The sequence below is a fragment of the Papaver somniferum genome, chromosome 7, assembly GCF_003573695.1.
Source record: "Papaver somniferum cultivar HN1 chromosome 7, ASM357369v1, whole genome shotgun sequence".
In the NCBI taxonomy this organism is placed as follows: Eukaryota; Viridiplantae; Streptophyta; class Magnoliopsida; order Ranunculales; family Papaveraceae; genus Papaver; species Papaver somniferum.
Genome location: NC_039364.1, coordinates 3,654,429 through 3,726,517, shown reverse-complemented (window position 1 = coordinate 3,726,517; position 72,089 = coordinate 3,654,429). Strand labels below are relative to the sequence as shown.

General features: G+C 37.2%; 3 protein-coding genes and 1 pseudogene across 3 annotated transcripts; 2 read left to right on the top strand and 2 right to left on the bottom strand.

Moving 5' to 3' along the window:
- The first annotated feature begins 13,404 nt into the window (after positions 1-13,404).
- LOC113293928 (major antigen-like) lies at positions 13,405-15,375 on the top strand. The gene has a single exon (XM_026542369.1). The coding sequence runs from the start codon at positions 13,405-13,407 to the stop codon at positions 15,373-15,375; it is 1,971 nt and encodes a 656-aa protein (XP_026398154.1).
- Positions 15,376-25,212: 9,837 nt separating this feature from the next.
- Positions 25,213-31,021, bottom strand: LOC113293927 (putative protein NRT1/ PTR FAMILY 2.2). The gene is made up of 6 exons (XM_026542368.1): positions 30,901-31,021; positions 30,590-30,807; positions 30,283-30,427; positions 29,883-30,126; positions 26,381-26,558; positions 25,213-25,389 (listed from the first exon to the last, which is right to left on the bottom strand). Exons 1-6 carry the CDS (start codon positions 31,019-31,021, stop codon positions 25,213-25,215), a joined length of 1,083 nt encoding a protein of 360 aa, XP_026398153.1.
- An 8,406-nt stretch (positions 31,022-39,427) lies between these two features.
- LOC113293925 lies at positions 39,428-49,595 on the bottom strand (annotated as a pseudogene).
- Positions 49,596-49,836: 241 nt separating this feature from the next.
- Positions 49,837-52,407, top strand: LOC113293924 (glutamate receptor 2.2-like). The gene is made up of 4 exons (XM_026542367.1): positions 49,837-49,945; positions 50,354-51,660; positions 51,752-52,070; positions 52,175-52,407. Exons 1-4 carry the CDS (start codon positions 49,837-49,839, stop codon positions 52,405-52,407), a joined length of 1,968 nt encoding a protein of 655 aa, XP_026398152.1.
- Positions 52,408-72,089: the final 19,682 nt, after the last annotated feature.

Genomic DNA, 72,089 nt, shown 5'->3' with positions numbered 1-72,089 from the left:
CCCCTTCGGATTTTGCCTCGTGAAAAATCTTCTCTTGAAAACTTGAAATGAAAACTGTCCAATCCTTGTACTTTCCTCGTTACATTGAGATAACTACTTAAACTTAAGTCTTAAAGTTTGGTTGTAAAAATCTGAATATCAGATAAAGGTAACAGGTAGTCATCTCCTTGAGTTTAAATTACTTCTGTGTTAACCTCATGTCAACTGATTATATATCTGGTGTACATCACAACTTGGGTCCTGATCATTTTCCCTCTCACCAGTCCATCACCAATCTTTAATGAGTTTAAAATCAATCACTTCAGAAATTTAACCCACCAAGTTATGAACATTGTGGAACTAACTTATGCAGCTAAAATGTTATTTATTCATGAAAATATATAAATCACTAGAGGGAGGCCAGGATTAGTTTTGTTATCAATTGTGTGATCATTAGAACACCATATTTGAGAAGACGTTTTGTAATTATGTTTTAAGGGGTGAAACGACAATCGTTAAGAGCAACTGCAGTGGTGCGATCAAAACCAAAGATCAAAGATAAAAAAAAAGATCAAATTTTGGGTTTAGTCCGTGTTGTCACGTAACGGTCCCGATTAAAATTTGGTCGCGCGTAATTTAAATTTCCGCACCAAAAAAATTTCATCGGGCGTATCTCAAATGTCCGCCCAATCAATCACCAGGCACATTTTAAGTTTACGCCTGTCAACAGGCGTACTTTAAGTTTACGACTCATTTTTCATTTTATTTTTTTAATTTGAATTTTCATCGGACGTAATTTAAATCTCCGCCCGTTAACAAGCGTACTTTAAATTTACGCCCAGCAACAAGTGTACTTTAAATTTACGCCCGACTATATTAGGATTTGATATTTGGTCGCGATCAAATATGGTCTGGAATTTGATCTTTGGCTGGGATTTGATCTTTACTCCGTCCCACTGTGTCACGATCTCATCCCAAATTTTTGGTTATACTCGCCCACCGTGGATGCTCTAAGACTATAGAAAGCGAATTTGGGGAAGAACAAATGCGGAAGAAGGAGAAAGAAAGACAGAAAAAGATAAACAGGGAGGAGAGTGGGGCGCAGAGTGGGGAGCGGAATTGAAATTCCATCTTTCTTTCTCGATTAAAAAATGACATTAGAATTTGTTTTATTACTCAACCATGTCGTACAACAATTTATTCATGTTTGGTGATAAGAAAAAGAATGATAATATTTTTGGGTTCTGGTTTGATGGCCATCTCACCTATCGCTAACAATCAAACTCGCACAAGCACAACCTTTGTGGGGTACCCTCAATAACGTTGCAGTATCCTACTCCAAGTTGATAAAGCCCGTTACAATAGGAATTGCATGCTGCTGAGTTTGTGCATGGTGGACTACCTCGGGTTTTTGTGCATGTTTTCTCTGCCATGTGGACCCTCTACAACAATTAACCACGGCGTTTATAAAAAAAGAAAAAGAAAAAGAAAAAAAACACAATAAATCACGGCAGCTAGAATCAGAACTCACACGTATGCTTGTAGTCATCATAAATAAATCCACTAGATGCCGATACGGGGAAAAGGTCATAAAAAATTAAAATCAACTAGATAAACTTGTAAGTGTTACAAAGAGGTCGATGGATAGTTCGTTGTTAGCTAAAGAACACTTTTGGCCTGACAGAAGTCTTTCTAAAGTATTTCAAAACATTGTCGCCGTATGAACCCTTATATATGTTGCAAACTGATCCATGAAGTCATTGTTCTTCGGTCGCGATTTAACCCAATTGTGACCCATTTCTCCGGGGTAAACTTCGGTCTCTAATATTTTCAATTATTTACCGATATTTCCAACATTTATTTCAACCCATATATGATATAACTATAGTTTACCATTCGATTGAATTTTTTAAAAAGAAACGATCCAAAATTGATCAAAATCGAAAGGCTTAAAAATTTTGAATTCCTTTTTTATCATTGAAATTTCAATCTAAAACATATCCAATTGATTTACTGATGGCACATATATTGATTAAGAGGTTTCGAAAACTTATCCAAAGGAAATAATTAAGAATTATTTAATTTCGGAAAAAATAATTTCAGAAAATATATCCAATTTTGAAGACCATGAAAGACCGACGGACAAAATAAAATAGAGTCCGCATACAAAAGGCCTTCTAAAATCGGCTAATAATAATGACACAATTATAATAAGTAAACTGTAGTGTTTCGAAAGATCAAGATTGCTATAAAGACACCAAAGTCCATATAAAGTAAAATATTTGGTACTTCTATAGCATCAATGATCAAGACTTAAATTCCATAAAAGACCTTGTGGTAGCACACACCCACGACAAGTTGTAAACTAAATTTATTATAATAAATTTTATGCTTCAAAATAAAAATACCTAAATTCATATTGCCATGACTAAAATCAACGAGTTGTAAAAGATATGAGAATCAAACCTGAAGGGAAGATGACAAGGACAAGGATGAATGAAATGATTTTGGAGAATCTAGCCATAGACCCTGACGAAGAAAACAATTGTTGATGTTTTAAAAAAAGTGGTTTCGAAAAGCTTGCTAAATCAAAGACAGGTACTATATTTATAGGGGGATGCATCATTAAATATCCTAGATGCTACTAAGATTTTGATCTTAAATTAAATATATTTTTTCCTGACTTTTTAATTTAGTTTTTCATCTAATGGAAGATTTGTCCTAATTTATTTATTTACTTTTCATCTAAATGAGAACAAAAATGTGTGGTTCATAAGAGGATATTTAATTGTAAATAAATTACGTTTATGGAAATTAATTATTGGCATTCTCGATATAAATTTATCAATGCCGATAGCCAAGTGAAAAAACTCAAATCTTTTTGAAATTTGCCTCATGTGCCGACATAGAAAATTAAGCAATGTACCATGCCGTCACCGCTACCGGCATGCTCAATAACGAACATTTTGTGCTGGTAGCTAGTGCACTTAAGGAGCATTCTTTATATATAAAATGTCGACTACAATGTTAAAATTCGGGGATATTGTGTGTCTGCATGGTGATAGTATGAATGTCATGCTGATTTGGTTCATGCTTGCATGGTATTCATACTTTACCACGCCGACACTGAGCTTTTTCAGGCGTAACAATGGCGAATTCAATGAAAAAAAATCAAATTTCTATACATTAATACCTATACATGAGTATTTGGAGTACTTGTATATTCAACTTGTTTACTTTTCTTGGTTGGTTCTTCACCTAACCTTCATGATCAAAAATATCTTAATTTAACGTTGTTGCATTAACAAATTCAATAATGATGATTTATACTAATTATTATCAAAATAATCTATTAACTTAGATTAACCACAGAACATAATTAATTAGGGTAGATTATAAATTATATAAATTACCTAGACAGGGGTGATCAAAATTTATTATTAAATCTCTATTTTGTCTTATTGTCAGATTCTCGATCAATTTCCATGACCCCAGTTACGCATTCTTACATGAGTCACTAGAGATGAATTCATTTGAAAAGGAAGTTAAAATATTATTTACAAACTCAAAAATCTCTTAATGAGGATATTTTTTACAATACAAATACTAGGATATTATAAGTTATAGTGGTTATAACAAAAAAATCCTAATAAATCCGAAAATTTCAAACCAAATATGATAAATTTGGATTACGATCTAAAATAATTTCAAAAGAAATTTGAGAAAAAAACGGTTAGTTGCTAGAGGAAGAAGAGAGACGCAATTTTATTTTAAACAATATGTTTTTTATACATACAGGTCACTTAAAAATCTTTACAAAACATTTTCACAACTCTTATAAATGATTAGGATATGACCCGTGCCGATTGTTATTGCTCTTGCAAAGTGTGACTTTATTCGATGTTTATATAGTGGTTCAAGATACTCATTTCATGCTCCTAATGACAACAATACCATCAACTCGATGGATTTTGTGTATCAAGAATTGACTAGGCTCTTTTGCTGCTTCTGTCACAGACTAGGTCACCTGCACGAAGACTGTATTGAGCTATACTTGCTCAACCATCAAGAGATGCTGATTCCATATCTTCCTCAAGTCCTTCCTCAACCAATTCAGCAAGTTATTGGTCCGTTTATTGAACCTGAGTATGACGATGCTTATTATGAAGAGATGTACCACAATGTTGATATTCAAGATCCTGATCCTGGCTCTGATTGGAGTAGTGACTGGAATATAAATCCTTTTGGTCCTCAAGCCTCTTCAGGTGAGGACAACTCTGCTATCTCTTTTTTGTGTGATGAAGGGTACAAAGATGGATTTCACTCAGACACCTCTTCAGACTCAGAAAGAACCATCTCTGCATCATGGCTTGTGGAAGAAAATAACAACATCGTAGAAGACATAGTATAAGACCAAGGAATTGAGCAAGTTATTGTATCTCCAGCTCAGACTATTGAGGTGCAACAACCTTTCAGCCCCTCCATTTTCCTCGTCTCTGACATTGAGGAGACTGAACTCATTTCAGATACAGACATGCCAAGTCCTCCTCCTTATTCAAGCCTAGCTCTTAAGAGGCACAATCCTGAACAACAAATTTTTCTCCTCAATACCGGAGTTGGTTCTTCTTCAGGACCACATCTTTCTCGCAGAGTATCCGCTGAAGAAACTGAAGTATGGACTGCTCACTATCAACCAGCAAAAAGATTAAAGTTTGATTTCATAGACCAATCATGCTGTGCATCTTCTTCCGGCTCTTTCGGCATCGCTGTCAACAACCCACCAATTTATGAAATCTCCAACACCATGAGGTTCCATCAACACCGACAATCTACTTGATTGAACCGGTTCTCTAAAACTCTCACAAACTTATGATCAACCACACCCAATACATCAGTGACTCATTCAATGGGCCGGTGGATACAACTTCTACCTTTTTTGGTTACATCCTCTGTCAATAGTCTCTTTGATATCTGTATAATAATATGCATTAGCTATATCTCAGTATTAGTTTCTAGGTCGAGCTGGTGGCCACCACCTTTTTTTCTTGCTCACTCTGTTTGTGATATATCATATATTTTAGGTATTGTATGCATCTACATAACCAGGTCTATAACCTATTATAGTTTGTCTTCCCTGTGTTGCTGTGTTAATCTGCTTTTAGGAATTTCAGTTAATACTCTACTCTATTAGCTTCTTCTATCTAAAGTAACTAGTACTAAGGTCTGTATAATACTGTGCAAATCTATAATACTAGTGATAATTGATGTGATTGCTTGCATTTCTTTCACTGAGTCTTCCATCCACTCTGCATTTACTTTACTGCGAATACTTGATTTCTCTACCCAGTCTTGATTAGATTTGATATCTAGACATCCTAAAACCTTCTCTGCTTCTACTTGTTAACTTGAACAACTTCTGGCTCATTTACATTGTTCTCTTAGCTGAATACAGAATTTCTTAAGTTTCTGTGGTTTTATTTCTTTAAGCATCTTTTTAATTTGCATAATTCAACAGGGTCATAATCTATATGTTACTTTGGTTGCCTAAGTTGCCCAGATTATTCTCATACTCATACTTTGATCTGAATAAATAAAATCTTTTAGTAGAGTCTATTTGTGTTAGAAATTGTAAAGAACTGCATCCTTCTTATACATTTTAGAACTTTCCTGTTCTTTAGTATTCACTCTCAGCATCTTGTCAATTGCATCAAAATTGCTTTACTTGTACATTGCTATCATCCTCTTGCACCTAGTTTTCTGTTTGCGACTGACATCCTTACAAAAATTTGAATTCTTATTTTAATTACAGTAATTTTAAACCATCCTACAAATTATATGTTTAGTATATAACCTAATCGAAATATATCTACAATCCAGTTACATTTGCTTCTTTCAGTATTTAACTAATTGGCCAACCTTGCATATTACAGCTGATCTTGCTTGCATCACTTATTTTGATTGCACCTGTTCCTGATACCTGGCCTTTGATTCGAGCGAATTTTATAGACTACGCACTATATTCCTTACAAATTTCCTCAGTTTCCTTGCAGCTTTTTACACAACTACTAACCTGGTCCCACCTTTCTCAACACCTCCTTCCCAAAATCACCCCCAAACCTATTCTTTACTAAGCTTACCACAAGAATTTCCATCTTCTTAGATCATTCACCCTAATATCGAATTCTAGATCCACAAAATAGTTCCCTCAGAGTCATTTTGCCACTCTTTCAATCTACTTCAAATCATCAAACCGGGCTTCGACTTACCTGGGCACGCAATCACATTTTATAGCCAGCGAAACCCATCTAAATTTTACCAATATCACCACCAATACGCTACCCCACCCTCTTATTCCATCCTCTCTTCCATTTCGATATATTCACTTACTAATAATTGCTATCCTTGTTTGGAATTGCCAAGGAATAAACCAACCAAATTTTGTAAAACACCTATGGGGATTAGTTTCCCTTCACAAGCCGAGCATTATGTTTCTTTCCGAAACTTTAGCAAATCATCGTCATATACAGAGTCTAACACATTCACTATAGTTTCATAATCACTTTTCTGTCCCTAAATTTGAAAGGAGAGGGGGCTCTGTCTAATGTGGGAAGATAACCTAAACATTCAAATATTACTTAATTCACAAAACTATATTCACGCATTGTTTACGCCACCTCTCCCTGAACAGTCTTGGATATGCACAAGTATAAATGGTCCACCACACCCTGACAAGCGGAGAATTTGGATTCTTGGACATAATCACAAAAAAAAAAGAGATAACTTCATTAAAAATAATCAAAATAAACCTTAGACAATTACTCTAATAAAAGAAAAGAGAAGGTCAAAATCGGTTATAATTGAGATATTTACTTTCATATCTATAAATATGGAAGTGTTTTTTCTTTATTATATTTAATTAAACGGTCCGCGAGTTAAAACCCCAAAGATGTCACTATACATACACAAAAACTCGAGCAAAATAAATTGTTCACAAAAACTCCATTTAATATAATTGGTCTATATTACCCTCTTAATTTAAATCACCCCAACAAAAACAAAAATCAACCCCACTCTAATTCTTATTATATTGCCACCACCAACAAGCAAAGCCACCTTCTACCACCGCCACCGACCATCACCGTCGCCGCCGCCACCGACCACCACCGCCAACCATCGCCGCCACCACCTCCGACCGCCACCTACCACCACCGCCGCCGCCGCCACCGACCACCACCGCCACTACTGACCAAAATTTAGATGAAACTGATTTTGGTTTCATCATAAATCCGATGAAACCGATTTTGGTTTCATCATAAAATAAGATGAAACCCTAATTGGTTTCATCAGAATTCAACTACAAGAAAAATTCAATAAGGATCTTATGTTGCAGTTCTCTTGGATATAGCAACATCACAACAACACAGATCCATGCTCTATGCTACAACACATATTATCAACTGCCAGCACCACCATTGTCGACCACCGCCGACCACCACCGACTAAAACCAGCAACATCGCCAACACCCGCCGACGACCACCACCACCACTGATCAAAAATTAGATGAAACCAATTTTGGTTTCATCATAAATACGATGAAACCGATTATGGTTTCATTATAAATAAGATGAAACCATAATTGGTTTCATCAGAATTCATCAGTAGATGCACTTCATTTAAGCTTCATTTCTTCTCTAGTTTACAGCATCATCTGCTATAACTCAGCTCTACTTTCATCCTCCGTCTATCCACAGCAGCACCATCTGCTTCATTGACCATCTTCTTCTCATCCTTGTAGCCCTAGCCAAGACAGCAACAACACAGCAACACAGATCCATGCTCTATGCTACATCAAAAATCAATATGTTATATGTTACATATTTAGCTCCTAAATCATCATAACTAAATCTTAAACATGAACATGACTTTGTTCCTTAGACTGGTGCAACATACTCATTCACCAACAAGAACAACCAATCTTCCACCATGTCTTTCAAAAATAAAAATGTTCCTTCTTTACGACCAAAGTCTAGCAATTAACGAGCTAATTATAACTAAAGGAGACATAAACACAACTCTTTCTTCGTGGAACCACCCTCTCCTAGGTTAACATAATAAGATTATATTTCTATATTTTTCTTTATTTCGGGATTACTCTAATTAAGTAACTAGCTATTTCCCATCACTCCATCATGAGTGTAAATTGTGTACCCATGCCCATGATGCTTAGCCTATTTGCTTTACTTCATACCAATTCATATGTTACTGACTATACACAAATGATTAAAAAAAAAAAAGCTATACGGATAAAATAGACGTCGTACTTGCACTCCAAGCAGTCCTTCAATGAAATTTTAACTGGTTTCATGTCTAATTGTTTGACAGAAGGTGCAATCACCACTTGGTTCTGTAAAAACAAAAAACAAGAATTAGTCAAAAAAAAATCATTTGATATAACAATTAGAAATCAATAAAATTCTTATTGAAACTAAAGTGACCACCACCTGGGATGTTTCTTGCTTCTTAGCAGTCGTAGTCCCATTTAGAGAGACTATGCAAGCTTGTGATGGTGCGATGTAATCACTGAGATCACTGATTTGTAAAGTTTGTGAGAATTTTTCCGACATATCTGCAGATAGGGATGGCAACGGATAGATATCCGGCGGATATTGGCAGTTCCGATAAGGTTAAGGTTAAGGATTATCGGATATCTGGTATCCGATAATATCCGGCGGATACCAAAAATTCTAATTCGATAAGGTTAAGGTTAAGTTATCGGATATCGGATTTTTATCCGATAAAATCCGGTAACTAGGAAAAAACCTAAAAACTTGAAAAAAAACAGAGTCTATCTTTTTAAGTTCAAAATGTTCAGTGAAAAGTATAAACCCACACAAGTACAATGTTTAGAATTTACTCTCAGTCTAGTGAATGCAAAAGAAAGGATACAACAGGCTACAACAAAGCCAAAAAAACAATGTCTCCCAGTCTTAGTGTAGTCTTGCTTGGCTGCCTGGCATATTGCATCAACTTCACCTCAGTCCACGATTGCCATATTTGCATTCACAAATCACAAAGAATCGATTGATAAGAAAATTCTGACATCCAACATTTCAGTACCTCAAAGCTTTCACCATTATAAACAACAGTGCAACACACATACCCACATGTTAACCAAGCAAAAGATATGCAATCTAATAAGTGACTACAAAATCTGGAGGTATAATACTAGTACTGCATTATATTGTAAAGACTGGACGATAGGCTTTCACTAACAAAAAAACGACAACATATTAAAAACAAATCTTTTAATCTTATGGTCTGAGTCATACATTTTACTCATCCAACAATGCTTATAAACTGGACTCACAGAGGTAACAAGGCACAAAACCCTATTTACAGAGGTAACCAAGATTTCACCACTTAGTGTGTCCCTATTTCACAACCTCCCCTCTAACTTTACAACACCCGTGCCCTTAAATTTGTATTTTTCATCAACACACACATATTTGTCAACACACCATTATATTAAGATAAACTGAGATGGTGAGAAATTGATAACATAAACTATAAATCTAAAACATAATATGGATAACATGGACACTTCAGTAAGCAAAAAAACATGTCAACAACTATATGATAAGCTACACAAATAGAAAAGGCTGATATAGAATCCACTATATGGTAACAAACTCATACTAAACAATAAATAACACAATGATTTTTCACATGATAGTCATAGACATTGCATTTAAAAGTTACAGCTTTACAAACTCATATTAGTATATTACCCTATTGCTTCCTTGTCTTGAAGACCCAATGACTGACATATGGGGTTGGCTTGGGTTGGAAATTGATTCATGATCCCAAATTTCAGAATAACATATACATATTTACTATAAACTTTACATAAAAATCTGAAAGCCACAAGGCAACATTGCTTGATGATGTAAGTGTTATAAGCTCTTATTCACTTAGCTGTAGTGACATAACAAGATTTGAAATACTGAAATAAAACTATAATCTACACATTCTAACACATATCCCTAATTATTCTTTAAATTACACAAAGCTAAAGGCTAAAGCAAAGAAACTATGGGTACTGTGACTACTGTCACTTTTTTTTGTACTTAACATCAACAACTCATAGCATAACCAAGACACCTATGGTTCTTATTACATGTTGAAGGTTCAATACAAACAAATTGAACTGCAAATCACACATCCACAACATCCATAAAGCCATCCATGAATTGAGAATATTTAAGAGACATGAGAATACAACATGTGGCTAAACTTCACAACATTTTTTTTAATCAAAATACTAACACTTGAAGATTACAACTTGCATTCTTCTTCTTTGCTTCTACTGGAGTTTTAACACCTTTCTTGGGATCCTGCAATAAACAAATGAAGTAATGGATATGATACCGAGGTTACAATCTGAAAAGAGATCAATACAAATCGAAGCGAATCAATCTAAAAGATTAGCTGAACAGAAACAACAATATGACCAAGAAATCATTCAATCACTTCAATGGCTTATATTCAAACATGAATCAGAAAGAAATTTTCTAGAAAATCAATTGAAGTTGTGTAAACCCTAGAAGAGGGAGGTATTTAGATCGAGATGATATAGAAAAATTAAACCCCTAACTATCAATAGTAAGTTATCTTCGACCTCATATTCCAGTTCAGTTTAAACCCATCTCAAATCTTTCATCCGTAGCCCTAATTTTTTATTGCAACACATAAACCCTAATTTCATAAGAATTGAACATAGAAATCGAACAAAAATCATTAACAACATAGAGAGGGGAGCGAATCAATACCTGATTAAGAGATTAATTACTGGAGAAGTGAGAACTGAGTGATTAATCGATAGGGGGAGCGAGACTGAGACTGAGAAGAGAAGCAAAAAAAATTGAATCGGAAATGTCTTCTCTTCTCTCGACTCCTTGATTAATAGGTATGTGAAAATTACTACTACGCCCCTACCCTATCGGATATCGGATATTAACCAATCGGATAGAGCCCAATCCGATTCCGATAGGTTAAGAGGACATATCTGACAATTTATCGGATTCGGATATCCGGTATCCGATATAATGGATAAAATCCTATAGGATTTCGAATAATCGGAAACGGATCCCGGATATCGGTTATCCATTGCCTGCCCTATCTGCAGAAATTGAAGAAATAAACACCAAGTTTCCATGATAATAGCGGTAAATTGACGATTACTGAATAAGAACCACCTCAAAATTATATGACAGGACATATCTAATTTATGTAAACCCACCACCGCCTTACCGTTTGAAAGGATGTGAAGGAGAAAACCAACGAGTGAACCAAACCTCCAGTATTGTCGTTGCAAACGACTATGGAACTAATTATCTCCATCCGTAACGATTATGGAACTAGCAAAATTCAAATATAACTCATTCTTCTGAATCCCTATCTCAACTGCATACAGTAAACTTCCTTGCTCTACCATGATCACAACATCCATTTTTTGAATTTTCATACTTATACTCATTTCTATCAACAACTTAAATGTCTATCTCATCTCCATTAACATAACTCATCATCAGTTCACTCCATAACATCTCAAGTCATCACCTTCATCACATTTGTAGCTTCATAATCCCTGTAACTCATCATGAAAGTAAAATATCTTTCTAGGTCGAAAACCCATTTACCAAACAGCAGCAGCAACTCAATCTTCTAATTTGTTAAGAAACATAACAATCTCTCCCACTATTTCAACTTAAAATCAGATCCCTCTTTTTAACTCATCAGAGATTCAAATTCATCAACATCCTTTTCTCAATCAGATCCTTCTTAATCAAAACCCTCTTCCTAAATTTTGCAGATAGATCAATATCAAAAAGAAGAACCCTAGTTTCTTAATTTAGGGAAGAACATAAACCATAATTCTCTATGAAATTAAAATTAAACTTCATACTACCATCTCTACTTCAAAATCAGAACAAACCCACTTTAATTCTAACAAACCGTTGAGATTAATAAAAAAGAATCAATCAAAACAGAAACCGTAAATTTGACCTTCGATATACATTTTCTGTGAAGTCAAATTTCGATAATCGATTCAACAACATCACTCTCAATCAAAACAAGATTAAAATACAGAGTTACGAATTAAAATGAAGAATTAAAGAGGTTTTGATGCACTAACCTCTTTTTAAAAAACACGATCTGGATTTAACCCTCTTTCTCAACTATTACGGAGAAAACCAAGTTTTGAAGACGAAAATTGATGCTGGTGGTGACGTAGATGTTGTTGCTTGTGGTGTCGGAGGTGTTGCTGATGATATTCGTGGAGATCTATCGGTGCTGCTAGCGGTGATGGTTATGGTGGTGGGGAGAAGGAGATGGGAGAAAGAAGAAGAAGAAAATCTAAAAGGGTATGCTTGGGTTTTTTTAAAGTAACAAAAATTAAATTTTCTTATTATAATTTGACCTGGGGTTTTTGTGTCACTTTTTAATAAAATTGTTTTAATTTATTAAAAATAATATGGCTGGATTTTTTGTACCACAAAATTGGTCACCTAGGTGTTTTATCACTAGTTTTGTTAATTAAATAAATATAGTTAATGCATGGCGTGGCGTACATATTATAAGTTGCTTGTATGTGTCCGTTAAACTCCCACTACCCGGTTATAAGTAGATTTATACTGCAGATGTACATAAATATGTGTCAAAAATTACGCTCGTGTCACAGATACACTGATTATCTATGAACAAAAAATGCATGAAAATATAGCTTGCGCTTCTATTAACGAGTTTGCCGTATAATTATACACAAAACAATCAATTATATGGGCGATTACTGTTTGAATGCTTTTCAAAGCTTCTTTCTTCTCGATCATCGGGCCACCAAAATCTCGGGACCGGCCCTGATGCATGTCCATGTTAAATGGTGCCTTAGCGGCAAAAAAACGCGTAAATTAAAGGCATAGATATGATCAATTCATTAGCATCCAATGGCTAGGAGACACGAGTTCCTAATTTCTATCACGCGCGCGTGCGCGTGACAGCAGGGCTCTAGAAAACGCAAACCCCTTTTCTAACCAGAAAAACCCCTCTCTTTCCTTCATTAGTCTTCTTCTCCGCCATATCTGTTACTGTTAAAAAAAAAAATCAATTTCTGGGATTTTCTCTCTGAATCTAAAGTGAAGGGCTTCTTTTCTTCAACAAAAAGGTAAGGTTCGTTCTTCTCATTTCTTTATCAGTCAATCTATTTCCAATTTTTGATTTCCCTGAGAGTGAATGAATGGGTTTCTATAGTTACTTGGAATCTGAAACAAAAATTAGCATTTTAGCTTCATCTTTTTGATTCATACTCTCTTTTAGTGAAACCCATTAATTAGTTCATCGATTTATGCATGTAAACACCCGCAATAATGGATATATATTTGGAAACAATCATGGATGAGTGCGAGAAAATTGAAAAAGATGAAGAAATTGAGTTGTGGAAGAGGAAATATTCAGATTTAGAAACTCAATTTGTGGTTCAGAAACAAGATTTGGTTGAATTGAAAGATTATAAAACTAAGTATGATGGTTTATGCGAAGAGATTCAGGAGAATAAGATTGTGATTGAGGAGGGTAAGAAAAGAGTTTCTAAAGCTGAAAATGAGCTTGATAAGTACAAGACATTGTATGACAAATTGAACATATGTATTCAGGACTGCAAGAGACGGTTTACGGAGAATGGGATATATGAACTTGATTTGGAGAGAAAGTTGCAAGATTATGAGACTCAGTTTACTGTGGAGATTACAAAACTTGTAAATGAGCTGAATGGGTATAAAAGTAGGTGGCGTGCTCAGCTTGGCAGGCATATTAAGATTTTAGGGGAAGAAGTTAAGGAGACTACAATTGATCAAAGAGAAGAATGTAATCGACTTTATAGTGTGATTGAGTCTTTGGAGCGTGATATAAGAGTGGCTGAGGATGAAATCAATGATTTGCAGACGGAGTACAGGGGATTAAAGAGTCGGTCAGCTTCGTGGAAGAAAGAATTAGATTTATATAGAGCTATGTGCGGTGGTTCATTGGTGGAGCTTATTAAGGACAAGAAAATGCAATCTGTAGGTTATGAGAAGGAGCTTGAAGTCTACAAAACGTCTAACAATAGACCGAGAGAGGAAATTATGGTTCTAGCTGAAGCTCGAAAGATAATGTCTAAAGGAAAAAAGATAGCAGAAGAGAACCTCGCATGCTCGAAAGGTGATGTGATAGGAAGTTACCCAGTTTTCAGAAAGTTGGAGCGTGGTAAAAGAGTGGCTGAGGATGAGACCGAAGATTTAAAGACGGAGTTTAGGGAATTAAAGAAAGAACTAGAGGGATATAAAGCTAAGTGTGATAGGTTGTCGGCGAAGCTTGAGAAAAAGAAAATGCAACGTGTTCGTTATAAGAGTAAATTGAAGAATGTAACTTTGGTTAGAGATGCTTTGGAGAAGGAGCTTGAAGGTTACAAAACGTCTAACGATGGGCGGAAAGAGGATATTATGGGTCTAACTGAAGCTCGAAAGTTAATATGTGAAGCAGAAAAGGGAGCAGAAGAAAAACTCACATGCTTTGAGGTAATGGTACCTTATCAGATGGAAGGTGACAAACAAGAGGTACCTATGCAGGACTTGAGGCTCAAACCAAATTCAACTGGTGACGGGTCTGATAAGGAGATTAGTCGAAACCTGAATATTTTAACTGCCAACACAACTAAAAGATGTTCAGATAATCATAAGTATATGCCACCTTTAAAAAGGTCATTTTCCAGAGAGGAAAGTGGCATTAGTTCTGGTGGGAATTTTATCGGATCATCTTCAGCACCTAAAAGATTGAGGGTCTCGGAGAATTTCACCGGTATTAGTGAGAATGTGGAAGATGATAATCATCAGTCTGGTGGCAACAGAATGTTGAATGTGAACAAGAGGAAGGAGGACGTGGGTATGAAGAGTGCAAGTATTTCTTCTGGCGGTGCTTCTGGTTCTTCTCGTCCTATATCTGCTGGGTTTGATATTTGTGACAGGTCTGGTGAGGATTCAGTAGTTAGTAGCATCACTGTTCCTGCTCGTCTTGATCAACAGAAGTCTATTGTTGTGTATCGTGCTATTCCTGTGTGGGGTAGATATAGTTCTCTTGTAAATGAGGCAGAAGATGGCGATGCTTCGAGTGATAGTGTTGATAAGGAAATAGAAGTTGAATTGGAACCTTCAAAAGTATTACAGATTGCTGGTAGGACTGAGTTGGAAAACAGTGTGGTCAAATATGTTGATGGTAGTTCGAAGATCTTGAATGAGCCTGTTGTATTCTCTTCTTGGGCTAAGGTGGTGGCGGATATAGTCGCCAATGGAGAACAAGTCTCCTAAAGTGAACAAGGTGAGTAAAGTTAATGATGTTCCAGCTGTTACTAGGTACAATTTCAGAAAAAATGTTAGGAAAAGGAGGTCCAAATCAATCCAACTCTGGTTTGGAAAGCTGAGCCAAAAGTATTTTTTGTTTGGTAATAAATTGAATTTTCCTGGATGCGAAGTACAGCCGTTCGTGATTCTTCTTCTGCTAATAAAGGTAATATTTGGTTCTTCTACGTACTTGTCAAATGATAACAGTTAGTGTAGGCGGTGCTCTTGTCTCTGGACTCTGGAGTTCATGCTCATGTTGGATAGTTTTGAGAAGATTCTTGGGGTCTGAATCAGAATTTTGCAACTTGGGTTAATATATTTTTGGTCTCAACTGTCAGCAATTTAGAAGCAGAATTCTTATGCAACTTGGGCAGAGTAGTTTTTAACTTTAAATGGTTACAATTTTTAACTTAATATTTTGGAATTTAAGTGGTTTTAGAAGTTACGGAGTTTTGTTAACCAATTCAATCCAACTCTTGTTTGGATAGCTGACCCAAAAGAATTTGCCTGGTATGGTTCTTCTACTAGTGAAGGTAATATTTGGTTCTTCTACGGGTCAAATGATAACAATTAGTGTAGGTGGTGCTCTTCTCTCTGGACTCTGGAGTTCATGCTCATGTTGGGATAGTTTTGAGAAGATTTTTGGGGTCCTAATCAGAATTGTATCCAACTTGGGTCACTCTATTCTTGGTCTTTTAACTGTCAGCATGGTAGAAGCAGAATTTTTATGCAACTTCCGCAGGGTAGTTTTTAACTTGAAATGGTTACGGTTGTACAGTGATTTGAATCATTTCGAATCAGTAATGCTAATGTTGTCTGGCTTGTTGTTAATGCAGTTACTGTTCAAAAGTTTTAATGAAATGTAATCCGGGTTCATGTTTATCATTTTTGTGCAGATTTGAAGTTAATTATGCATGGATTTCAGCAGCATTTTCCCTTTCTTGATTTTGCTCGAGTATTTCTTTTTTGTAGATCATTTGTGCGCAAAAATTCATCTTGATTAACTATGCTTTTTCTCTGGCCTGATTTCGTCTCACTGTTGTTTCTATCTATGGATGGTTTGCCCAAGGAATCCATCCATGTTCTGTCAACCCATGACAAGATAGATTGCTATTCACAGGCAAAAGAAGACATGGCATAGTTCGTACCTGTTCCTCATTGACTTATTTGGTTTAAGATTGCTTCTACTTCTGGTTAAATACCACAGCAATACAGCACAGGCGAAAATAGGAACTTAAGAAAGGAATGGGATTGACTAACCGTAACGATAGTGATTGGGTCGTTAACCCGTTAGTCAACGTCGCATTATATCAAAGTGTTGCCGCCCGTTGATAATTGTTATCCTCCGTTGGTGAAATTATTTAATGTTGACCATTCTCAAACTCTGTATCAGATTTTAGATTTTAACGGTCTAGATCGAAAAAGTAAAGAAGTGTCCCTACCCATCTCAGATAGCAACGGCTCCGGCCACCACCGTTAACTAGGTTGTTTACTATAAGGGAGGATTTGGGTCGATTAACTTTTTAAATTAACATACTAACCAAGAGTCAAGAGAAGTGATTCAACGTTGGGTGAAGTGTTACTGGATATGATAAAGAAACTGCAAACGCATTCAAAGTGACATAAGGTCAATCGGACCCAGCAAAAGATAAACACGAGGAGACAAATTTGATACGAGAAAATTGATTCACAAGGCCAGAACTTGAACTGTGAATCAGAATCACGTCTAAACTCAAAACCATTAGCATCACCTATCTTCATATGGCTTTCATATTGTAAATGAATAGCATCACCGTTATCGTTGTCTTTTTAGGGCTTTCATACCTGTTTGTAATCATTATGGTGTTCATATTCAATTTGGTTATGATTTCGGAAACTGGGGTTTTGATTTTTCACAAAATCAAAATCATGAGATTTCTTCTCAAACTCAAAATAACCCTTATAAACTCTACTATGATTTCGAAGGACCAATCCAAGAAGAAAAAGAAATCGAAGAAACAATTGCTCAAGATTACCGGGTATACCTCTATTCTAACTCCTATTTCAGTTTTGAAGATCAGAATTTCGATTTTTTCCTTCCGAAAATCGTAGGTTTCCAGCCGCCAGGTACAATCACGGCGGGAAACCATGAACTCCTGACCGTTATTGAGTTATACGGCTCACAGTTCATGAACTCCCAGCCGTTACTAAACCTTACGGATGGAACGATGGAAAATTCCTAGCCGTAACTAGTCAATTACGGCCAGGTATTTTCTACGTGCACGGGAAGCGTTTAATACTGTCGGCGGCAGTTAGGTTTTCTGTCCGAAAATATTAAATGCTATTTAATGCTGGCGGCGCCAGTTGGGTTACCCAGCCGTAACCAGTTTTACGGCTCGTTTTTTAGGCCGTAAGCTGACTCCTCCAGTTACAGGAAACTATAAGTTAAGTCTTCTTGGATGTAGGTCTGACGAAATCACCCCCATAGATGAGGAAGGTAATTATATCCGACCTACTTACACGGTATAAAAAAATTACATGCACTTTTTGCCACATTTTATTCATAACTACGTCAAGTCCACCGACGATGTTGAGGGCGACGGAAATTGTGGTTACCATGTGTTCGTAGATCAACTTGGACCTTTTGAGCAGGCAAAAGTTTGGGGTGACGACCAAATTACTTATGTTAGGCAAAAGTGTTTGCTTGAACTACGTGGTTTCCCCGATTTCTACAAGCCAATGATGAGATTCGAAACAAATGACACGGAGGCGATGCTAAACGAGGAGTTCAAAGCATTTGAACGGCGTTTAATGGGCAACAAGTGTCTGACAAGTGAATATTGGATGAGAATGTCAATATGTGGCCATATACTCGCCAACGCATTCCATTGCGTTATTCATTCAATCTCCTATGCAGATAGTGTTACATACGCACCAACAAGACGTGTTTTTACCGAAGAAGAATCTCCGAAGATAGTCATCATGGGGTTCGTGAGCATGAACCATTATATCGGCCTCCAATTGAAATATTGATCCCCATTACCTCCATTAAGGAAGGTAGACGAATGTGACGACGAAATACCGATGACTTGGTGTCATAGGTTCGAGGAAAGATTTCAATTGTGGGATGCATTACAGTTATCGAGGGGTGGCCCATTGTGTCTACTAATGATTTCCGATGAGGATGAGTATATGAGTAAATGTGGTGTGAAGGTATATGATAACAATGTTTTTTGTGGGGTGGTGATTAAAACGATAATATGATAACAATATGGTGAACCTATGTATTTTGAATCACTCATTATATATGAAGAATCTAGTGTTACTCTTATTATGTGTTTGTAATGATAATATGATAAAGTTATGAGGTTACTTAGAGGTATTTACGGCCAGGTCATACGTTGAAACGACCTAGCCCTAATGACCCAAGTGAGCAATTCGCATAATCACGGCTGGGAAACCTAACCGAACATTCGGTAACGTCTAGGAATTCAACCTGTATTTCTGGGTAATGTAAAACTTACGGCTGATAATCCTGGACGTAACTCTTCCTGTAATCCCAGTTTCAGATTTACTAAGTTACGGCTGAGACACCAAACCGTAAACCCGATTTCGGCTATGTTTTCTGCCCGTAATTCTGGGTACAGACAGTTCAACGGCTGGTAATCTTAGCTGGAATGAAAAGTAACTCTGAAAAGTAAATCACCCAAATCCATAACCTTAAACATGCTAAAAATCTGCATAAACATAAGCTGGAATGACTTAAACAAGTAAATTATCTACAATCATCCACCACCACCAAAAATCGAAGGAACATCCTCAGAAGATGATGAAGAACTGTTGGGAGTTTGGGAAAGACTAACCCAATCATCAATTACTTCGTCAGTATATAGATCATCCCTCATTGGATTATGTAACTCCAGAAGCCTGAGATTCATTTTTCTTTGTTCCTCGCAATCCAAATAGAAAAACCTCCTCAATGTTACGCCTCAGTCCCTGGCAATCCAGTTAGCTCTCTTGACCTATTTTCACATCATTCAATTAATAGTGGTACATAATTTGAGAAACGTATATCAAAAAGAATCATATACTTAGGATACGTACCATCATCGTAGCAATATTACACATTGGTAGTTCCTGGGGTTCTTTCTCCTTCCCAGGTTTCTAAAAATGATGAAAAACATATCAGAAGATAGGATTACAGATTGGAAATAACAGATAACCCATCCGTTAGAAACAATATCGTCCGGGAAAAGTGAGACAACCTAACCGTAAACATAGTCTCGCCTTAGAAATATGCTGACAACCAAACCGTAAACAAAGTATCGGCTAGAAAATACAAATAACGGTTAGGAATATTTATTTAAGGTTTGGAAACTACCAACCGAAACACTCATCCCTCAATTTTACTCTGCAAACACAGGACAACTTACGGCTGGGAAAGTCCCATCCGTAAAAGTATTACACGGTTGGGTTCTCAAATATTCCTAACCGCGTGAGACAATGACGACTGGGAGTTCTTGATGTCCCAACCGTTAAGTGTACATTACGGCCAAGACGATATGATATCCCGGTCGTAAAAGCTTCAGAAAACCATTTTATAAAACCCTAAAATGATGATAGAACCTATTTTTTCAATCTAATGGTAAAATAACTGGCGGGTTTTTCGATTCTTACCTAGTAGGACCCATTTGTGGATGATTCGCAGGTGTTTGAACAGATTTGAGAGATTGGTTCACCATAGGAGGATTTGCAGGTGTTTAGAGAGATTGGTTCACCACATATCCATGAAAAGGAAGATCAATAACTTGCCCTGATTCAGAATCAGGGTTCAACCGGCCGGATCTTGTCACTCTTGATCTTGATGTCATCTTGAGAATCAATGGGGAAGATATTGGTTATTATTAGGTTTTTGAGAGTTTTTTTTGAGATGAAGAAGAAGAATAGAGAAAATTAATGGATTTTGATGTTTGGTTTTGATTTAGGATTAAGATTAGGTTTTGATTTTAAATTATTTATTTACAAAGGATAAATCTGACATTTTAATCACTTAGGTTTCCCCTTATCTATAATTTGCCTACCCAAAGCAAATAAGCCCCCAAAATGGTCAACCCTTTAAGCCCCAACAATAGAGTTCAAGAAAAGAGTTCTAAACTTACGATTCAAATGAAAAAGAATAAAAGTATAGGTTGGATATGAACCACATCTAAAAGTTTAATGCACTTGGCCTTTCCTGGTTATGGCATCATAGAAGCTGAAGGACCTTTGCAAATTGATAAAAACAACTTCATTTTTAAGTTATTTATATATTAGCATGCATGTGTGACTTACTGTGCCAACCAGAATCAAAGACTTTCTTTGCCACATTGGAAAAACACATATATAGAATTTTGGATATGGTATGAGCAGGCAGACGAGAAGAGCAAGTAAATCAAATATGGAACAATGTATCTATCAGGTTTGACTACGTCAAATATGATAAGATAACCATAACATACATTCTTCGTATTTTTTTAGGGTAATTTGCGTTACGTTCCCTGTAAAGATTTGTAATTTACATTACCTCTCTTAAACAAATAAAATTAACAAAATCTCTTGTCAATAATTTCATCTATTCCAAATTAGTTGACTCAACACTGATTTACACATGATTTTTGTAGGAGAGGTGATGCAAATTACCGATGTTTATAGGAGAGGTAATCCAAATTACCAATCTTTACAAGGGAAGTAATGCAAATTACCCCAAAAATAAAAACCACGTGTAAGTTAGTGTTGAGTCAGGTAACTTGGAATAGACGGAATTATTGACTTGAGGAGATTTTGCTAATTTTCTTTTTGCAGTGGATGCAATGAAAATTACCAATCTTTACGGGGGTGATACACAAATTACCTCCATTTTATTTTATTTTTTATTTTTATAAAGATAAGATGAGATTGAAAAAGAAAGTGCCAAGACAGCACCCTGGAAAGATATAGGAGGCGAAGAAGAAGCTTATAACCGAGAATTCTGTAACATGATTTTCCAATTGAAAACAAAGTCATCTAACTCAATGTTTTTAAATGAATCAACATTAACAAAGCAACAACAACTTTATCTATTCTATTATTCGAATGGAAGACCCCTATGCACTGTAGGAACAGTGTTCTGAAGCTGTAATTTTTGGATTTCCAAAACTATCCTTTTCCACGCAAATCATGTATGGAAATAAAAGTGTGAGTATATCAGTAATTTTATATTTTAATTACAGACAGTAGAAAATCACCGTCTGCCACTTTTTATTTCCAGAATTGCACGTGCGTATACACGTGCGAAACAATTGATGTAGTTTTTAAGTGGTAGTAAAGTTCGTTCAACTCGGATTATGTAGACTCGATTTTAGATTCAAATTAAAATAGAAAACTTAAAAAGAAATTGTATTCAAGTTTATAAAAAGCATTAAGACTTTAGATTCCGCCAATCTCCAATTTTTATGTGATTTAATTAATAACTCCAATCAATTATAGCTCAAATATTAAAAATATGGACTCTTATTCTTTGCCAAAAATAGATTTTTAAAACTTTAGATGTAAATCACAAGCATGGTGTATCAAAAGCTCTTACATCTAAGCATACACCATCAAACGAAATCATGTCCGGCTTGTTTAGTTGAATCACGTAAAAATACTTTCCCTGTTTAGCTCCAACTCGGTTTCTAGCCCAATTCGATCCAAACAAACGACTATACCAGGCTTGTTTAGTTGAATCACGTCCAACCCAATCAATTCTGCCGATTGAATCTCACTAAAACACCTTCGAAATCATCCCCAACTCTGCCAGTTGCATGCACCAAATTTCCCGCCAATTTCAGTTTTTGAACGTGAAGGGGAAAGGTTACTTATCCAGTGGTCGCCCCTTATCCGCTTCTGGAGTCCGTATAACACTTGTCCCTTGGGTGCGTTTAATAATTTTTCTGGGATGTTTTCCACACTTTTCTCGGGGTTCCTCCGGGGTATTTCTGGGATGTCACTGGTACGTCTGCTACGGAGGTTCAAATGCCACGTTTTGAGCCAATTTCACCGCAAAAGCTTATTTCTCCAAAAACACCTACAAAGAGATAAAATACCAAAATAAATACAAGAATGAGAACTATCAATATATAGAATCGAGACAAATTAGACACAAAAATGTGTCTATCAACAATCTTGTACTCATAATAAGAGAGTTTAAGTTTCTTCTCCCTTGCCTCTTCTCTCTTTGAATGTCATTTTTTTCCAACCGCATTGCCCTCTAAATAGCAAACGGAAGACAATATCGCAAGAACAAAAGGTGTTTGGTCGAAATCTTTATTATTTGCATTTTCTCGATGCATTTTCTAGTTGACTATCATCCCCAACCATGATTAACTTTTCATCACTATCAGCCACATTTTGGTATTTATACAACACAGAACAAACTATGAAATAACCAAAATTGAATACTCCAATCACAACTAATAACCAAAACATATTATCTAACCTTCCTTGATTGATATTGATCAGCAGCCATCCAGTACTCCTTCGAACAACATCAATCATAGATGTGCTCAGATAAAACCCTGTTGCGCCAAAGCCTGCAGAAGCGTTTAGGTTTTCACTACTACGAGGTAGCTCAATATCACCAAGAACACAATCACACACACAAGAAGAACAAGTATTTAACGAGTTTGAATCCTCGGGAAGGAATAACAATTTTATATATCACCGAATAGGTTGGAATATACAACGCTCAAGTAGAGAAGAAGAGAACTCTTTCTAGTTCTGGTGTATTTTCTCTAGTCTTTCTATGGCTATTTATACATATCAATAGGAGTGGACACATTTCTTAACAAGGATTACTTTCCTACAAGTATATGGTTTCCTAACTTACCTCTAAGAGACAAACCTCTTAAACTTATATACTTAGGACACAAGTACTTGGTTTCCTTAACCAACTAGATTTCCTAATATAGTACTTGACCATCCTACCAAAAATTCTCTACATCGGATTATGCATTCATGCATGAGACGATCAATAGACAAAATCACCTCCATCTTCCAACGTCGATTGAACCATCACTGGCTGCCTACGTATCCTCAATAGGTATCAAACCTGACCGTAGTTCTTTTAAATGACCTTTCTAGAAGACTTCCACCAGGTTCCTAAGAACCTCTACCCAAAAAGAGCCTTTCACCAAACCGGAAGGATGTGGATCAATTTCGAACAATGTCAAAATTTGATCCCATATACTACTTTAGTCAACATATCAGCTGGATTGTCTTTGGTATCGATCTTCATAAGTGCAATGTATTCTTCTTCAAGAATTTCTCTCACAAAGTGAAACCGTACGTCTATGTTTGGTTCTAGCATGATGCACTTGATTCTTAGCCAAATAAATTGCACTTAAACTATCACAATGCACAGGCAGTTGGTCTTGTACAACTCCTAAGTCATCAGTAAATCTTGTAACCATATATCCTCCTTAAATTCCTCAGTCACTGCCATATACTGCGCCTCCGTAGTTGAAAGCGCCACAGTAGACTGCAAGATTGATCTCCAACTTACTGGTGCCCCTGCTACCGTAAATACATACCTTGTAGTTGAACGTCTCTTGTCCAAATCACCAGCATAGTCAGAATCCAGATACCCAACACACAACTGATTGTTACTTCTATCCTTCAGAAGCTCCAAGCCAACATCAACTGTACCATAAAGATACCTCAAAATCCATTTCACAGCATGCCAATGTCCCTTACCAGGAAAATGCATATAACGGCTGACCATACTAACTGCATGTGAAATGTCCGGCCCTTGTACATGCCATCGTATATATCAAGATACAAACAACCTCATCATATGGGACTTGGGCCATATACTTTCGCTCTTCTTCAGTAGTTCCTTCGTAGACAACAAAATTCTGTAACACTTTCTTCAAATATGCCTTCTGAGACAAACAAACCTTACCCTTCTCTCTGTCACATTGAATATCCATACCAATAATCTTTTTATCCTCTACTAGATCTTTCATCTCAAACTTAGATGACAAGTTGCACTTCAAATTATCGATCTCTTTCTTATTATTCGATGCAATCAGCATATCATCGACATACAAGAGCAAATATATGAAAGATCCATCACGTAGCTTATTGAAGTTTACACAATGGTCATGCTGACTTCTTGTGTATGTCTGGCCAATCATAAACTGATCAAATCGTTTGTACCACTGTCTTGGAGGCTTCTTCAGCCCATACAACGTTTTTCAGCTTGCATACACAATCTTCTTTTCCAGCAACCTTGAACCCACTCGGCTGAGTCATATAGATCTTCTCTTCTAGATCACCATGTAAGAACGCCGTCTTAACATCTAGCTGAACTAGGTATAAATCATATTATGTTACCAAGGCCAACAAAATACGGATTGATGAGTGTTTTACCACTGGAGAGGACACCTCATGGTAGTCAATCCCTTCTCTTTGGGCATAACCTTTTGCAACTAACCTTTCCTTGCAGCGTACTTGATTCAGCGAAGATCCTTCTTTCTTAGCATATACCCACTTGCACCCTCTGGACTTCTTACCATTCGGAAGCTTCATAAGAATCCATGTTCCATTATTGTAACGAGACTGCATCTCGTCCTGCATTGCACCTTCCCATTATTTAGACTTTACACTGCGTACATCTTCTAAATAGGAAGAAGGAGTACCATCTTAAACAACTGGTAATGCATAAGCAATGTAATAATCCATCCAACCAGGCTTCCTGGTTGATCTTCTCGGTTTGCTGGTTTCTATGATCTCCGCCACCGTAGCTTATGTATCTTCTACTAACTCTTATTCCTCTTCCTCAACAGTGTCACTATCATTTGGAACTTCAGTAGTTACCTCTCTTGCAGATCCAATGTCTTCAGAAGTATTCTGAACATATACAGACTTAACTGGAATTGGTGGAGTTGCATCAATCTCCACCTGTTGCAAAGGCTCACTAGTACTGGTGCTTCTGTCCTCCACCTGCCGAGAACCCCAAGACTTTACCATAGACATCTCATCAAATGTGACATCTATACTCATGACTATCTTCTTCTCAACTGGATTCCAAATCTTGAACCCTTTTACTCCACTCTTCACACCCATATAGATTATTTTTACAGCACGGCTATCAAGCTTGTTTTCACTAACGTGATACCACGCAGGACAACCAAAACTATGAATTGAGTCATAATCATAAGCTGGTTTAGCAAACCACTTCTCCATAGGAGTTTTACCTTCTGATGCAGCTTATGGAAACCTATTAATGAGGAAGCACGCATACGTAACTGCCTCAGACCAAAACGCTTTACCTAATCCAGCATTAGATAACATCCATCGTTCCTTATCCAGCAAAGTACGATTCATGCGTTCAACTACCCCTTTTTGTTGCGGTGTCTTCTTAACTGTGAAGTGTCTCTTTATCCCCTCATCTTGACATACTTGCAAGAACAGATCACTCTTGTACTCTCCACCGTTATCCGAACGTATTACTTTGATCTTTCTGCCAGTTTGAGTCTCAGTTTCCTTTTTCCACCTCACAAATATTTCTAGGACTTCATCCTTATGCCTCATGGTGTACACCCATACGCGACTATAATAATCATCAATGAACGACACAAACCAATGTTTCCCTCCCAATGATGCATTCTTGGAAGAACCCCAAACATCTGAGTGAACATAGTCAAGAACTCCACTAGTATTGTGGATAGCTGTGCCAAACCTTAATCTTGTTTTTTTTTCCATTAACACAATGTTCACAAAATGCTAACTTGTAGTCAATAACACCTTTTAACAAGTCTTGTTGAATCAACCTATGCAACGACTTATCACCTGGATGTGCAAGTCTCATGTGCTATAGCTTCGTCTTCTCAGTAGCTGCTCTCTCGATGTATTCAGAAATAGACAAATCCACTGTTGTTGTACTCCCAATTAAGTAATACAAGTTATGATGATGTGTTCCCTTCATGATTACCATAGATCCAGATATTACCTTTAGAACACCATTTTCAACAACTATCTTATAGCCCTTAACTTCTAAAGTTCCGAGTGAAATCAGATTCTTCTTTATGGAAGGTACAAATCTTACCTCCTTCAGCTCTCTAACCATACAATCATGCATCTTGATACGAACACTACCAATCCCAATCACCCTGCAAGTATGATTGTTTCACATACGTACTTCTCCATCAATCTCTTCAAAACTTGAAAACCAGTCCCGATATGGATATATATGATATGTTGCTCCAGTATCTAATACCCATGTACCATTTGTAATAGCACAAGATGATGGTCTCACAGTTAGCGAGAAATCAGAAGCATCATCTGATTCTTCATTACCTTTAGAAATGTTCACCTCGGTATTACCGTTATCTCATTCTCCCGCCTTACGCTTGGTACAATCCTTAGCCCAATGACCAAAGTCATGTCACCAAACACACTCATCTTTCCGCATCCGCGTTCTACTCTTAGAACGTCCTCTACCTTTACCATAAACAACAGTGTTCCTTCTCCTGTCTGTTGAACGACCTCTTGCAAGAAGTACATCATTATTAGCTTCACTTGCAAGGTCTTCACAGTCCATCTTCCTGAACTCCTCACTACGCAATGCTGTAGTGACCTCATCGTAAGTTATATTATCCTTGCCGTGCATTAATGCTTTAATCACGGGTTCATACTTTTCAGGAAGAGAGTTTATCAGACATAAAGCTTGTTCCTCGTCGTCGATTATCTCGTCGTAGTTAACCAACTCAGCAAGAAATTTATTATATGAATCTAGGTGCTCGATTAGGGTTTCACCTCTCTTCATGTTATAGCGATACAAAATCCTTTTAAGATGTATCCTATTGGCCACGTTCTTCAGAAGGTATTCCTTGTCTGGCTTTTCCCAAAGATCCTTAGCTGAAGTCTCGTGCTGATAACTAACTCTACTGTAGTTGCTAAACATCCTCGTATTGAAGCAATACTTAATTTATTCATCTTGTTCCACTGCTTTTCAGACATCTCCACTGGCTGACCTTCTAGAGCTTCTTCTAGGTCAAGATGAACAAGAGCATCCATTACGTCCGTTCTCGATAAACCAAAGTTATTGGTTCATGTAAACTTTTCTACCTTGAGTTGTGATCTATGTGAATGAATTATTTCTTCTTTTGTTTCTTTATCTTTATTTGTAGACTACGAATGTTCCCCTAAAGGATTTTTCGGATCTTCGTCTCCATAAACCATTGTTAACAAATAACCAAATATAGATAAAAATAGAACCTTTCAGATTTATATTACCTCAAGCAATCTTCTGAAAAATACCTTTACTTCAACTGCAATTCGAGTACAAGTATCCAAGAGTGTCTCCTTGCTCTGATACCAATTATTGCGCCAAATGCTTGCGGAAGCGTTTAGGTATGCACTACTACGAGGTAGCTCAATATCGCCAAGAACACAATCACACACAAAATAAGAACAAGTATTTTCTTTCTAGCAATTTTATATATCACCGTATAGGTTGGGATATACAAAGCTCAAGCAGAGAAGAAGAGAACTCTTTCTAGTTCTGGTGTATTTTCTCTAGTTCTCTCTATGGCTATTTATACACATCAATAGGAGTGGACACATTCCTTAACAAGGATTACTTTCCTACAAGTATATGGTTTCCTAACTTAGCTCTAAGAGACAAACCTCTTAAGCTTTTATACTTAGGACACAAGTACTTGGTTTCCTTAACCAACTAGATTTCCTAATCTAGTCCTTGGCCATCCTACCAACAAACCCCACAGCTGCAAGAAAAGATATCATGGCGGTTGAAGTACTTCGAAGTGAAACTGTAAATTCTTGATAATACAAAGAAACCTGGCCTGGAAAATGGAATGCCTCGCCAGCACCAACTAAAGCCAAAGGTATTACTAACTAAAAGGTTGACATGGTCTCAGAAGATGTGGATGATCTGAGCTGCTTGGACCAAGCGGTACTCAGTCGTTTCCTTTCTACGATGGCAGATGCAGCCATGCCATCGATAGTTAAAACATGACCAATGCCTACACGTTGGGGAGGTGTTAGAGGGCGACATCTCAACTTCTGATAGGTCGGCATGATGAAGCGATCGACGATGGTGATAAATATTGGGGAAAATTGGGAAAATACGACGATGTCCCATCCGAAAAATGCCCCATCATTTAGAAGTTATGGGAAAATTCCCCACCGTTAACATTTCCATCCAAATAAATCTACGAAATTGACTGGTCAATATCTCCTCTAATAGATATCTTCTGTCGGGGAAACTACTGTTTAAACGTCAATGGTGAAGATGAGACGGTCTTTTTCTTTTCGTCCGTTCCTTCCTCCCCCTTCATCAAACATATCTCTTTGATCCCCTTTTCTATCACCATTAATGGATATGAGAAAAATATTTTCTGGGAGCCGAAGTTGAGAAACAAAGTTGTTTCCGAAAATACACCCCAACCACCAAACAAGCTTTAACCTTCCTGTTCATATTCAATTAAACATGGAAGAAACTTCAATCCTTTATCTTCATCTTTACACTTAAACACCAACAAACCAAAATCAAACTAACCAAATTACAAAATCAAGTTACTTCAATTACATGATTAGACAGTAAAGACCCTTAAATTCTATAAACCTTGAAAATCAATGAACCCTATTTCATGTTTCAAAACCAAATTGAAATTGAAATTTCTTCAAAACAAGGTAAGATTGACATGGGTTTCATGAACTTATTGTCTTCCACAAACCATAGCTTCGTCTTCCCTTTTACTTCAACTTTCTTATATAATCCTTTGAATTTGAACCACCGGAGATCTTCAATTTGTCTTCGTCGATTTAATCAATTTAAAAAGACGCAAAACCATAAATGTTCACTTATCTTGTACCGTGAAGAGATCATTCCAATTAGTTCCTCACTAAAAATTGATTTGTCTCTCTGTTTCTTTTTTTGTTTTGTTTCATTGTAAATGGAGAAGATAGCCGGAGATACGAAGGAGAATGAAATACTTTAGGTGCGTACGTCTTTTTTCCACACATATAACTCACACACGTGGTGTGATTGACCAGTTAACAGAGTTTGGATGGAAATTGTAACAGTGGGGCATTTTCCCATACGGCATTTTCCCAACAGGGCATTTTCCCAACAGGGCATCATCATCTGGACTTGGAATTTAGTTCCAATATGACGATCCATTCTTAATGCTTGTGGCACTGCTAGACTGATTTGAACTCCTATGGGTATGCTTATCAGGAAACTTGACAACCAAAGTGGTATAATTTTGATTATGGTTTTCAAATCCTCTACTTGTTGTACCATGCATAGACTCCATTCTTTCGCAATTGTCCCATCTTCATTTGTTTCTCCTTCTGTTTTTAGCACGATTTAGAAATCTGCGTATCATTTATTTTAACGTTATTTATCAGTGGCTCAATCCCGAAACTATTCGGATGGTGGGAAAAAAAGATCGTGATTATACGCGTACCTCAAGCTGGAAGAAGGTTGAACTGATACAGCATCACTAGACCAATGGTAAAATGTTCTATTTTCCGGTGAAGTCGACACTTTCCTCTTCTGGAATGTGGCTACAACAACACGTGCCAAGCTTTTATAGGGACTCCTTTCGAGTTCGACTCGACGATAATAACGTTTACCAACCAAGAGAACTACCAGTGCAACGAGATTGGCAACGAGGCATATTCCAACTCCCCAATCCCAACCAAAGTTGTCTTAAATATAGACAATACCAACAGCTCCTATAATTGAACCTACGTACAAACTGAAGAAATACCAATTGAAAAAACATGCTTGATCTTTGGGTTTTTCAAATTGGTCAGCTCCCATTGTTGCAATTGTATAACGTGTTCCTCCTAATTCTAACGCACCTAGTGTTATGGACAAGTATAAAACTGCAAGTTGTAGAGCTGATGCTGCTTCGCATGTCGCTGATGACGAGCCTGTGACATTCAGTGCGCACTCTAGAGGCCGTAAGGAAGGGACTGTCACCGTTAACATGAATAATATTAATCCCTGAAAAATTAACAAAATATATAGTTAATTTTTATATAGGTACCTAACCATTAACAAAACTGGACAAACGCAGTATCCAAAATGGTCTGTATGTGGAAATCTAGTACCCTATGGCTAAATCACAATTAAATAAACTCAACGAAAATTTGATCAGTATTTTACCATCGAGGAGATTATTGACGAAACAATGATAACGGAGAAATTCCCAAAGGAGGAGTCAGCCATGATAGCAGCAAATATAGGAATGAAATTACTAGAACCATTGACTATGTTCGAGACTTGAGCAGCATCTATGCTCATGAAGTTGAACTTTGTGATTAAAAATACGATTATATTCGCTTGCCAGCCAGCAGAACCAACTGTTAAGCCTAATATAGCCACTGCACACATACACCATGCCACACATTAGATAGTAAATCAAACTAAATTATGCAACTACTGAAATGAAAAAATAGTTACAGCATAAGTTATACCTGTTACAAAGGGAAAGGTGACCCAACCTCCTCGTTTACGACCAACATGTATCAACGGTGGGGTGCTTTCTTCTTCTTCTAGGATAACTTCACCAGGTTCACCATCAGTAACTTTTGCCATATTCTAATAACTTCCTATTAGTATTAAGGTGATGGTCGTTTGTAGTAACCTATGCATCAATCATCAATCAAGAGTAGTATATATAGGGAGAGAGTAGGCTTGTAACATTTTGGAGTTAGTTGAATAGTTGCTAATCAAAGACAATGAAGTAGTTAAGTTAGATGCTTAATTAATTAGTTGATTAAGAAATTCTACCCATATAAGATTCGTAGATGCATTAGTACTGATCACTCGTATGATTCACGCGTTCCCTTATACAAATATATACGGATAGATAATAGAAAAATACTACTGCTCACCCACTTGAGTGGGGTTGTAATACTTAGTTATTTTGTCTCTGTCGTATAAATTTTTATACTCACTTAGAGCGACTGCAATGGTACGACTAAACTCAAAGATCAAAGACCAAAAAAAAAAGACTAAATATGAGTTTAATCTGTATTGTGACGTTATGGGGAGAAGACCAAATTTGGTCGCGCGTAAAACAATTTTACGCATGAAGACGGGCGGAAGTATTAGTTATGTTTCATTTCTGCGCGGAATTATAAATTACGTTTCAAACGGGCGTAAATATAAATCACGTCTGTTATCGAGCGTAAATATAAATTACGTTTCGTATGGGGCGGAATCTTAAATTCCGCCCGTTGATCAGACGGATTCCAAATGACCGCTCGAAGAAACGTAAAAATAAATTCCGCCCGAGTTAAACCGTGATGAATTGTACGGACGGACATCTGCTGTCCGCGTGATGAATTTGTCAGGCGTAAAATATTTTTACGCCTGAGACGGGCGTATCCAAAATTTCCGCCCATTAGGTTTTCATTAGGGCGTACTCTTCCTGTCCGTCTGATGAAATCGGGAGAAGAACAGATGAACTGAAACTGAGAATGGGTACTGGTGGAAGAGATGGGCTGAGAAGGAATCTGAGTGTTTCAAATTCAGATACTGAAGAATTAGAGCAAGAATCGAAATGGGTTGGCCTTGAATTCGTGGTTGGTTGGAGGATTGAAAAGAATAGTTGGAATTAGGGTTTTGAATTATAATTTTGAGAAGATAATGATGTTGCTGTGTTGATGGGGTTTCTGAGCTATGTATTATGATCGGAAGTAGAGAAAAACGACAGTTGTTGATGTTGGTTTAGAGCAGTAAAAGTAAGAGATGGTGGTTGATGCTGTTAGATGGAGGTCTTGCTGGTCTGTGCTTGAATGAGATTGCAGGTGGTGTTACAGATGCTCATGGTAGTGATCTTGTGTTGGCTCAAGAATATTTAGATGAATGCCTAGGTTTCAAATAAAAATTGAGGTGTTAGAAGTTGATACCGACAGTGAGAAGTGGTTGCTGCCATTGGTTTATGGATGTGATGAAGAGAGGCTTGTAACTGTGATGTAGCTGAAACTGAGCTGCATGTGTTGGCTATTCTGGTGGTAATGGAATAAATGAAATGAATCAGGTGCAGTTGCAAAGCATTTGCTGAGTTGGGAAGATTGCATTGTAGGAGATGAAGATACAACAATGAAAGAATAGTTGTGACTGCACAATGGACTTGGATGATGCTGTTATATTGTGAATGTATGGAGACATTGCAGCTGTGTGTGATGGTTCTGCAATGGCTTTGGCAGTGCTGAGATTACAGGGATTGGCAAGGGAGAGTTGCATCTGGAACTTTGTGTTGGTGTTTTGAACACTGAAATGAGATGCAGTTTGAAGTGATTCTGGTGGTAATTTGAGATTGCAGGTGACCTGGAGTGATGGAATGTAAACTGGTGCAGCTTGCTGGTGATGGCAGTCGAATGAAGCGGAGTTGATACTAGTGCAGTTGCAGTTGGAGATGGGATTGTGTTATTGTTGCAGGTTATGCTTTTGGCCTGAGATGGAGTTGGAGGTTATGATATGTGTAATGTGTTGCCACTGTAATTGGTTATTGAGAATGGTTGAGCTGCATCGTAGGTGGATCTGGTGGTTGTCTGCTGGCTGGTATTAAAGCTTCGTTCTGAAGCCAACATATACAAGAAATAAAGGGGTTGTCAGGTTCAAGGAAATACACACAGCTACAAGGAAGAGATGAATGAGTTGATTCAAGTTGCAGGCAAGGAATGGAGTTAATGGGTACTGGTGGAATGATTGAGATGCATATGAAAGTATGTTGCTACTGTGTTCGTCTGAGTTGCGGAATGCGGTGATAGTGGCAGTTGGGAATGTGCAGAATGTTGCAGGCTAAGGATGGTTGATTTATGTTGATTGTCATGAGTCTGTAATGGACTTGAATATGAGTGAACAAGCAAGATTGAGAAACTAGAATTGATTACAGATGAATGAGCATGTGTGCTGGAAAAGATACAAGATGAATAGACATCATGGCTGGATATGCAGTGGTGATGTGTAATGATTGTGCAACACAATTCTGGCCTCTGCAAGATTGCAATGGCTTAAAAAAAAGTCCGTTTGATAGGGGCGGAATTTTGGTGTCCGCCCCAGAGAGGCGGAATTTTGGTGTCCGTCCCAGAGAGGCGGGATTTTGGTGTCCGCCTGGCAACGCGCGGAATTCTTCTGTCCGTCTCATCAGGCGTAAATTTATGTTACGCCCGCAACAAACGTAAATTTAAATTCCGCCCCACCAACATACGTAAATTTGGTTTACGCCCGTTAACAAGCGTACTTTAAATTTACGCCCAGCATCAAGCGTACTTTAAATTTACGCCCGACTATATTAGAATTTGGGATTTGGTCGCGACCATATTTGGTCTGGAATTTGATCTTTGGTCCAAATTTGATCTTTACTCCGTCCCACTGTGTTAGGATCTCATCCCATAAATTTGGTTATACTCGCCCACAGTGGATGCTCTTAGAGAAGTGTATAAAATATCAAGAGTATACGTAAGCTTAACTAATGAGTATAAAACCCTTGCTGATAAAAAAAATGTTTCAAAATTAGAAGGAAATACGATTGGTTCACAAGGTTGTCTGCAATTAGCATGTAGTTACTGTTGGATTAGACTGGTTTCATAAGAAACAATCACCACTTTCTATGGGAGAATGCATATATGTCTCTTCATTTCTAACCAACATGCATCAATGATGGCTATTGTTCAATTTCTACATGCCGCATAATTGTGGCATTTTAAAATGATAATAAAGTTGTGCATATATAAGTTAGGAGAAAAATGTCTAAACTCCCCGTAGATTGTTGGATTAACTTCAACATAGAAGTCACTAACAAGCTGGTTAGGACAAGATTAGGAAATTGATTTAATCCTAAGAGAATTAGAAGTCATCTAGTTTTAAGAAAAGGAAAGACATGTAATAAGGTAATAGGACTAGGAAAAGGAATTCATAGTTCTATATATATATGATCACCAAATTTGTGGTTGATCATAAGACCAAGATTAGAGCTTGTGTTTAGTTTTGAGAGATTTTCTAAACATCAATAAAGAGAGTTGTCTTTATATAAGCTAAGTTTCATCTTGGAGTTGCCTTTAATTGGTATAAGAGCTTGTTTCTGAGCCATGGAAAACGAAACCACCATTGTGGGTGCAAAGCAGTTCACGCCACAATCAATACAAGTTCCAATCCTCAACGCCACAAACTACACAGTATGGGCCATGAGAATGAAGGTACTGATGAAAATCTACAAAGTTTGGGAAACAATTGATCCTGGTACATTGGACCCAGACAAAAACAATGGTGACATTGGATTACTCTTTCAAGCAATACCAGAATGTCTTGTTCTACAAGTTGGTAAACAGGAAACTTCAAAGAAAATTTGGGATGCAATAAAGGCACGTAATCTCGGAGCTGATCGAGTTAAAGAATCCCGTCTGCAAACCTTAATGTCTAAATTTGAAAGAGTGAAGATGAAAGACACTGATACTATTGATAGCTTTGCAGGAAAGCTATCAGAGATAGCCTCAAAAGCTGCGTCACTTGGACAATCCATTGATGAAGATAAACTGGTAAAGAAGTTTCTCAATAGTTTACCAAGATCCAAGTATATTGATATCATAGCTTCTCTCGAACAAGTCTTAGATTTAAAGAAGACTATCTATGAAGATATAATTGGAAGATTGAAAGCATATGAAGAGAGAATCCTTGATGAAGAAAACAATGTATAAACTCAAGGAAAACTCTTGTACACAAACTCTTACCAACAAAAATTTGCGACAAGAGGAAGAGGTCGTGGAAGAGGTGGTAGAGTAAACAGAGGCCGAGGAAGGGGATGAAGGTTTAACTCACAAGATAGAAAAACAAGTCAGAATGATCAAAACCAAGAGAAAGAAAAGAAGGATAGATCAAACATTATTTGTTACAGATGTGATAAACCAGGACACTTCTCCTATGTATGCCCTGAAAGAATACAAAAGATGGAAGAAGCAAATAAGAATGAAACAAGGGAAGCCGATACAACTCTTTTCATGCACGAAGTTGTATTCTTAAACGAAGGGAAACTAATACCAAAGAACAACGAATCAAAGGATGGAGAAGAAGGAATCTGGTATTTAGATAACGGAGCCAGCAACCACATGACTGGTAAGAAACATTATTTCTCTGAACTCAACGAGAAAATCAAAGGAAAAGTGAAGTTTGGGGATGGATCTTCTGTAGAAATTGAAGGGAAAGGATCAATTATATTTCAGAGCATGACCGTAGAACAGAAGCTTCTCACAAACATCTACTTCATCCCAAACTTACAAAGCAACATTCTAAGTTTAGGACAAGCTACAGAAGTTGGATGTGATGTTAGAATGCGACAAGATTATCTAACAGTTCATGACCCAAGTGGAAGACTTTTAGTTAGAGTCTCACGCTCACAGAATAGACTCTACAAGATAAGTCTCATGATTGGAAGGCCATTGTGTCTGAATATGAGACTGGAAGATCAGACATGGAAGTGGCACGCAAGGTTAGGACACGTAAGTTTCAGAACCTTAAAAACTATGTCTCAGAACAAGATGGTTCGAGGGCTACCACAGATAAACGATGAATCAAGGATCTGTGAATCATGTTTAGTTGGGAAACAAACGCGTCAAGGTTTTCCAAAAGCAACAACATTCAGATCCTCAAAGCCATTAGATCTTCTTCATGCTGATTTATGTGGTCCTATTACACCACAACAAAACAGAGTGGTGGAGAGGAGAAACATGACTCTAATGGATATGACAAGAAGTTCTTTAAAGGATATGCAGGTACCTAATTATCTATGGGGAGAAGTTTTACGACACACCACATACCTAATAAACAGGATACCTACGAAAGCTCTGAAAGACATGACTCCATATGAAAGTTTGCGAAAGAGAAAACAAAACATAGATCATTTAAGAGTGTTTGGTTGCAAAGCATACGCAAAAGTTGATTCTGCAACTCTTAAGAAACTGGATGATCGATCTCAGATTCTTGTGCATCTAGGAATTGAGCCTGGATCCAAAGCTTACAGATTATTCAATCCAACAACGAAAAGAGTAATAGTGAGTCGAGATGTGGTATTCGATGAAAAAAAAAACTGGAACTGGAAAGAAACTAATGATGGACCAAGTAGGGATCCAGTAATGTTTCACATGAGATGGGGTCAAGTAATTGATGAAGGTGAAGGACCCATAATCATCAATACCAATGGAAACAATGATGTTAATCAAGAAGAATAAGAGAATAATGAAAACACTGAGAATAACGAAGAAGTAGAAGAAGAACAAGAAAAAGAAGAAGAAGAAGAAGAAGAAGAGGAGATTGATGAAATAACTCAACCCATTCCACTGCGAAAATCAACAAGACAGATAAAAAGCCACAATATCTGGAGGATTATGTTCTTCAAGTTGCAGAAGAATGTGAGATTATGCTACTTTCTGTTAATGATGAACCAAGGAATTTTCAGGAAGCAAAAGTCTCGACTAAATGGACACAAGCATGTAGAGAAGAGATTATTTCAATCAACAGAAACAAGACTTGGTTTCTAGTTGATAAGCCAGGTGGGGTAAAAGTGATTAGCCTCAAGTGGATCTTCAAGGTCAAAAGAAATGCTGATGGAACTATTAACAAATATAAGGCAAGACTTGTAGCTAAGGGATACGTTCAAGAATCAGGCATAGACTTTGATGAAGTTTTCGCACCAGTTGCTAGACTAGAGACAATTCGTCTCTTAATAGCAGAATCTGCATCAAAATCTTGGGAAAAACATCATTTAGACGTAAAGACGGCATTCTTGCATGGCGAACTAAGTGAAGATGTGTATGTTGAACAACCAGAAGGTTTCGAAGTAAAGGGACAAGAACATAGAGTTTACAAGTTGACAAAAGCTCTTTATGGTCTAAGATAAGCCCCTCGAGCCTGGAATACAAAGTTAGATCAAATCTTAAAGGGAATGAGATTCATAAAGTGTTCTAAAGAAACTTCTGTATACAGAAGAGAAGAAAAGAGAACGCTTCTTGTGATTGCAGTCTATGTAGATGATCTATTTTTGACTGGCAACTCCCTTAAGGTGATCAATGAGTTCAAGAGAGAAATGTCATCAAAGTTTGAGATGTCAGACCTCGGAAAACTCACTTATTACCTTGGCATAGAAGTACATCAAGGAGTAGATGGGATTCAGATTAAACAAGAAGCTTATGCAAGGAGAATTCTGAAAGAAGCAGGACTTGAAACTTGTAATCTAACTAAGATACCAATGGAGTTTGGACTTAAAGTTTCAAAGGCACAAGAAGAAGCAGAGATTGATTCAACGTGTTATAGAAGAAATGTTGGGTGTCTTAGGTACTTGTTACACACAAGACCAGACTTGGCTTTCTAAGTGGGAGTATATAGTCGATATTTGCAAAGTCCACGCAAGTCTCATGGTGACATCATGAAGCAAATATTAAGATACCTAAAAGGAACAATCACGTATGGATTGAAGTATGGTCGAGGAGGATCAAAAGGAATTGTTGGGTATAGTGACAACAATCATAATATTGACCAAGATGATGGAAAAGGTACAACTGGTCATATATTTTATCTAAGAGAAGCACCTATTACATGGTGTTCACAGAAGCAAGACACAGTAGCTCTGTCATCATGCGAAGCTGAGTTTACGGCTGCAACAGAAGCAGCTAATCAATCAATATGGCTTCAAGAATTGTTGGGAGAAATCAAAGGAAGAGAACCTGAAAAAGTTCTCATCAAGATTGATAATAAGTCTGCAATTGCAGTCACTAAAAATCCAGTGTTTCATGGTAAGACGAAACACATTCACAAAAGGTATCATTTCATACGAGAATGCATCTAGAAGGAGGTCATTAACGTAGAACACATACCTGGAACTGAGCAGAAAGCAGATATATTGACAAAGGCATTAGCTCAGATCAAGTTTGAAGAAATGAGACAACTGATTGGAGTACAAGATATGTCACAGGTAAGGTTGAAGCTTAAGGGGGAGAATGTTGGATTAACTTCAACATAGAAGTCACTAACAAGCTGGTTAGGACAAGATTAGGAAATTGATGTAATCCTAAGGGAATTAGAAGTCATCTAGTTCTAGGAAAAGGAATTCATAGTTCTATATATATGATCACCAAAGTTGTGGTTGATCATAAGAGCAAGATTAGAGCTTGTGTTTAGTTTTGAGAGATTTTCTAAACATTAATAAAGAGTTGTCTTTATATAAGCTAAGTTTCGTCTTGCGGTTGCCTTTATAGATAATATATTATATCATGATCATAATATAGTAAACTTGTATGAATGTATGAATTTTGTGTCTCTAATGTTGTGCCCAATAACTTTGCTGTTATAGTGTCATTGTTCAATATTATCTAGCATGTCACTGTGTATCGAATCTTTCCACACTACACATTATATTTACTATGTAACTTAATATTGGTCTAAATTAAACTCATCGAGTACCTTCTTCTCATATCATATGTAATTATTTATCTAGCATCGTAGCACGTCATTGTGTAATTTGCTCTCATATTTTGCAGTTTGCACCTTTAAAATCAAGACAGTGAGCGTGTAGGACAATGGTTCATGTCCATACTTGCTAGAACTTTTGGTATAGTCCCAAAGTTTATCCCTCCCCCTGCTACGAAAAATGATGGGAAAAATTGCACATAACACTTAACAGGATTCTCTCATTAATGACGGAAATGAAGTGTTTCAGCTAGCTGTTTATTTTCCTAATCAGTCCATCACACTCATTGTTTCAATATCTATCTAGAAATAGACATAGAAATAAAATTATTATTATATCTTTGTAACTGAAAACTCTCTAGATAGAAGAATAGAACTACCGTAGTACCAGTGGTTGATTGCTTAAATGATTCAAAGGTTACAAGAAGAGCTGAACAAATAAGTTCATAAAAACATAATTTTCATATTAAACAGTACTCCCAAGAAATGGAATCACAGACAAGAAGACAAGCAAAGAGATCCTAACACTTATCAAGGTTATAACCAAGCTGGATTGTCCAAAGAAGTAACTACGGCTTTCACCTGCAAATAGTTATCAAGACAGTATACTCCCTTCTCTCTGCCGTGCCCACTCATCTTGTAACCACCGAAAGGAATTGCCGCGTCAAAAACATCGAAGCAGTTAACCCATACAGTTCCTACTCAAAGCGCCCGCGTCACGGTGTTTGCCGTGTCTATGTTCCGAGTGAAAACTCCTGCAGCCAAACCGTAAGTTGTTGCATTCGATCTTTTGATCACCTCTTTAGATCTCTGTAATTATGGAAATAGATATCGTTATGTAAGTGATGAACAAAGAATTGTTTTATATGCAATGAGATGAATTATATTGATAGGTCAAAAGCTTATTTGAATTTCAAGATACTCTGCACGGGTCCAAAGATCTCTTCCTTTGCGATCAACATGTTATCCTAATTTCGTACAGATTCAATTTTGTCAGCTGAAGGCGCATGATTATGGTATTAGAAAAGAACGATGGTTTAGATGTGATGGAAATAGTATATCATACGATACCTGGACATTTGAAAAGACAGTAGGCTGAATATAGAAACCCTTGTCGCCAAATCTCTCACCACCAGTTTCAATGGTAGCACCACTTTCAATACCAGATTTAATGTAATTCATGACCTTCTCAAATTGCTCCAAATCAATCTGATATATTGATAGGAGAATGCGACAATATCAGTGAACAAACCCAGAGGATAAAAAGAAATGACTAAATGACCGAGCTTTTTAAACCGAGCTGATCTATCTTACTCTGGATCAATGAAGATAAACTAAAAGACTCTCTACGCCCGTGATTTATTTTCAAAAAATTAAACTGTGTTTTGCAAAGTGGAGAAAGTTCACCTGAGGACCTTGTTCCACACCCTTTTGGAAAGGATCACCAACAACACGTCTCATAGCACGAGCCTTTGATTTCTCTAAGAACTCGTCATAAACTTTTTCATGTACAAAAGTACGAGACCCAGCACAGCAGCATTGTCCCTGTAAAAAAATCACGTTTAGGAACTTAAAATTCGACAATTCATTCATATCTATTTAAGATAGTACATCAGTTCGTGCAAAAGTTTCCATTACGTTCACTTACCTGGTTAAAAAACAGTGCAAAGTGGGCAGTTTCAACAGCCTTGTCAATGTCGGCATCTTCACATACAATGAATGGAGATTTCCCTCCAAGCTCTTGAGTCACTGGCTTAAGGTTGCTTCTACCAGCCAGTTCAGAAACAATCTTGCCGGTTTCAGTTGATCCTGTGAAAGCAAGCTACAAAGAAGTCGGCCTTTTTTATGTTAGCACTGGAGAGAAAAAATTATGTGTTCGTTATACATTCTTGGATGCATATTCTTCCTTGGGTATAGGAAAATTACAAACCTTGTCCACATCCATATGACTAGCAAGAGCTGCACCAGCCGTTGGACCAAATCCAGAAATCACATTCAGAACACCTTCAGGAAGGCCAGCCTGCAAAGAAAATGCAGAGCTAATTAAGAAACCTCAAGCATGCATTCATAAAATGAAGACTAAACGACTACAGATAAATTACGAGAACCCATTTCATGGAGCAGCTTCGCCGCATATAGAGAAGACAATGGTGTTTGTTCGGCTGTCTTTAGGACAATGCTGTTACCAGTAGCTAAAGCGGGTGCGACCTTCCATACAAACATGAGAAGTGGAAAATTCCATGGAATAATTTGTCCAGCAACTCCAATGGGATCATGCAGGGTTAGCACTTGGTACGGACCATCAGCCTGAACTTTGAGACCATGAATCTTATCCGCCCATCCTGGGACAATCAAAACAAAACCATAAAATAGTTACAGATTTACAGTTGACATAAGTAAATAAAATATAATGTAACTTCAAATTTTTGAGGAAGTGATCATTTGGTTACCTCACCTGCATAATATCTAATTAGACGTGAAATCATTGGTAATTCAATTTGACTGGCCTGTTCATAGGTCTTTCCTGTGTCCCATGACTCGAGTGCTGCAAGTTCATCTCTATGTTTATCGATCAAATCCGCAAAGCGAAAAAGTACCATTGACCTTTCTTATAAAGCCAAACAACGTGGAACGAAAAACATTCTAATTCTGCTCTCCCAATCAAAAAATTAGTAAAGTAAATTTTAGGAAATTGAAAGTAGTTACATAAGCTGTCATCTTTGGCCATGGTCCTTCATCAAAAGCCTTGCGAGCAGCGGCAACTGCCCGATTGAAAGTATTTACACAAAATAATATCTTTCTTTATCTAACGTATTTCCTAATCATATGTACAATATGTACAAAGATATACGTCTCTCCTAATATTCCCCCTCAAGTTGGAGCATGGGTATCACGAATGCCAACTTGGGAAGAAGCGTCTCAAACTGAGGACGTCCAAGAGCTTTGGTGAAAATGTGTGCAAGCTGAACGGTTATGTGAACATGCGAAGTAATAATAACACTAGACTGAATTTAATCGCATACATAATGACAATCAATCTCAATATGTTTGGTCCTTTCATGAAAAACAGGATTAGTAGCAATATGAAGAGAGGACTGACTATCACAGTATAGGTGCATAGGATGAGAGCGAAACATACCTAGAGATTTCAAAAAAGCTTTTAGTCGTGTGAGCTCACTACATGTATGAGCCATGGAATGGTCCTCGGCCTAGGCAGAAGAACGAGATATTGTGAGTTGCTTCTTTGTCTTCCAAGATATAGGTGAGCCTCCTAAAAAGATAAAGTAAGAAGTAAGCGAATGGTGGCTCTCTAAAAGAGTCACAAACTAATACCGCAAGTGCACGGTGTCGATGTAGCTAATGTGCAAGTGCGAGTCGATCCACAGGGACAAGGTGTGTGTAGTTGAAGCTTAAGATTTCACTAAAACTGAGTTGTAACAAAGAGTCTTGGTTGTGTTAAAACACACTTGAGATGATGGCAGTGACTGAACTGAAAAACAGCAGAATGTAAAGCAAGTAAACAGGAACATGCTAGGGCTTTTGAATCCACTTCTTGATCCTAAACTAAGGCAGATCCTAATCAATCATGTTCTTGTTTCATCTCAGGGGAGATTGTGGATGATTTACTTAACTAATCTTACTAACTTACCCCTAGCATCAACTGTCTTCTCACAGTACAGCTGATCACAGGTTTGTTTGCTCAACCAGTTATCTAGCAATCCGCATTAGTGGAAGGTTAATCCCCTAAGTTCTCTAGTTCACTCCTAGCATTGAGTGTCTTCTTACAGCACACTCAATCACAGGTGCATTTGATCACTAAGTTTACTAACTTCCCTACTTCAATTAAGCACATCCCTTCAAATGGACTGAATCCTTAGCTACTCTCACTCTTACACCCCTAGAATCAGCTGTCTTCTTACAGCACAGCTGATCACAGGTGCATTCACTCAACTAGCTAATTATCATTCCTACTTAGTTTCAGCACTACAAGAACAGTGACATGAACATGGACTATCCTAGCTTACAATTCAAGAGTATCATCTAACCCCTAGCAAATGGAGTTAGAACATAATGAAATTAAATGACAATGGAATTGAAATTGTTTAAAACATTGAACTGAACTTGAAACAACATTAACAGTTGAGGTCCTCGCTATTCCAGGCCTCTTGGTGGTGCTCTGGATAATCCAGGCATCCCCATTAAAACATACCCACAGTCTCAATTTATACCCACAGACCCAATTTGGGTTTTCCCCCAAATTACAAAATTAGGGTTCTTCCCCAAAAATATCCCCAATTTAAACAGAAATTAGGTAAATTATTTCTACATAATTTGACAGTACAAAACAGACCCATATCTTCTCTAATGCTCTCCCTAACAGAACATTAGGGTTCTTTAATAAATTCCCCCAAATCAGAAAATTTAGGGTTTGGTAATTCTTACCCATATTGATGTGATTTGACGAGTTTGTCTTCGACCCATTCTTCCCCTTGTGTCAATTGCTACTCTAGACTCGCCTAATCGATTGATTTTTCTTCTAGGGTGTCAGAGAAAGGTGGGAAGAAATATCAATAAAATAGGGGGCTAGAAAGAGGGGGTGATGATGTTCGAGCAGGTGGAGCTGGTGGTTTGGTTGTGGCAGAGTAGGTGGTGGCGGACATGGTGGAGAAGGTGGTGGTACGGAAGACATGGTGTCTGCAGAGGCGGGAGAAGAGAATAAAGAGAAGGGGAGAAGAGAATGAGCGATTTAGGGTTAGGTTTTTGGGTTATATGTGTTGGGTGTGCTCCGGTGTTGGGCGGGATCAGCAATCTTGATGTCCAGCAAGACGAGAGCGTTGGATGACCACATCTGAAACGAATCGAACGACAAGAAGGGAAACAGCTTGTAGCGACCGTTGGATTGCGAGATACAACGAAGCTAACGGTTCCAGATGGAGTTTGGTACTATGATGTTTGACAGGAACTTCAGAGTTTGATGCACGATGATGAGACGACCGTAGGATGATGTGATGGATCCTATCTGACGGTTCTCATGGAAATGGGTATGGATATTGGAAATGGAGTTGGGTAAGGGTTTTGGGCCTTGGGTATGCCAAGACCATATCTTCTTTAAGAACAATTCTTCCTCTTCAAGCCCACTTCTAGTTTATCCGGCTCTTGCAAACATCATTCTTTGCTGCCTTCCTGCGGGAGTCTTGACCGTTTCTTTGCTCTTTTCTCTCAACAATTCATCCAAGCTTTATTTATTACCTAAAAATGCAAAATTAATTAATAAAAATATTTATTCTTGATAACAAAGAAAATACAGAATATGGGATAAAATGTAGAATTAATGCACAAAAGATGAGTTAAATGCCAAGAAAAATATATAGAAATATGCACTTTTTAGCACTCATCAGCGAACGACATCTAAGAGGGAAGGAGGCCCAATCAGAGTCACAATAAGCCATAAGTTGAAGAGAACTTACTTTTATAAATCAATCCCTTAACCAGGATGACCCTTTAGATAACGAAGTACTCAGATAACAACTTCCCAATGAGATACCCGAGGATACTGAATAAATTGAGCCAATACATGCACCGAGTATCATCATTCAGGACGCGTAATACTCAAATAAATCAAGCTTCCAATAAGCCGATGATACTGAGATGAATTAGAATACAAGGGTTCATCATCAAGAGTTAAACGATGATGTTGATCAATAGGTGAAGAAGTTGGTTTGGCTCCTAGAAGTTCAATCTCAGATAAAATATCCAAGGTATATTTTCGTTGAGATAAAAACAGACTAACAGTTCCTCAATACATTTCAATACCAAGAAAATATTTGAGATTTCCCAAATCTTTCTTATGAAAACAACGACTTAAATATGATTTAAAAGAAGTAATGGCAACGAAATTGTTCCCAGCAATAATTAAATCACCCACATAGACAAGTACATTAATAGAATTCCCACCTCATCATAGGGTAAATATAAAATAATCAGCAGAAGATTGTACAAATCCAAAAATCTTGAGAGCACGTGCAAGCTTAGCAAACCAATTATGAGGAGTTTGACGAAGACCATACAAAGATTTATGGAGTCGACATACTTTACCAATAAAATCAGTCGAATATCCTGGAGGAAGTTGCATATTTACTTCCTCATCAAGATCCCTATGAAGAAAAGCATTGTAAACATCCATTTGATGTACCTCTCATGATACGTTTTGATCCCTTTACCTTGGTGACTATTATTATAGAGGAGGAATTCAGAATAATAATAGACGAAAACTTAGAAAACAGAACTCAAAGCAGTAATTCGAAGAAATATATCTTCTCTAGATTATGAACAACAAAACTATTACAGTTCTTTCATTGTTACGCTCACAATCTCTCTAGGTAAATAACCTTAAACTATTTGCTAAGCTTGCTGTTAGAATAATTAATTTACTCACAAACTTCTCTCAAGGTGATTTGTCTCACAAACCTCCCTCTCTGATCTAGGTGTGTCTGTGTCACAAACCACACTCTATTTATAGTTTTAACGATTTCCAAAACCTTACAGGAATTTATTTTCTTATCTAGGAATAATTCCTTCTCTAGGTGTATTTCCTTATCTAGGAATATTACATTGTCTAGGAATAATTCCTTTTCTAAGTATATATTTCCATATCTGGAAATATTACCTTGTCTAGGAAATATTCCTTTTCTAGGTATATTTCCTTATCTAAAAATATTACCTTGTCTAATAATATTTCCTTATCTAAGATTACTGCCTAAAAATCAGTATTCCTTCCCAAAGTAGAAATCTATCCTCAATCCGGCTTGAGGATCATTAGTTCCCGGAGAGAGGAAGCTACACATGTATCATCTCAATCAAGAGCAACTGCGACTGCTAAAAATGTTCTAACTGCGGATGCAAATGTTTCATGATAATGCACCCCTTCTACTTTTCTATTACCAACGAGAACCAAACGAGCCTTATACCGCTCAACATCCTTCTACTTGTCTATTACCATCAGAATTATATTTAATTTTCTGAACCCATTTACAACCAACATCCTTCTTCTCCAAGGGAAAATCAGAAACAGATAACGTGTCATTCTTGACAAGAGCACTAATTTCCTTACACATTGCTACATGCCAACAGGGAAGGCGAACAACTTCAGCATAACTGGTAGGTTGATGAGCGATTAATTCTTACATATTTACTACCCAAAATATATATTGTTGGTGCTTATTTTGGTATTTATTATGTTTTTGTAGGTAATGAATAAAATGGGCTCTTCCAAAAAAATCGGCTAAACCTAGGATTCCAAGAAGAAAATATGGACTACGGAGTACAGGGGCCGTGGATACTTTTGGATCTAAATGGGATAGGCCCAATTTAAGTTAGTGAAGAAATTAACATGCTCGGGCATTTTGGTCTCGTGGATTTTAGGATGAAGGACTTGGTGATTAGTTATCGAAGGATTTAGGAGATATCTCGTAAAATGAAAAATCCTACTCAATAATTAATGTACGAGGTATGTCGACATGGTGGAGGAAGAAAGGAAACTAAATATCTTTTGCAACTAAAGAAGATTGATTTTGAACATAATATATACTTCACCCCATTAATAAATGACATCTGTTTCGGAATTGAGATAATGAAAAAATGAGTACTTACCTCGTACATAAGATCAGTATGTGCTCATATAATATTTTCGTTCCCATGAAAAGAAAAGCAAGTGGTCGGACATGTGGCGAGTATTTATTAGGTGATATTGTGTATTCTTAGACAAGTGGCACACTTCCATTGGACATGACATGTGGAAGAAAATTAAAAGAGGAAGTTTAGATTTTGTTGAAATCTATATATTGATGTCGAGAACAGGAAACCAGGGGAGTTATTGGAGAGCCGGTGAGCCGGTAGCCATTTTCACAATTTTCTTTTATTTCTTTTATTTAGTTTTCTTTATAATAATGAGGAACTAGAATCACATGCTGGGATTATGGAGGAAGCGTTGTTCCAATAATAAAGTGGTATTTTCTTATTAATTTATTATTGCAATTTCTTTATGATTATTTGCACTGAACTATAATTGATTATAATATTTTGATTAATTAGTTATGTTCTCTCTTGATGGTGCATGCTTATCTTAGAGCTCTTGATGTTCCATACTTGCGATTAACAATTAAAATTTTGGAAATCTAATATTGGCAATATCTTAGAATCAAATTGAACGTATGAATTGCATACATATTGTTGTTTACTGAATCACTTAAAAATTGGTCAATAGTGGAATCCATAGTATCAGTTCTTTCCATAATCTTAAATCTTAAATCAATCTTCACAAGTCCGAGAGAACGACAACCTTCTTACCATTATATAAAATTCGATCATAGGTTCTGTAAGTGTAGTAATCGCAGCTAAAAAATGAGTATGACTACCAAAAAAAATTTGCAGAAGACACATAATTTATTAGACAAAGTGACAATACATCTCAAATCTTTAATTAAACATGCTAAAGAAATCAAGTTGCAGTGGGGAGCAGGAACGAATAAAGACCACAGTGCCATCACATGGATCATGAGAGTATGTGCCACTCAGAAGCTTTACGGAAGAAACCTATTTCACAAGTCTTAAATAAAAATTATTTAGTTCCTGTCATGTGTCGTGAAGCCCATGTATCAAATATCCATTTACCAGAAAGCTTCGAATCATTATTCGAATTTTAAAGTTTTTGCACAATGATTTCCCATTGGGTATCAGTAAGAGGATTATCAAGACCTAGCCGATCTTAAGAGGATACAGATCCTCCACCAGAGTTAATGGTTGTCATTGCTACATTAGCTACACAAGTCATGGTGTTAATCTTAAGCACAACTTTTTGATTTGGTTTTAATAGGTTAAGTATTTCCTGGCTCTGATACCATCAAACGACAAGATAGAGAAGATTAAGATTTCTTATTATTGAAAACTTTATTTTACAAAACTGGTTTTGTGTGACTAAAAAGGTAAAGAAACCAAAAAAAATATCTTTCCTAACCATATGTACCAAGATATACGTATCTCCTAATACATTCATACATGCATCTTAAAAGTATGTAATTTTTTCTCGAGGTAAAGGCGATTAGTCACAAATTTAGTCATATACCTTATCTCCAATTTGTTCCATAGCACATCCAAAGTCGTTTTCGTCACTTCTTCTCTCAAGCCTCGTTGCTCACAAATTTAGTCATATACCTTATCTCCAATTTGTTCCATAACACATCCGAAGTCGTTTTCGTCGCTGCTTCTCTCAATACCTCGTTGCTCAAACACAATAATATTAATCCATGTGCTTTCTCCATGAGTTCATCCTTTTCCTCATCCTTCAATGTTGTTCCTAGAGATGTTTTTCCCTTCAAAGTTTTCCCCCAAACCTTGTTGCACCAAAACAGCCCTTATCTTTAGGCTCCATAAATTAAAATCATTCCTTCCATCAAACTTCTCAATCTCATACTTTTCCGCTATTAGAGATCGCTCCCACCCAGAGCTTTGATACCAATTTGTTATAACAAATGGCTCAAGCTAGCACAATCAATCAAGATATCAAATAGAAGTGAAACCAAAATAAATCAAGCACACACACAACACACGAATTTATACTGGTTCAATTAAAAAGGTCTACATCCACTTGTGAAGACAACGAAACGATTTTACTATAATCAAACAAGATTACAAGATATTGAATCCATCCCCGCTCAAGAATCCAAGCCCCCTTTCTGGTGCCTCGGAATCTCTTCACGTAAGTTTCTCTCTATTATATATATGAAGATAAAGAAATGGACCATTTTCTTTATATCTAACCTAGAAGGTCCTGATGCTTTTTTGGTTATGTGAAACAAAGTTTCTCACCTGGTCTCTAAAGGAGACAATACCATACAAGGCTCACGCCTGTATTCAAGGCCCTAAATACAACAATATATATAGTATTGACAATGGAAACGACACCTCCCTTTTTCTTGAGACAAATCCATATGGTCAACCAAAAAAACAAAAAGGAATTGCAAAAACAAAATAGCGTAGAACATATATACAGAAGCAAGTCTCCGTGATCATCATCCTCTAATTATCAATTTTCCATGTTCTGGTTTTGGCATTGGCTCATTCAGTATCCCTTTACCTTTTTCTATTCCACCACTTGATTGGGGACGTAAATTCTGTACGAATTGCCAGAAGTTTGCAAGGCATTGCCACAAATATTCTTTAAGACTTTGCCACATATCTCTAAAGCTCTGACTTTGGCGTTGGCCGCGTGGCAGCATATCTTCGATTGCAACAGGACTTGAAGTATACCTTAGCAAGATTTTGCTGAGGTACACAATGAGGGCTACAATCAAAGGAATTCCTGTAATGACGAAGAGAACAAAAAAGCTATCAAAGTTGAGACTAGTTTCAAAAGCCATGGGATTGGGGTCCGAACAGCTCTTTTGGTTCCCAAACCAAGCTTGTTCGATTCTTATAATTCTATCATCCTCTCTTAGATTAGCTATTGCTCTTGAAATATCAGGGACCAAAGGTGATCCTCTCGGAAATGCCTGTGAGTATAAATGACAAAATTAAATGGAAATATTTGAGTACTGACATGAACCAAATAAATAAGAATAAAATATAAAATGTGCTACCAAAACTTCATTTAGCAGGATAGGGAACTTACAAAACCAAATCCTCCTGTCTTGTACATCGGTCCAACCATGGCATATTTATTACAATATTTTGCTAGCAGGAGTCTGTTAAAAGGTGCTTCCCCGAATGCAGCAACAATACGATCCTCCTTATTTCTCAATGCTGCGAAAGCCTCCTTGAAATCTTCAGTAGAGATATAGGGTTTTAGATTAGCCTCATTGTTAAGGATCGAGCAAGAGAGAGGAGAGCATAAGCGCGGATCCTTAAAGTGTATATCTCCTAAATATAGACTCCTATATTATTTCCTAATAATGGCCCTTTCTGACTTCTATTCTTCTACAAATAATACTGCTCATAAGAGGAAGCTGGTTCTCCTCACTAGAGATTCACATAGAGATATTGCCGATGCAGCTTCTCAAGGTATATACATAAATGCAATTTTCTCTTCTTGTTCTGAAATTTCTGTAGAATAATACATACAAAGTTTGTCATAACATGTCTAGATGGCGGGATTATATTCTACATCCTAATACAAATTTATTGATAACTAAATTACCTCTGTTTCATGAATAGAGATACTTTTTTACGATAAAAAATAGATATAACCTTCATGCCACAAACATTTATCTATCCAAAAAGGTGAAATTTAATTAGGACCAGAAGGTGCAAATATTAATACCCAAGAAGGTCCATCCTTAGAATAGGGTCACGAGGGTGACCTAGTCACAATACAGCATGGCACGTTGAGTTAGACTTCATAGCTGATTATATTTTCTCGGGACTTTTTCTCTTTGAATTAATATTCTTTTATTCTTGTACATGTAACAGCTAATGATTTAATCAAAAATGTTGGAGTTGGAGCCATCATAGGGCCATCAACATCATTACAAGCTATATTCATGGCTGACTTTGGAAACAAAGCTCAGGTTCCTATCATTTCTTTCACTGCTACAAGTCCTTCAGTTTCTACTTCTCAAAATCCGTATTTCATTCGGATGATGCAAAGTGACTTGTCCCAAATAAATGTGATTGCTGAATTGGTTAAAACATTTGAATGGAGAGAAGTTGTACCCATATATGAAGACACGGAGTATGGAAAAGGTATGATGCCAGATATGATCGATGCGTTCCAAGCTATCGATACCAGAGTTCCTTACAGAAGCTTCATTTCCACTTCAGCTACTGATGGACAAATACTAAGCGCACTGTACAAATTAATGTCAATGCGGACTAGGGTATTTGTTGTGCACATGACACCGGCCCTTGGAGTACGTGTTTTTCAAAAGGCCAAAATGATTGGGATGATGAGTGAAGAGTATTCATGGATCATTACAGATGGGTTAGCTAATTTCTTGGGCTCCTTTAATTCTTCTGTTATTGATTCTATGCAAGGAGTATTGGCTGTAAGGTCATATATTCCAAGGTCAACAGAGCTTGAAGAATTTCGAGCTCGATGGAAAAAGCAGTTTAAGCAAGACAATCCAGGAATTAAAAAAATTGAACTCAACATTTTTGGTTTGAGGGCTTACGATACAATTTGGGCACTAGCAAGTGTCTTGGAGAAACTTGATATAATGAACTCAACAAGAAGTGTTTCAAAGATTGGTCCTAAACTTTTGCAGCTAATTTCTGAGACAAAGTTTCATCTCTTAAGTGGGGATGTTAATCTCATCGATAGGGAAATGCAATCAAATACCTACCAATTACTTAATGTGATTGGAAACGGAGGTAGAGAAATCGGCATTTGGACAACATCGAATGGTATCGTACGTGACTCAAGCAGTTTAATTACTACCAGAGCACATTCTTTATCATCACCAAGAGATAATTTACGCGTTATAATATGGCCTGGAGAATCAACCGTTGTTCCAAAAGGTTGGGTAATTCCAGAAATGGGAAAAAAATTAAGGATTGGAGTCCCAGTTAAACGGGGTTTTACTGAGTTCGTAAAAGTATCAAGAAATAGTAGTGTCAGCAATTCTAGTTATGTCATCACCGGATATTGCATAGATGTGTTCAAAGCTGTAGTGGAAATGCTACCGTATCCTGTTTCTTATGAATTGGTTCCCTTCGCGAAGGCTGATGGCACGCAGGCAGGAACTTACGATGACTTAGTATATCAAGTTTATTCCCAGGTTAGTTTTTCTACTGTTTCTGGTAATTTTGCAGTACGTAACTGCTAGCTGCCTGGCTAATTCCTTTTGTGTTGTTGAATGTGCTAAATAGAACTATGATGCCGTAGTTGGAGACATAACAATTAGTGGAAATAGATCAACCTACGTTGATTTCACATTACCTTATACCCCATCTGGATTCTCGATGATTGTTCCGCTGAAAGAGGACACGAGCAACAATGCATGGATATTACTCAAGCCTTTAAATTTGAATCTTTGGTTAGCAATTATTGTGTTTTTTGTATTGACCTGGGCGACGACTTGGGCTCTGGAACGTGAAGAAAATAATCCAGCGTTTCAAGGGGAAGTATGGCATCAACTGGAAACCATGTTCTGGTTCTTTTTCTCTACACCAGCCTTTGCTAATGGAGGTAATTTCGTTTCTCCTTCCCCTATCAATATAGCTCTCTTCCAGTTCACTTTTGACAGAGGCAAATTCTTTTCCGGTGTTTGTTAACGTTTAGTTCTGTTTCAGACAAAACGGTGAGAAACGGTATGGCTAAAGTTGTTGTGATTGTCTGGGTATTTTCTTTGCTCATACTAAGTTCAAGTTACACAGCTAGTTTGACGTCAATGTTGACAGTTCACCGGCTTGAACCTACTGTTACGGACGTCCATGAACTAATCAAAACTCGCCAAAATGTTGGTTACCTAGAGGGAACATTTGTACATACAATGTTAAAAAGGATGGGATTTGATGAGTATTAGGAAATAATATAGGAGTCTATATTTAGGAGATATACACTTTAAGGAGTTTGAGTTATATTAGGAAAGTGTCTATGTTTAGAGTTTGATCTTAGTTAGGAAAGTACCTTGAGTGGTCGTCAAGTTTGTGAACAATATAAATAGGCTGTTGAGCCATGAAAGTTGAGATACCAAGATTATTATTAATGTAGTCTTCTATTGCTTCCGCGCGTTTTGCTCTCCTCTCTCTTGCTCGATCCTTAACATGGTATCAGAGCGAGGTGAGAAGAAGAAAGAAGAGAAGTTTCATTGTTTTTCGTTTTTAAGTTTTAAGAGAAAAGTTAAAGAAGTTACGTGAAGTTGTGATGGTTTCAAGTTGGAGAAGAAAGAAGTTGCGTTAGGTTTTGAGAGTTTGAAAAAAAAAAAAAAAAAAAAAAAAAAATTGAAGCTGTGAAGGAGTGGTGTTGGATGCTCTATCCGTGAGAAAGAAAGAAGTTAAAGGTCTGCATGACGTGTTGTTGTGTTGGTGTGTCTTCACCAAGACTTGAGAGTTAAAAAAAAAAAAAAAAAAAAAAAAAAAAAAAAAAACAGATCCTGATGCGGTTCGTGACATGTTGGTTCGCTGTTAGACGGTGATGATGTTATCTGTCAAAAGCGGTGATGCAGGTAAAGAACAACACACGAGTGCTGTTAGGGTTTGAGTTAAGAGGTATTTCTAGTCGTTGAGAAGGCTGAGAAAATTGGATGTTGCCATGAACAAGAGAACAACATGAGTACTCGTGTTTGGTGAAGATACAGAGTTTGAAAATCAGCGACTTGTTGTTCTGTTACATGATGCTCGAGATATTGATGGTGAAGATGAGTTCGAGCATGGCAGAGATGGTTTTTCTGTGATGGGAGTACTTGATGGCTGGCTGGAGTTGTGAGCAGTGATGAGAACTCGAGAACATGCAGTTGAATGGAACTCGAATGGCAGAGATGGATAACTCGACCTTGGCTTTGCTGCTGTTGTAGATGATGCCAGTGAAGGAATCGAGGGAGCTCGGCCGTCATGGCAGTAATGGAGCTTGTAGTAGCCGTTGTGAAGAAGCGATGTTCTCTGCCGGTGCGAAGCTATAAAGAAGATTGCACTGGGTTACAGATAGCACTGTGTACAAGAGGATGAGTGTTGTTCTCAGATTTTGTTCTCTGCCGGTGCGAAGCTATAAAGAAGATTGCACTGGGTTACAGATAGCACTGTGTACAAGAGGATGAGTGTTGTTCTCAGATTTTCAAATCAGAGAAGGATGAGAAAGAAGAATTTGATTGCTTCCATGGGTGTTTAGGGAAGAATATTATTACTATGATGGGTTGTTTGATTTATTGCAAAGAAAGAGCTCAAGCTGATAATATACTATTGCTGCAGTTGCTAGAAAAATCTTGAGATCAAGGAAAACTTGGAAGATATGAACAGAAGAGTCAAGAGTCCGTTCTCTGAAGGACGAAGAAGAAAAAAAAAAAAAAAAAAAAAAAAAAAAAAAAAAAAAAAAGGTGTTATTGGAGGATTGTTACAGAAGTTAACCGTTACAGGAGAACTGTTACAGGTGAACAAAAGTGTGACAAAATAATGTTACAGTTAAGTGTTACTGATGAATTGCTACAGAAGCGTAACAGAAGAAAATTGTGATAGTTTCTGTTAGAGGTGTTGCAGAAAGCTGTTCAACATGTTGGAAGAAGTGAAGTGTCGTTGAAGAGTTTGTGGCAGAAACTTAGAGATCCTACAAAGTGTGGCAGACTTTGTAAAGACGACAAGATTGTGAGAGAATCTTGAAGAACAAAGAAGTGTGAAGGTTTCGCAAAAATAGCGTGACTGGAATAAGAGAAGAAGAAACAACATTCATGTTGTGAAGAAAGAAAAAAAAAAAAAAAAAAAGAGAAGAAAACAATCACCAAGAGGTGATGAGAAAAAGAACAACAATAATAGGTTGAGATCCTATGAGTTGTCGAGAGAGTACAAAAAGTATTCTATCAAAGAAACCAAGAAAACAAGAGTACAAGAAGTATTCTTCCGAAGATGGGACCGTAATGTCCTTAAACTACGAAGAGGACCGTAATGTCCTTAAACTACAAAGAGGGGACCGTAATGTCCTTAAACTACGAAGAGGACCGTAATGTCCTTAAACTATAAAGAGGGGACCGTAATGTCCTTAAACTACAAAGAGGGGACCGTAATGTCTTTAAACTACGAAGAGGACCGAGATGTCCTAAAACTATGAAAATGGGACCGTAATGTCCTTAAAATTCCGAAAATGGGACCGTAATGTCCTTAAACTATGAAGAGGACCGAAACGTCCTTAAAACTACGGTCTGAAGATTTTTTTTCGCAAAAGCGTTGAAAAAAAAGAAGAAGAAAGAAGAAAACCGAAGTTAAATTTCTTTTTTCCAAGATGGACATTCGTGATCTACATGCTCCATCTTGAGGGAGGGTATTAGGAAATAATATAGGAGTCTATATTTAGGAGATATACACTTTAAGGAGTTTGAGTTATATTAGGAAAGTGTCTATGTTTAGAGTTTGATCTTAGTTAGGAAAGTACCTTGAGTGGTCGTCAAGTTTGTGAACAATATAAATAGGCTGTTGAGCCATGAAAGTTGAGATACCAAGATTATTATTAATGTAGTCTTCTATTGCTTCCGCGCGTTTTGCTCTCCTCTCTCTTGCTCGATCCTTAACAGCCATAGACATGGATGTCAACCCTATCTTTGATGCTAAGCTATCAAAATCAAGAACAACTCCTACTTTGAACTCATCACTGTGAATAGTATCTGTTGTGTTTTGGCCCATCACTAGTACCATTTCATATTCTAACATGATGCTAAAGAAAATGAAAACCAACAAAGCATACATTAAAACTCTATTTTGCTTAGGATGACAAACTGGTTTTGTCTTCATCTTCCCAACAGTGATTAAAGTTCTTTATGCATCTTATCCATCTACAAATGCATTATTTATAGACTGACACTAATTGAAGTAGCCATTGTGTGCATATATTATATAGAGAACTAGAGCACTAGTCAGGATATCAGAAAATAAGAGATTGTACTAAATCAAACTTATTTCATACCTGTCTACTTTTGGTACCTTGATTCAGAATTCAAATGTCCCAAAATAGATAAATATTGATGTTTGAAAGCCAGAGATAATACCATTCGGCATGGCAAACTTATCTATGCATGGCACAAATGGAAATTTGAAGTCTACCTTCCAAGAGGTGGGGGCGATTAGTAGTTTGATCTTTTGGTGTATAATTGGCTCCTTCTTGGTATCTCAATATTAATTTCGAATAACATAAAAATAAGATGAAACACTATTTGAATACTAACCAAGTGGCAAAAGATTTATAAACAGATAATATCTTTCGAATTTAAGGCACCCACGCACGACATAAGGAGATTGATATTTCAATAACAAAAACGAAATGCACTTCCCAAGTATGTCAAATGACTCCAAATTCATTCCAAGGGCCAACTTTTTCATTTTACTCATAGCTTAATTTAAGTCTTTCCTCCCGGCAGATCAACTCCACAAAACTTGTTCCCCGAGCAGGTCCAAACCAAACCCCAAATTTATCTGTCGATACATCTGAGTGTGTTTTACACTTCCGATGAGGGTTTGTGAAAATTCGAGTGACATTTCTATGAATGGATATCGAATTTTCACGCACTCACCTTGAAGGAGAAAAAAAAGGATGATAAACTTCATGCTATACTATGCAATGGATACATTTCCGAATGTTTGTAAAAAAAATAGGAAAAAATGAGAAAATTTTTGATGGGGGCGAAATCCGAAGGGGACATGGGGACAAATGATATGTTGACACATGTCTTTGATATCCATGAATTATGTTTCCAAAAATATAAAAGAAATATATTTTCGGAGAAAAAAACTATTTTTTAATTGTCTTTGGTGTTTTTGGCTCCCTTCGGATTTCGCCCCATCAAAAACTTTCTCGAAAAAAATAGGATATTTCCAAAGGCCAACTTAAATTTTAAGGTTGTTTACCCACTGCAGGAGATAATGCTAGAAATTCCATTTATAAGGAGCAATTAAATCACTTTTAAATTTATTAATTTTTTTGGATTGCTACTGAACTAATTTACTGGAATTGATTTTTTCTTTTAAGAACCACTTGCACTATAAATACAGTAACAGTTTTTCGTCTTGTGATAGAGGCATTTCGTGCAAACAGGACCTTCTAGCTAGTATGCTGACATAAGGTGCTGCTTCGGTCAAGCAGCTTAATCCGTGACTCATTCAAACAAGTTGGGCCTTGGGGTTTCCACTTGGAATTAATGCACTGAGTCAGACCGCTGCTAATCAACGCCCATTTTCAATGATCTTCACTCTTAAAAGAATTGTCATCATTAAAGACAACACTGCTGTACTGTCGAATAATGCATCCGATCTGCGTGAAGAAAACAGCTAAAGAAAATAAGACACAAATCTGTATAACTTAAACCCAAGGAGTAAACAACAGAACAGCGAGTAGTTTATGTTATTTTCGCTTTAGAAAACTATTAAACAAAGAACCTTTTATCAAATTAAACTAAAATCTTTTTAAAAATAATGCTAGATAATATAATAGTTTCGTTAAAAAAAATAATGCTTATCTTGTATGCTTGCTTTAGATGCGTTCAACCATGTTTATGGCCTCGATTCCTCTTCTCTTTGTGTCGAAACTGTTGTCCCCTATCCGATGAGTAAATTAGCAGCTATGTATTTCGATCACGTGACGAAGAAAATGTCTACCAAGTACGGTATGACGCAAAGAGAACTTTCTCTTCGGAAGAATAATAAGATGACTCAAGATTATTTGATGGCTATTTCTATTGAAGGTTTGGGTCAAAAAATTGGACCTCACCAATTTAGTGCTATTCTTGGTTATAGGTCGGGTGTACGTTTACTTGCCAAAGATAGTCTTTGTTATTGTTGTGGGAATGACATGGATTTTTTTGGTGATCACGCTATACACTGTGTGCATGAATTTGACTTGAAATTCCGCCATGATATTGTGCGAGACACCCTGTCCGATATTTGTTTTCGGGTTGGTGTCCATGCTAAAACGGAGGCTTCCCTTGGTTTCCTAGCTAACAATGGTGGTGAAGCTTGACTTGCAGATATTTTGGTTCTCAACAAGGGTAATGGTCGGGATACTTGCTTCGATGTTACCGGTGTTTCACCTTTTACAGGTAATGGTGTGAAGAAATTTTCTCCTGGTGTGTCTATTTCTCGTGTTGTTGACCGTAAGTGTACCAAATATCTTGACATCTGCTCGAGGCATGATTATGACTTTGGTACTCTGTCTTTCACGACCTTGGGCGAGGTTGGGGATGCGTTTGTTGTTTTCCTAAGGAGACTGGAAAATTTTCTTGTTAGGCATGATTCGTCTTCTAAAGTAGGCAATTTTTGGTTTCATAGGGTTAGCGTTGCTATTCAAAAAGGTGTTGGAGCTCAGCTTGTTGCTCGGCTTCCAACCATTACCTTGTCTTCTGAATTTATTGATATTTAATAATCATTTCATTAAAAAAAAAACGGGCACCTAGCTCAGCTGGTCATCCCCGTTTTCCAAAGTTTCATGCACTCCAAGAAGTTCCAGGTTCGAGCCCCCGATGGCGTACTATTGCAGGAACTAACATGAAAGGTGGAGTTAGCTTGCCCCTCTTGTGACACATTCTCAGCTCCCCCATCTGCTTCGGCTCCCTTGGCTAGGTTACCCATGAGGCTCGATGGTAGGCTAGTATGACAGGGATGCAAGTGGCGCAAAATGATTGCGCGTTACAAAGTTGCAGGCCAAGTCAGTGTCCGACAATGATTGTGCGATACTGCGTAGATTGTCAAGTACTAAGAATGGCATAACCCCGCAGGGCCAATGAAGTGCAATAGTAGCACTACATTGTAAATACATTTGGCTAAATAATGAAGCTTATTTGCCGACACAATGAAGCTTCATTGAGGAAAGACAAGACAAAGCCAAAGTTGCATGGTGCAACGTGCAACATGTGATGTTGGCATGTCCATGGAATTGAGTTGGCCCAAACTCAAGGATGATGCAATAAGATAGAATAGGCCAAGAGTTGTTCTATGGATTAGTTCAAGGCTGGCCAAAGTTTGAATATTTCAAACAAGCTAGTAATGCGAGAGTGCGCATTACTATTGTCAAGCAAATTGGCTAAGTGAAGCAAGAATAACTCATATGAGCATATGGCAGGTATTGACATTAATTGGAAATCATGTTGGCATGAATTTGGATTAACTAAGGCATCTTAACAGGTTCATATCAAGGCCATATGCAGTGATGCACAAAACTGGCGTAAGTGGCGTATTATGGCTCAAGTGTTGGTTATTGGTTTTGCAAGCATCCAAAGGTGCGAGACAAGTAAGAAGGTTTATGAAATGAGTTCATAACCTTATTAGAGTATCCCTGAACTTTCAATACATGTGTGGCTTCAATCTGCAAGACAACACAAAAGGTGGCAGTTGAAAAGCAGATTGATGGTTAGGATAACTACCTGTGGACATGTGGCTGTCTGTAGGATGTGCAAGCGGTCGCACACAGTTTTGACCTGATCTTTAGCACGTATAAATAGCTAAGAGATCAATAAATTTAATGTTGTTCAATTGAGAGAAGAACTACTAATGTAGAGAGTGTTTTAGGCATCACCAAGAGGGTGAATGGCCTGTTTTGGTCCATGTGATGGACGAGTTCTGTAATCTTCCTTTAGTGCAATAAAATGGGTTTGTTGCAGTATTCTTTGTGTTCATTGTGTTGTTGATTTGTGTTAGAATTGTTCAAGTACATGGAAGAACCTCTTATGCTTATGGGGGCATGAAGAGTTAGAGAGAAATAAGAAAACACTTCCGTTGCGTATTGCCTTATGAGTGAAGGCAGATGCATACTTTGGTGCAAGTATGCAAGGATAATTGATTTTGGGTGAAGTTAATTCACTGAACCACAATCATTGCTGATCATGTCCCATGAAAATTTTAGATGATTAAATGGGAATGTGACACCTAGCACGACAACCTGTTCAATTAATATAGTTGCACGTTGTTAGAGCTTAGCTTGTTAGGCTTCCAACTAGTTAATTTAATACTCTTTATCTAATAATTAATTAATTTATTTATTTATTTAAATAAAGTTATTATATAATATATTTCAACAGTTCTCCTTAAACATTAACTGGTCTCAAATATTATATAAAACAATAATTCATATTAGAAAATAAAAAATTATTTTCATACTCATTAAAGTATGTTAAATATACAAAAAATTTCTGTATAAAAATATTTTTTATGGAAATTAATAAGATTTATTACTTTAAAAGTAAATGCATGCCGTTCTAAAAATATTTTCATTAATGTTTTTTTTTTATCTTTTTCTATAAATTTAAATTTAGATTTAATTAAATTAAAACATAAAAAAAAAACCAAATTACAAGTTTGGACTACAAATAACTTGTCGGCAACCTAGCAACTAATTGGACGCCAACACCTTTTTGAATAGTAACTCCTAATTTATGAAAAAGGAAATCACCAATTTTATACATCATGACTATTTACAAAATGCTTCACTCTCTTCAGGAAATCCACGGTCTCATCACCTAACTCACCCAACGTCATGAAAGCTATAGTACCGAAACTGTAACCATGTGTAGTACACTTGTCAAGATACTTGTTCCGCTTTCTTGAAACCGCATTACATACATCCTGCCCTGGTACGAAGGTATTAACTCCACCTCCTGTAAAATATGAAATTCCAGTTACATCTAAACACACATCGCGACCCGTGTCCCAATTATAAATGAGAATATCTGCATGACTTAAAGCATCGCCTTCAGCTGATAAGAAACCCAAATCCACCTCTTTTTGTGCGTGTATGCCAGCACGAGAACATATATCAAACAAAACATCACGAAACAAATCATGCTGAAACTTATAACCTATTTCGTGTGCACAGTGAAGAGCATGGTCACCAAAAAAATCCATATCTCGACTACAGAAACAACAAAAACTCACAGCTGGAAAGCGTGGAACATCAAGACGATAACAAAGAATGGCACAAAACTGTCGAGGACCAATACATTTTCCAAGACCACCTATTGGCACAACTAAAAATTTATTAATATGGAAATTCTTTTTGTTTCCAAAGAAAGTTTTTAAATTGAGAATTATTCTTTAAATTAAGTTAAAAAAGACACCACCGAAGGCTTTTATTAGAAAAAAAAACAAGAATATTTACACATCAATGGTTGGAAGTCGGGAAACAATTTGCGCTCCAACACCTTTTTGAATAATAATAGTCTATCTATGGAAAAGAGATTTACCAATTTTATGATTAAAATCATATGTAACAAAGAAATTTCTCAAATGCTTAAGAAAAGAAATAGTGTCTTCACTCAATTTACCTAAGGTAGTGAAGGCCAATACTTGGAAGCCATAACCATGTATTCTGCATTGGTCAAGGTATTTTTGCAATTTGCGTGTGACAACAAATGAGATTGCATAACCTGGTGTGAAAGATCGAGTTCTAGCACTTGTGAACGGAGAGACCCCTGCGATAGCAAAGCAAACATCTTTACCAACTTCCCAATTATAAACAAGAATATCCGCTGGCTTTAACGAGTTTGCTCTGTTAGAGAGAAACCTCAATGAGACTTCTTTCCTTGCGACAACTCCGGCCTTGTAGCACATGTCAGCAAAGCCATCTCACCATGTCATGTCTAAATTTAAGACTCACTTCACTTGCACAATGTATTTCGTGGTCACCATAGATATCCATGGGCCTTGCACAAATAGAACATACTCTCTCAGCCTCGAAAAAAGGTATGCCTAATCGATATTCAAGTACATCACTAAACTGGCGAGACCCAACTGTTTGGTTTATCCGGCGATAGGAATGGCCCTTAGGAAATCCACAGCATGTTTCTCCCTGTTGTGCTACCAAAGAATAGGTTCACATTAATTGAAGGAAAAACATGAGGGCAAAGTATCTTTAACAACATCAAAGTAAAGTGCTGCCATAGACTTCATGAAATGGGGGCAACGTCGTTGATATTGAAAGCAGAACTTGTAGTGCCACATGCTTGTGTAAAAATCTGTAAAGCATGGTCAAAACTGAGACTCGAATCCGAAAGGGATGCAAACTTTAGGATGTTGTGATGTAAGTGCCGAGACTGTGCATACGAATACAGGTAGCAATATTTCCTTGTATCAACCATGGAGTATATACCAAAAATACCGTACTTGATTGGTAATGTATCCAGCGTTTGCTACAAGGGGTCCAAAGCTAACACCATCACCAACAACGAGCTGACGCATGTATTGATGTAAATGTTGGTCGTAAAGTGCAGTTGCAACATGTATACCTAATGGACAGGTGGTGCGCAACGTAAAATAAAGTTTTGAAACACCTGTGCGATTGCGTAATAATAAAATCTCACACTGTGGGTCATGAAACTGTCGTACCTTGGTCATCAAGTTTATTGTCTTATTAACCCCTGCTGACTACCAAGTTGTTACAATATAGTTGATCTAAACTGACTGGTCCACCTAATAGCTTCACTCCAAGCTCAGGCCTGCCAATGTTAGTTGGAAAAACATCGTCTAGGTAGCTTCTCGAATCAGTTGAAGGCCAAAAAATCTCTGTTTTAGTGATGTTTAAGAACAATTCTCTGTTGGGTCCTTCCTCTTTAAAGCCTTGGCAACTTCCAATGTGTCGCCTGAAATAGTACCGTCGTCGAGATACCAGGCATGAAAATCTAGAGAACAACGAGCTGTAATCTGCATGGCAAGGGGGTGACGAGTCAGGGAAAAAAGAAGGGGACCAAGTGGGTCTCCCCGTTGTACACCCTTAGCGGAGGAAAGTACAAACTCATTGTAGTAAAGTTTGGTCGGGCTTGAGTAGCAAAACTCAACCCATCTTGAGATGTTAGGACAGTGTAACCTGACTTTTTTAATCATGACAGACCTGTCGACAAGGTTGAAGGCGTTAGTAAAGTCTATTAACATCATAGTTTGAGTTGTATAGTCTCCCTTTAACTCTAGAATTCTATTGGAAGCATGCAAGATGCCTTCACCACCACAAGGTGTACCCACTCCAAACTTGTACGTGCCTAAATACAAAGATAACTGCTTGCATGCTGAAGTAGCAGCAAGTTTAAAACATAGTCGCCTCCAAATAGTTCCAACTATTTTCTCACACCTCCCCCTGGCTTGAGTAATGGTGTTACAGGAGCACTTGTGATATATTCCCCAAGAGATGAAAGGCAACTACCACCAAGCCACAAATTACCCACACCTGTGATAGATTGTAAAAGCTCGTCCGAGACTGCAGCAGCAACACCACTAAATGCATTCAGTAGGTGTTGTGCTCTGAGGCCATCCCTACCACATGATGTGCTTTTGGGGAAACTTTTAATGGCCGAGAGTACAGCATTGCATCAACCACTAAGGCAGGTATAGAACTGTCATACACATGGATAGATGGAGGTGCGGCGTGACTATAAGGTTTCAGGGGTAGATGGTGCTAGGCCATTAGAAGAAAGTATACGGATAGCGGCAGTGTAGTGTCCGTAGCTAAACTTCTTTTTACAAGCTACGAGGCTGGCACATACTTTTTATAAAATTATAAATATTATTTTATTTAAGACGGTCCCAAACCTATTATTTTATAGATGTTTTATTGTAATGATTGCTTCTTGGCTGAACAAACACTTAGCCATGAACAGTGACTTGCAGTGAAGCACCATTGGCATCTCGCGTAGTAGTAGATGTTTGTCAGGGAAGGACTATGCCGCACACCCAGTGGTCAAAGACACAAAAGTTAGCCTAGGCCCAATAGTCATTCTTAACATAAAGATAATGTCATGGAAAATAGTTATTCTTAACGTAACCCAAAGATAATATCGTATTTTGGTCAAGCAAGCCTGAGTGTTCGTGTACTGATTTTTATCTTATGATTCTTCCCTATAAAAGTCTGCAGCATCTTTAAGGAATACCAAAGATAATGTCGTATTTTGGTCAAGATATTTGCAAAAGATATTTGCCATGGAAAATAGTTATTCTTAACGTAACCCAAAGATAATGTCGTGTTTTGGTCAAGCAAGCTTGAGTGTTCGTGTACTGATTTTTATCTTATGATTCTTCCCTGTAAAAGTCTGCAGCATCTTTAAGGAATAGCAACTGTGCAACTGCGTACGGTCACATTGCACTCTCTGATACAATGCAAATACTGTACCAGATCAAACAGTTCATCTTAGCTGCTAGTTTAGTAGAATTTTTTTGAGAACGAATAAACCACATTTGAAGCAATCTTACGAGGTTGTAAAGCAAAGTAGAGTGCATGCATTCATAAGCCAAATAAAACAAAAAAAAGGTTGTCGTTTAATACTAGTGCAACCGACCAAACTTGATTACATCAAATAGGAAAAAAGAACACCCTAAGGCCTATGAAAATAATTAAGCACACCAACCACGACAGCCACCATCGGTAATGACTTCATATATGTTGATTTTTTCTTCAAATTTAACTTCTTGCAGTGGTACCTACTTCAGGATCTGTGGTGGTGTTTCTAGACAACATCCGATATCGCAAAAAGTTATCTGATAGCAAGACAACGGAGCAAATAAAGCCACACACAGCGATCAATGATCCGGTCGCATCAACCGTTGTCCTGTCCCAATATCGCAAGTAGATGTCAATCATCGCCGAAGCATAACCAAGAGCAGCAAAAAAAACTGTGATACTAAAAGATGTTTCTGTGGTACTTTCATCCTCTCTACACCAATCGGCGAATGTGAGATACTATTGCAGCAACAAAAAAACTAAGGCAAAAAACAAAGAAAAAGCCTCTGAAAAATTGTAAAGCATCATCATCCATAGTGCTTTAGCGACTCAATCTAGCAGCTTCCTGCTTCTTAAAGAGATTATTAGCTGATACTCACTCCACCAAGGACACCCCTTTATTTATAGCTTGATATACATTCGAATGATAGCAGTTGTAGTAAATAAGGAAACTAGACCACCTTATTTGTTTCCTTTTTCCAATCTCCTGCACTCACCTCGTATTTTAGGTAAGTAATTCTGTACTTAACAGTCAAATATTTTTTTAAAGGATAGGTAACATAAGTCTCTCCTCCGGACATACCAACTCCACTAAACTTGTTCCCACAGCATGTCCAAACCGAACACCGATTTAATTTTCCATACCTCGAGGATTTTTTACACTTTCGAATTTCGATGAAGGGGTGTGAAAATTCCACTAACATTTCTTTCTGTGAGAATTGAATTTTCACCCTCTCTTACAAGTAGAAAGAAGGGATGACGAATTTCATTCTACTAGATAATATGTGGCAGCTGAAGCCAAGGACAATATCTCCTCTTGGATACTCCTATAAATAGAAGCATAGAGCTACACAAGTTCAATAACAGAAAATAGAGTTTGCAAGTACTACCTCACTTCATCAAACCAAGATACTCCATAATAGTTTTTTGACATACAACATTTTAGAGTTCTTATGTTTTCATTGGTTTTCTTTTCATCACCGTCGTTCTTCTGAGCTTTTCTGGTACGTAATATGCATATATGTATTTATTTTTTTTTGGTCGATCAAAGAGAATATATCAAGAGCACATAAGCCGTGTGCAAGTAGATACAACTAGCGATGAGCAAAAGCTCGAAACCACAAAAAAAAAACGAAGTTGAAACTAAGAAAAGACTGCGAACATCTAAGTACACAAACAAGGTCAACCGAAGAAGACTCATCTTATTGTACCCTAAATTCAAAAAGCAACTTGCAAACCAAAACAAAGAACACTATCAAGTAGGATATTCTTCAACATTCTCTATGGTTAAATCATCATGATTGTTCACAAGATCCTTAAACATGTCTTGACGATCTATTTTTCGAGGGGGAAGTCTAATCCCCATGAAGAGCCAAATTCCGAAAGCTTTGTTGTTGATATCTTTTAAGGTTCCAGAATTTTGGAGCTTTTTCTTTTTCGTACTTAAATTACCGGTAGGGAACATACCTATTGCTTTGGCTTTTAAACTCAATTTCTTGGAAGATTCTAGATTTTGCTCGGAAGATGATGGCTTCGATATGCTTATCTCCGAGTCTTCCACAACTAATTGAGAAGTGGAAACTTCTTCCTCTTCTACGAAAACATGGAATCTGTTGACGTTCTCAAACCCAGGAGGAATTGACGGGTCAGTAGACGATGTACTTGCCCCTTCCATAACCTGTTGAGCATTTACATCCACCTTAATACCTTCTTGGATTTCCTCCACCGAATGAGCTTCTTTATGTTTCCTGGATCTCCTTTTTTTCTTCTTAAAAATCTCCAAAGGAGCATTAGTAGTTTCAGAGTCTGTATGCACTTCTTCATTGTCGACATTCTAAAATAAATTACTATGTTATGAATGTTAATCAGAGACGGTAGGGCACATCCATTTGCTAAAACTTGCCTGATAAATGGAAGATTGTTTAGGGGGTCAAAGAAGCTGAAACTTACGATGTATGCACAACAGAATGTGGCAAGCAATGTCCCGAGGGATATTTTCTGTTTGGAAGTACTCAAAATCACAATTCAACATTCTTACGTATTTCAGAGAGGTAAATTTGGTTTTTGGCACACGTCTGTGATCACTGATCAGTAATGAGTATCACGGAAATTCTATTATGGTAACAAATTTCTAGTAGAACCAACCATACCAGTCGCGTGACTTAATGTGGAGCAAAAATACCACAAAATAAGCAGAAAAGATAAGGATTCTACTGGAAGAGCAGAACAAACATTTTCAAAAACATAAGCTTCCAGTTAAAAAATATTACAAAGAAACGGGAAAACATACAGCCGTTATTAGTATGATAGTTTTACGTTAACATCAAAAATGTAAGCATGTTGGACAAAATTCATATGCCCCGGCCCTTACTGTGAACACAAAATTGGTCAATTATCCCAATAACGATAATTTCTGGGTGAAAAGAAATGTAAAATTTGATACTGTTTAAATGGACAAAAATGTAAAAATAGTCAGGATGTAAACAGTTTCATCCTACACATTTTCAAATACTTTTTTTTTTTTAATTTACATCAGGATGCGTCCAGTTTCATCCTCGCTATTTTTTAAGTTTAAGCCAGGATGAATCCAGTTTCATCCTTGCTATTTTTCTTGTGTCCATTTCACCTAAATTTATTTTTACTCATTTATTAAAACCATGTTTTAAAAATATTTGGACAAATGACCCATTTTCCGTACTATGAACCATGCACAACGAGAAAATTGGCCTCAAAAGTGTAATCAACCTACAAAAATTACAAAACATTAACAACATAGCACAAAAAAAGAAAAAGAAAGGGAATTTTAAGAAAGTGCTACACTTTCAATTTCATGTTTAAGAAACTGCCACCGTTTTTTTCAATATTAATTACATGCCACAACCGTTAGTTTTTCCGTCAGGACCCACACACTTGGTCTTTTTCGCTGACTCGGTAAAAATAATCTGCCGCGATTTACATATTTACCCTTGAAAAGCCTGTTATACTAGTCGTAAGTTCACCATCATTATCACCGGTAAACAAAAAAAGAAAAGAATAACAACCTGCCTTTCTTCTGGTGCCGCTGCCCGTATAGGTTCTCCATGAATGAATTTAGAAGATTGAGAGTGCTAAGAGGGGAAAATTGATTGAGTGATGAATTAAGGAGAAAAATCTGGTGATTGGGTTTAATTAAGATTTTTATTATTGTTTCAATTTGATTGATAGAATTGGTGATTGCTGTTAGGGTTCTTAAATTGAAAGCAAGAAAATCCAGAGGTAATCGATGGTGGTCATGGTAAGCTTTCAATTGGGTATTTGCTAGCATGAATGGTAATGGGTTGGAAGAGGTTGGTACGAATGAGAAAGAGATGGATTATGGTGAATTTGCTGGTGTTCTGAACCAGAAAAAAGGAAGAGATTCAGCTGAAATTCAGGTGGAAATGTGCTGCTTCCGTGTCTGATTTTTGGGAGTCTACAATGGGTACTTGCATGCTGAAATGAGTACGAAATGTTGAGCAGTTGATGGAGTTTGAAGACCAATTGAACCAGAGAAGATAATGGTGTTGTTGGTTGATAATTGGGATTGGATTTGGAGATTTATTATTGTTGAATGGTTTCTCAACTATGGGTTTGTTGTGAATTGAATTTGCAGGTGTTTGGGTGAGTTTAGAAGCTATAGAAAGTTCAATGTTACAGCAAGATGAGAATGGCACATCAGGTGTTCGATAAAAGGCCTAAATGACTTTTTCTTTACCTCTTCAAGCTCAGTTTCTGTTAGTTGAGCCTGTGCACAAGGGATGTTGCTGAAAATTGCTCGTGGAAGTATTTTCCATGAGTTATGATGGCCGGGTTCATATGAGTCTAAAGAAATTTTATGAGATTGATGGAGGCAGAGAAATATGAGGTGATTCAGGGCAAGTTTTGGCAGTAAACTTAGTTAAGAAAACAGCTTGGTGTTGATGTAATTCCCATGGGTTCTGTTGGCTTGAATTGGTAATGAAAGGGGTAGTTGTTGGACTGACTTTGTGATGGACATTGACAAGGGTTTTGTTGAATCAAGAAGAGTAAGAAACCCAAGCTGTCAGTGGTCGGTGAATGGTTGAGACGATTTGAGGGTGTAGATGTCTTTTACTAGGATGGGTAACTGCCACCTATGCACTAACTAATGTCAATAATTTTTTTGGATGGAAAATGTCAGATATGTGGTATTAAATAAATTCTGAAAAATACGGTGGCAGTTTCTTAAACATGAGATTGAAAGTGTGGCACTTTATTAAAATTCCCAAAAAAGAAAAGAAAAAGCATATCACAACAAAACAGCATAGCACAAGTATACAGATGCAAGTCTCAGTGATCATCCTCTAATAATCAAATTTTGATGTTGTGGATATGAGCAGCCTACTGATCCATTATTATCGTTTCTTGATGCTGGTATTGGTTCAATCAGCGGCTCTTTGCCGTTTTCTTTTCCTTTTACTCCTCTGCTTAACTGGATCTGGTTTTTAAATCGCTGCCATAAATCGAATTGCCAGAAGATTATCAGGGATTGCCAGAAATGATCTTTAAAACTTTTCCACATATCTCTAAAGCGCTGGCATTGGCGTTGGCTGCGTTGCAACATATCTTCGATCATAACAAGAAATGAAGTATACTTTAATAAGATTTTGGCGATGTACACAAGGAAGGCTAAAATCAATGGAATTCCTGTAATGATGAAGAGAACATAAAAGCTATCAAAGTTGAGACTAGTTTCAAAGACCATCGGATTGGGGTCCGAACAACTCTTTTGGTTCCCAAACCAAGCTTGCTCGATTCTTATAATTCTATCATCTTCCCGTAGATTTAAGATAGCTCGAGATATGTCAGGGACCAAAAGTGATCCTCTAGGAAATGCCTGTGAGTATCAAATGATATGAGAAAAACGGAAATATTTGAGTACTGAGTGTTGGAAAAAATACAGTTTTATGTGAATAAAAATTATTAATAAAAAGGTTTTTCCAAAAATAAAAAACACCTTCCAAATTTATCTCTTAGTTTTTTACGGGATAAGTTTACCATATATTTATTGGATTTGGGTTAGGGTTTTATATAAGAAGAACCTCTTTTTATTGCCGATATATATAGAAAAACCTCTCTTATATCCCCTGGAGTTGAGTACTTCTTCTTCGTTTTTCGATGTTTGATTCGAGGGTTTAAGTGCTAACGATTCCATGAGTTTTCCGCTGCCAAGTTCTAGTAGGAAAAATTTTGAATGTGCTATTCAAACTTTGTTAACATTGTTGTATCTTGGAGGCAGATGTACCCATAGGGCTATAGCATCATCTTTTCAGAGTGTAGCCGGACATTCTTGTCTTAAGGACAGTATGTTGAACATGCGCCTCAATCTACCATTCGAGTTTCTTCTTTCTATGTTGTTTAACAGGATGTTCAAGACATCAACAGTTGGCTAACTTGAAGACACGAAAATAGATAAGTGCCTCTTTTATTATTTATTTGTTTGATCAATTTTGATTGTTATTCTCCAACAATCTTAAGACAAGAAATTTATCATAATAACAGTTAAAATTGACGAGTTAGGGTTTAACAAATAGAACCAGTAAATTGTGCTGTAGAGATTGTCCATCTCTCAATTTCTTGTTAAGCCCATAATATCAAACGTGTTTTTATGTTAAAAAGTGGAACCTTAAATTCATGTGTTGCAGCTGTCTGCCAGAAATTGTTCTCATACGAATTTGAAAGTTGAAAACTATAAATTTAATTTGTACCGGTCTCATGATATCCAATCGGTTGTCATGAATTGATGTGTATCTTCCTGAATCCATTCGATTATGATTTTGGCTTGATTTGATAAGCCAATTGGAACCTGGTAATTTTCTTAGCCATGCACGTGGTCAATTACTTTGGCAACACAATTTTTAAAACCGGTATTGCTTGGGTGTGCGTCTTTTATTTTACAGGGTGTTGGATGCACAATAATCGACTTTCTTGAATGTGATATTAGCAGGGTGGCTCGCAGGATGTTGAGACCAGTAACAAGCAGCCGTCTGACTCCATTTCAAGGGATCATGGGTTTCAGCTTCTCTTAGGTTTTGGAATTCTCTTGCAGCTGAACAAATATAGTGATGTTCTTGGGGGCGTTATCATTGCTGATGGACCGCAGTTAAAGGAAGCTTGGATCCTGCTATTGTTCATACATTTCAGGAGCATGTCGGACTTTTGTGCTTGTATGGTACCTTTACAAGTGTACCAACATTTCGATTTGATACTTGGGAGAAAGAGATGACAGTAGCAAGCTATCATCTGGCCTGGTACATATACAAGTGGATTAACATACCGGCATGACATGCTGGATAGATATCTGATAGTGTGTGGCGACGGATTCTTTCTTTTGTCAGTGGTTGTCCTCAAGAACAAGTCAGTTACTTGAAGGAAGGTAACTTTCTCTGAGTTTACTCAAATGATAAGGGAAACTTCGTACTGTTTATGCGAAATATAATTTGGCTCCATTCAGAATTCAACATGGAGACATGCTTCATTCCTTATAAGAATCTTGAGTAACTGGATAGGTGTCAGAGAATTTTTGGTGGGTTCATTGATATGAATGAGATGAAAATCCGTTATTTTAATTGCTTTGTCATTTCTACTTCCAAGCGAAAGTGGGTGGTCTTGGTGTTCACTACAAGGTGACTTTTAGTTAGATTAGTAACATAGATGCTAATGGGATTAATTAAATACCCTGCGGTTTTACTTCAAAGGAAAATTCATATATAGTATTGTAGATTCTAGACTATCACGGAAATCTGGACGTGTGTCACCTGACTTCGAAAGTGATGAGCGAATTAGGAGACTCTTTAGCTTTCCTGAAGATTTATTCAACGTTGCATATCCAGACTCCATTGTTCAGTTGATCTATGACACGGACAAAATATTAGGGAATATATCTGCAGCTATTCCAGCCGTTCCCGTCTCTGAATATCCTGCTCCTCCCATCTTAGGACCATCTGTCCAAGATCAAACCAACTCTAAGAAACGTCGTTCTTCGTTTTCGTCGTCTTCTGGCTTTCCACGGATTCCTAGAAAGCCTTGCCATCCTGCGGTGGACAGAAATGAAACCGAGACTTCAATCCCTAGAGCAAATGATGTAAGGGGGTTCAGGAGACTTGAGATTGAGGAGTTGTGCTAGGTGGCACGGAAGAATGCCTATAAGAACTGTGTAAGATCCAAGGCCAAGATGTATGATTATTAACTCCTTCGAGAAACTGGGACTCTTGGAGTATCACATGTAGAATGTGTCAGGCTAGTTAAAAGGTAGTGGACTAAGGAACTATATGTAATCTCTGTCACGGACTCATCGGAGTTGATGGAGCAGATAGGAGAAGCTCTGTTTGGAGAGTCTCAGTTTATAAACGATGGTGACTCGGAGAATCAGTAGGTGTTGGCAGTCATTAGAAGTGGCAGTTGATGGAGTTGCGATGGGATGATTAATGGCAGTGAAGGTATGGTAGTATGAGTTCGAGCTAAAGGGCTTGTTGGCTGTTAGCAGGGAAGAAAGGAGGAAACTGTTGTTTGGCAGTGACGGGAAGCTGTGCTATGAATCAGTTGGTTGCTGAAGGTCGTAGCTCATTCCCACGTGCACGGTTATGCATTAGATGAAGCTTCCGAAACAGATAGAAATCCTAGAGCTCCCCGTCACTTGTCGGAGGTAACTGGTGATTATGATAGTCATCATAACAGTTTAGTATGTCCTCAGTGGAACCAAAACAAAGAAAGAATCAAAAATTATTGCTTCTGCTAATCTTCTTGCTTCTCAGCAACTTAGCTTCTTTCTCAACTGAAAACAATCCTCTAATGGTTCGTGCATTGTGAAGTCACCTGAAGACCTAAAGAGAGATGCTGATTCTCTAAACATATGAAGGTGGCTTTTGGAAAGTCATGGAAAGCAGAGCTCTGTGAAGGGAAGATTTCAGAGGGAAAAATTGATGCAGGAAATCCTACAGTTCTTTTTATTAGTACATCTGCACTAAGAGCATTGGATCTTCTCAGGGGCTTACGGCCGTTGACAAAAGGGTGTCGTGCTGCAAAACTGTTCGCAAAACATATGAAGGTTGAGGAGCAGGTGGCGAT

Excerpts from the sequence above, each read along its gene's own strand:
- LOC113293928 (XM_026542369.1), top strand. The coding sequence starts at position 13,405 with ATGGATATATATTTGGAAACAATCATGGATGAGTGCGAGAAAATTGAA.
- LOC113293927 (XM_026542368.1), bottom strand. The coding sequence starts at position 31,021 with ATGGCAAAAGTTACTGATGGTGAACCTGGTGAAGTTATCCTAGAAGAA. Across the intron at positions 30,428-30,589 it reads CGTCAATAATCTCCTCGATG|GGATTAATATTATTCATGTT; the intron begins GTAAAATACTGA and ends TTAATTTTTCAG. Across the intron at positions 25,390-26,380 it reads AGGTAATATCTGGATCTATG|GTGGAGGACAGAAGCACCAG; the intron begins GTAATCATGAAG and ends GGTTCTCGGCAG.
- LOC113293924 (XM_026542367.1), top strand. The coding sequence starts at position 49,837 with ATGGCCCTTTCTGACTTCTATTCTTCTACAAATAATACTGCTCATAAG. Across the intron at positions 49,946-50,353 it reads TGCCGATGCAGCTTCTCAAG|CTAATGATTTAATCAAAAAT; the intron begins GTATATACATAA and ends TACATGTAACAG. Across the intron at positions 52,071-52,174 it reads ACCAGCCTTTGCTAATGGAG|ACAAAACGGTGAGAAACGGT; the intron begins GTAATTTCGTTT and ends GTTCTGTTTCAG.